At 43.9% G+C, this 61,264-nt stretch overlaps 1 protein-coding gene and 1 long non-coding RNA gene across 2 annotated transcripts; one reads left to right on the plus strand and one right to left on the minus strand.

Annotated features, from left to right (window-relative positions):
- Positions 1-19,605: 19,605 nt before the first annotated feature.
- LOC112237425 lies at positions 19,606-38,793 on the minus strand. Its single transcript, XR_002951410.2, has 3 exons — positions 38,441-38,793; positions 37,053-37,084; positions 19,606-20,114 (listed from the first exon to the last, which is right to left on the minus strand). It is a non-coding gene; the product is annotated as an uncharacterized LOC112237425 (long non-coding RNA).
- A 3,422-nt stretch (positions 38,794-42,215) lies between these two features.
- LOC121844472 (centrosomal protein of 112 kDa-like) lies at positions 42,216-60,137 on the plus strand. Its single transcript, XM_042314607.1, has 8 exons — positions 42,216-42,268; positions 42,874-42,979; positions 43,096-43,286; positions 43,510-43,673; positions 53,056-53,143; positions 55,298-55,378; positions 59,725-59,772; positions 59,883-60,137. The coding sequence occupies exons 2-8, from the start codon at positions 42,880-42,882 to the stop codon at positions 59,979-59,981; spliced, it is 771 nt and encodes a 256-aa protein (XP_042170541.1). The 5' UTR covers positions 42,216-42,268; positions 42,874-42,879; the 3' UTR covers positions 59,982-60,137.
- Positions 60,138-61,264: the final 1,127 nt, after the last annotated feature.

The raw sequence follows: 61,264 nt of genomic DNA on the forward strand, positions 1-61,264 counted from the left end.
TAACACAGCCATATAACACACACACAGCCATATACTGTACCAAACACAGCCATATAACACACACACAGCCACATACTGTAACTAACACAGCCATATAACACACACACAGCCATATACTGTACCAAACACAGCCATATAACACACACACAGCCATATACTGTAACTAACACAGCCATATAACACACACACAGCCATATACTGTACCAAACACAGGCATATAACACACACACAGCCATGTACTGTAACTAACACAGCCATATAACACACACACAGCCATATACTGTACCAAACACAGCCATATAACACACACACAGCCACATACTGTAACTAACACAGCCATATAACACACACACAGCCATATACTGTACCAAACACAGCCATATAACACACACACAGCCATATACTGTAACTAACACAGCCATATAACACACACACAGCCATATACTGTACCAAACACAGGCATATAACACACACACAGCCATATACTGTACCAACCACAGCCATATAACACACACACAGCCATATACTGTACCAACCACAGCCATATAACACACACATAGCCATATACTGTACCAACCACAGCCATATAACACACACACACACTCACACACACACACGCACAGCCATATACTGTACCAGCCATATACTGTACCAAACAGCCACACACATATAACACACACACACACACACACACACACACACACACACACACACACACACACACACACACACACACACACACACACACAGCCATATACTGTACCAAACACAGGCATATAACACACACACAGCCATATAACACACACACACACAGCCATATACTGTATCACACACAGCCATATAACACACACACAGCCATATAACACACACAGCCATAAATTGTACCAAGCACAGCCATATAACACACACACACAACCATATACTGTACCAAACACAGCCATATAACACACACACAGCCATACAATACACACACAGCCATATAACACACACACAGCCATATACTGTCCCAATCACAGCCATATAACACACACACAGCCATATAACATACACACAGCCACATACTGTCCCAATCACAGCCATATAACACACACACAGCCATATAACACACACACACAGCCATATACTGTATCACACACAGCCATATAATACACACACAGCCATATACTGTCCCAATCACAGCCATATAACACACACACAGCCATCCACACATCTACCAGATGGCCTTCTACTATTCTAGAAAGTCATAATACCCATTATTACATAAGGTTTCCACCTGTCAATTCAATATTGGGATTCCTCCAAGACAAAACTCCACAGATACACACACACATGCACACACACGTATGCAGGCTGGGTATGTGTGTAAGCATAAGTAGAGGTAGCAGAGAAGGAGTTCCCCACACATCTCTGTCTGCACAGAGCTTTAGCACAGTGAGAAATGTTAAATGATCAGTTGACAGGACAACAATAGCCTATCTGTGAGGTATGCATTAGCATTGGGTTCAAGGGACGCATTCAATCCATCCATCCACCCACACTGTCTCTGTTTTTAGGTAACAACGCCCACTTACACAATGATGGCTTATTCTGAAAACTGGAAGTATCTCCCCACAAATCTACATAATCATTAGCTCATTATCTAGGGAGGACGTAGCTAGTCATTGAACAGGTGGACGGTTGGACTGGAGGACAGACCTCACACTGGCCACAAACTCTGAATCAACATTGACCACGTCATTTCAACAAAAATACTGATTCTGATGACGTTGAAGGACCGTGGAAAACTGATCGGATTTGCATAAAGTCATCAACATAAAGGAATTTCTGGAACATGAGTGTTTTTTCACCAAACGTTTAACCTATATTCAATGACATGGTTCAAATTTGACTTGATTTCACTTTGAATTCAAGTGAGTTGACAACTCAATCAGAAGTTAATCCAAAACAAGACGTAGAAGTGACGTCAGTGCCCAGTGGGTTATATGGGCTCTACCTGTGAGGGCTGCAGTTGGGTAAGAAGTAGAGCAGGTGTGAGCCGGACCTGTTCATGCTGCAGCTTGCAGCCGTGTCCAACCTGCAGAACCTCTAGTTGCAGCCCGGAGCCACAGCAGACCCTCTGACTGCAGCCCCGGAGCCACAGCAGACCCTCTGACTGCAACCCCGGAGCCACAGCAGACCCTCTGACTGCAGCCCTGGAGCCACAGCAGACCCTCTGACTGCAGCCCTGCCTGGAGCCACAGCAGACCCTCTGACTGTAGCTCCGGAGCCACAGCAGACCCTCTGACGGCAGCCCCGGAGCCACAGCAGACCCTCTGACGGCAGCCCCGGAGCCACAGCAGACCCTCTGACTGTAGCACCGGAGCCACAGCAGACCCTCTGACGGCAGCCCCGGAGCCACAGCAGACCCTCTGACGGCAGCCCCGGAGCCACAGCAGACCCTCTGACGGCAGCCCCGGAGCCACAGCAGACCCTCTGACGGCAGCCCCGGAGCCACAGCAGACCCTCTGACGGCAGCCCCGGAGCCACAGCAGACCCTCTGACGGCAGCCCCGGAGCCACAGCAGACCCTCTGACGGCAGCCCCGGAGCCACAGCAGACCCTCTGACTGTAGCACCGGAGCCACAGCAGACCCTCTGACGGCAGCCCCGGAGCCACAGCAGACCCTCTGACGGCAGCCCCGGAGCCACAGCAGACCCTCTGACGGCAGCCCCGGAGCCACAGCAGACCCTCTGACGGCAGCCCCGGAGCCACAGCAGACCCTCTGACGGCAGCCCCCCAGCAGACCCTCCAGCGGACCCAGCAGACCCTCTGACGGCAGCCCCGGAGCCACAGCAGACCCTCTGACGGCAGCCCCGGAGCCACAGGAGACCTAGAGGAGGATAAGGAAACACTCACAACAAGCCTCATAACAGCCCTGAACACTAAATACTGATGCTTTCTCTCGCTCTCTCTCTCTCCATGATGCAAACAAATGAAATGGCCCATTGATTCCCTCGCTGCTGTGTGTATGTCCTGGTCTCCTGGTCAATAAAATGCTTGTGGGTTGTCACAAAACGTTTAATGTATGAAGATTCCAAGACAATCCTGGCCCCTCACCCACCTTAGGAGAAGGGAGAGACACAGCGCTTAGAGGTGGAGACAATAGATGATGGCATTATGAATATCTATTTACATGCAGCACTGACCTTTTCTATGATGGAAATTAAGTCGCCTATTATCATAACCTTTGGAGGAAATTCATTTAGAAAAGATGGTTGTCCAATCTATACAAAGCAAACCTAAAACAGGAACGCCCATTATAATCTCTGACACATTTTTCCTCCACTCTCCTCCACTGACCTTCAAAGCCTTTTAGACTGTAACATGACCGCAGGTCTCACGCAACTCTGTTTCCACCATCCCTGCTGAAGTCCCAGGCATGAACACTGGGCTTACATAATGTGGGTCAAGACGGATAACTTTTAAATAAGGCCCGAAATAGCCAGCAAGCAATCTAGCATTTTAATCACAGCAGAATCCATTACCAAAGCTAATAGCTACCGCTACATTTTGAGTTAAGTGTTCCTGGCTAAATGTCCTGAGGGGGAACTCCTTGGTCAGGAATAGAAAGCTGACGGTGAAAGACACGACAAACCTTACCAGGCAGTATTGGGTGTCTGTGTGTTTTACCTTGAGATTCAGACAGACAGACAGGCACACAGACAGGAACTCAACTGTAGCTGTGGGAAATAGGCTATAGATGACAACCATAGGTCACCATGGGGATCCTGCTGTAGCAAACTGTCTCAAATGAAGATCCTACATCGGTATGTTCTTTGAGACACTGTTAACAGTGTTCCATATCCTAGATCCAGATGTAGGTCTAGGACTAGGACATGGTACAGGCTATAGGCTGTGTCTCAAAGAACATACCGATGTAGGATCTTCATTTGAGAAAGTTTGCTACAGCAGGATCCTGCAGCAACAGGAAAAGTTCATTATTAAGTGGATTGTAATGAATGGACATTTTTTGTGTGAATTTTACCCTTTTTCTCCCCAATTGTTTAGTAGCTACTATCTTGTCTCATTGCTACAACTCCCATTCGGCTCGGGAGAGACGAAGGTTGAAAGTCATGCGTCCTCCGATACACAACCCTACCAAGCCGCACTGCTTCTTAACACAACGCCATCCAACGCCATCCAACCCAGAAGCCAGCCGCACCAATGTGTCAGAAGAAACACCTGGAAACCTTGGTTAGCGCACACTGCGCCCAACCTACCACAGGAGTCGCTGGTGCGCGATGAGACAAGGATGTCCCTACCGGCCAAGCCCTCCCTAACCCAGACGACGCTGGGCCAATTGTGCGTTGCCCCACGGACCTCCCGGTCGCGGCCGGTTGCAACAGAGCCTGGGCGCGAACCCAGAGTCTCTGATGGCACAGCTGGCGCTGCAGTACAGCACCCTTAGCCACTGCGCCACCTGGGAGGCCCATGAATGGACATTTTTGTCGGGGTTGATACATTTTTTGTTTGGGCAAATCAAGTCAGAATTTTCAAAGTGGAAATTTCAAACTTTAGAATCCTTTTCAAACCTCGAATACAAGTTTGCACTTCCTTGTCATTGTTGACATGCGGAAGCAGAAACAGACTGGCTTCCAGGCTACAAATGTGATGATGTAAAAATATTTAAATATGATGATGTAAAAATATATAAACATGATGAGGTAAAAATGTTTTTAAAAATAGATATAGATTAGATACTTAAGTGCTAGTTGCTGAAAATATGACTTTAGTATTCTGTGTTTTAAGAGGAGATTAGAAGCAGAGGTGTCAATCTTGACCCTCTCAAAAACAAGCACATAATGAATATCACCCTGTATTCCTCTCTGCTATAACAACTTGCCATTAGGCAAACTAAATGGATATTCAGTATGGAAATGTGTCTCACCAAAAGAACCCTGAAGTGGAGACTACCACAGAGAGAAAATCACATTATTTTGTACAAGATAAACAGACACATAAAAGGTTATGGGCATCTTTCTCAACACACTTTCTTCTCAGTTAACAGTGTTGAATCTTTTCTGTGATCAATCTCCACTGCTTTGTGCTGTTTCTGGCATCTCATCTAAATCACAGTGCTGTGCCTGTTTCTGTCATTCTCTATCTGTTTCTCTCTCTCCCTCTCTGAACCCTCTCTGACTCCTCTCGCCCTCACTTGTCTTTGTTGTGAAAACAGAGCATGAGAAAAGCAATGCGTCATCTCATTATACTGTAACAATGTGGCTCAGCAAAAACATGGGCAGCTCCCTGACAATTAGCCACGCACACACACACGCACACGCACACGCACACACACACACACACACACACACACACACACACACACACACACGCACACACACACACACACACACACACACACACACAGCTGATGCCCCAAATTGATGCTGCTTAAAAAGACAGTTTATAATGTGGCAGACGATGTTCACTTACACAGCCACTATGCGGAAATATTCTGACAAATCTGTCGAGACAGTTAAATAAAGGACAGGTGAAATGGCTATGACAGTTGTTGTGGTGTACACTTTGTTTGCCCAGAGCCCTGTGGAATAGGGTGCCAACTGGGATGCAGGTGAGGAGTCTGGTGTAGGTCTGCTATGAAAGCCTCCTTCTTCCCTTCCTCCTCCTCCTCCTACCTTCATCCTCCTCCCTTGCACCTTCCTCCCTCCCTCCTCCTCCTCCCTTCCTGCTCCTCCTCCTAAAGAGAGGTGCTCCAGGCTTTAGTCTAAATGGTGGTGGTGTAATCATGTGTGATCATACTTTGTGATATCACATATCCAATCATGTATGAGAGAGGATGCAGGGGTGAAAGTAAGCCGGTACTGTCCTACACTGTTCGGTACTGTCTGGTCCTGTCCTGTACTGCCCTGTTTTGTCCGGTACTGCCCTGTACTGTCCGGTACTGTCTGGTACTGCCCTGTACTGTCCGGTACTGCCCGGTACTGTCTGGTCCTGCCCGGTACTGTCTGGTCCTGCCCGGTACTGCCCTGTACTGTCCGGTACTGCACGGTACTGCCTGGTACTGTCCGGTACTATCCGGTCCTGTCCGGTACTGCCCTGTACTGTCGGTACTGCCCGGTACTGCCCTGTATTGTCGGTACTGTCCTGTACTGTCCTGTACTGTCCGGTACTGTCCGGTACTGTCCTGTACTGTCCGGTACTGTCCTGTACTGTCCTGTACTGTCCGGTACTGTCAGTACTGTCCTGTACTCTCCTGTACTCTCCTGTACTGTCGGGTACTGTCCGGTACTGTCCTGTACTGTCCGGTACTGTCCTGTACTGTCGGTACTGTCCTGTACTGTCCGGTACTGTCCGGTACTGTCCTGTACTGTCCGGTACTGTCCTGTACTGTCCGGTACTGTCCGGTACTGTCCTGTACTGTCCTGTACTGTCCGGTACTGTCCTGTACTGTCCGGTACTGTCCGGTACTGTCCTGTACTGTCCGGTACTGTCCTGTACTGTCCTGTACTGTCCTGTACTGTCCTGTACTGTCCGGTACTGTCCTGTACTGTCCGGTACTGTCCTGTACTGTCGGTACTGTCCGGTACTGTCCTGTACTGTCCTGTACTGTCCGGTACTGTCCTGTACTGTCCGGTACTGTCCGGTACTGTCCTGTACTGTCCGGTACTGTCCTGTACTGTCCTGTACTGTCCGGTACTGTCCTGTACTGTCCGGTACTGTCCTGTACTGCCCTGTACTGCCCTGTACTGCCCTGTACTGTCCTGTACTGCCCTGTACTGTCCTGTACTGCCCTGTACTGTCCTGTACTGCCCTGTACTGTCCTGTACTGCCCTGTACTGTCCTGTACTGCCCTGTACTGTCCTGTACTGTCCTGTACTGTCCTGTACTGCCCTGTACTGTCCTGTACTGTCCTGTACTGTCCTGTACTGCCCTGTACTGTCCGGTACTGCCCGGTACTGTCCTGTACTGCCCCTACTGTCCTGTACTGTCCGGTACTGTCCGGTACTGTCCTGTACTGTCCGGTACTGTCCTGTACTGTCCTGTACTGTTCGGTACTGTCCTGTACTGTCCGGTACTGTCCTGTACTGTCCGGTACTGCCCGGTACTGTCCTGTACTGTCCGGTACTGTCCTGTACTGTCCGGTACCCCCTACTGTCCTGTACTGTCCGGTACTGTCCTGTACTGTCCCTGCCCTCTACTGCCCTGTACTGTCCTGTACTGCCCTGTACTGTTCGGTACTGTCCTGTACTGTCCAGTACTGTCCTGTACTGTCCGGTACTGTCCTGTACTGTCCGGTACTGTCCTGTACTGTCCTGTACTGTCCTGTACTGTCCTGTACTGTCCTGTACTGTCCGGTACTGTCCTGTACTGTCCTGTACTGTCCTGTACTGCCCTGTACTGTCCTGTACTGCCCTGTACTGTCCTGTACTGTCCGGTACTGTCCTGTACTGTCCTGTACTGTCCGGTACTGTCCTGTACTGTCCTGTACTGTCCTGTACTGTCCTGTCCTGTACTGTCCTGTACTGTCCTGTACTGTCCGGTACTGTCCGGTACTGTCATGTACTGTCCTGTACTGTCCGGTACTGTCCTGTACTGTCCTGTACTGTCCTGTACTGCCCTGTACTGTCCTGTACTGCCCTGTACTGTCCGGTACTGTCCTGTACTGTCCTGTCCTGTACTGTCCTGTACTGTCCTGTACTGTCCGGTACTGTCCTGTACTGTCCTGTACTGTCCGGTACTGTCCTGTACTGTCCGGTACTGTCCTGTACTCCTGTACTGTCCTGTACTGTCCTGTACTGTCCGGTACTGTCCTGTACTGTCCTGTACTGCCCTGTACTGTCCGGTACTGTCCTGTACTGTCCGGTACTGTCCTGTACTGTCCGGTACTGTCCGGTACTGTCCTGTACTGTCCTGTACTGCCCTGTACTGTTCGGTACTGTCCTGTACTGTCCGGTACTGTCCTGTACTGTCCTGTACTGTCCGGTACTGTCCTGTACTGTCCTGTACTGTCCTGTACTGTCCGGTACTGTACTGTCCAGTACTGTTCGGTACTGTCCTGTACTGTCCTGTACTGTCCGGTACTGTCCTGTACTGTCCTGTACTGTTCCTGTCCTGTACTGTCCTGTACTGTTCGGTACTGTCCTGTACTGTCCGGTACTGTCCTGTACTGGTACTGTCCCTGTGCGGTACTGTCCTGTCCAGTACTGTCCTGTACTGTGTATCCGGTACTGTGCGGTACTGTCCAGTACTGTCCTGTACTGTCCGGTACTGTCCTGTACTGTCCTGTACTGTCCTGTACTGTCCCTGTGCGGTACTGTCCAGTACTGTCCTGTACTGTCCTGTACTGTCCGGTACTGTCCTGTACTGTCCTGTACTGTCCTGTACTGTCCGGTACTGTCCTGTACTGTCCTGTACTGTCCGGTACTGTGCGGTACTGTCCCGTACTGTCCGGTACCATCAAAATAAATAGTGGAGGTACGCCATATCAGTTGGACATGAGCCTGTCACAATAATTCAAACTGTAGGCTATTACACTATTATTTATCATTAACTCATGTTACCCACATGAAAAATGGATGAATGGACATGAAAATGTGTACAATACGCTCCAAAGTGCGGTGTTGTTGGACTATAGCAGTGACATTTTGAAAAGGCAGAGATGAGTGGCCGAGACGCGCGAGGACAGTGGACACATCAAGTCAGGTTACAAGTGTAGGCCTGATGGATGTCCATCACAGAATTTCATTCATTACAATTCTTGTAGTTTTGTTCCAGATTTCTCTTTCCTTTCCTCAAATGGCGGGTACACAGTTCACCGTAGTGTGGATGCAGGAGGAATTATTTCCGTGGAAGAACGTGTGCAGGTAGCCCTAACCCTAACGGCTTATAGGAGCCTTTTGAAGTGATTGTTTTCAATCAGATCATCATCACTGATTATGTTAATGCCACATTAAAAGGTCATACATTTTAAAAGTTAAATGACAAATCTGTAATATTAGGCCCACAGAGATCCTATTAAATAAATAGGGATTATATTTGTAATTCTATGATTAGGAATCAAATAGTTTTTTGCACACATAGGAGGTGCCGTCATGGGAAGAAATGAAATATACTTTCACCCCTGGGAGGATGACATTATCAAGCTCTAATTAAGGAGCCAATCAGAACATCCTGAGAAATGGAAGAGGCCCTATTTAGACTGACTGAGATGTGGTGATTACATGATTAGACGATAAGCAACCATGATTTGACATTAAACTCTGTGACACCATTCTTGTCAGCTGTGTCAGTGTGGATGACAGTAAATGTTCATTGTCTATTTTCAACTCAAAGAGCACAGAGTCCTATTAAAAGGCAAGTACAATGAACTGAACTGAAAGAATTGAGTTGACTAATAACTTACAGTAATCAAGACTTGAGACTTGTTTGCTGACATCTGAAGTCGGTCAACAAGTGTGTTCCTATAATGTGTTATTTAGTAGAGATGAGGCCACAGGCTGGCCGTGGTCTCTGACAGCATGCCAGGAGCTGGCACGGAATGGACAGAGTGGGGGCAGTTGCCATGGTTACCCTTGGCAGGCACAGAGCCCTATCATGGCAGATCTGGGCTCTGTGTGGGTACAGTATAATCGCAGGGGAAAAGAGTGGGTATGGTGTAACAGCCTTATCACTAAGGGGACTGTGTGTGTGTGTGTGTGTGTTAAAACAGGGTGGTATCAGGTGCTTGTCATTATGGTTGCTGTGCAGAGCCACTATGGTAGTTCACTGAGTGTCCCATCTCTACTCTGCTACATGCCACACAGACAGGCGTTAATCCAACCCCAGCCTTCCCTGAGCTCTGGTGATTACCACTACATAAACATTAGCATCTCTCTCTCTCTCTCTCTCTCTCTTCTGTCTCTATTTCTGAAGCTCACCATCCTCATTCATATCCCTAAACTAACTTCCAATCCCTCTCACCCTTTCCTCACTCGCACTCCCTCTCTCTCTCATCATATGCTCTCTAGCTCCCTCTCTATCCCCTCTCTCTATCCTATTCTCTCTATCCCCCTGTCTCTATCCTATTCTCTCTATCCCCCTCTCTCATATTCTCTCTCTGTATATATATCCTTATCTCTCTCTCTCCTTCTCATGGGAGTTTTAGCCGAGAGTGCCTTTGTCTCTTTCCTGGACCTGAACTACAGGATGTGGTAATCTCTTCATGTCGACATGAAGCAGGAACCAGTGTCTACTGGGGGTGAGAGCTGGGGGAGAGAGAGAGAGAGAGAGAGAGAGAGAGAGAGAGAGAGAGAGAAAGAGAGAGAGAGAGAACCTGTCAGTTGATTGACAGGAGAGTGCAGCAGCCGACAGCCGACAGTGAATGACTCGACTGTGAACTTGCTTCCTGACATTTTCAAGCTTATCAAAACATTTAAATGTTCTGACTTAATCTGCATGGATTTCTTCTAGTCTTGTTAACCAGACCGATATTATAACAAAGCATTATCTTTCGGTCTGGACAAACGGGCAACATTTATTCAGCTTCACCCAACCACATTCAAATGGACAGAGACAAAGTGTCGCTCTAAAATGTTCCTTTTCGACTGAATGTGCCATAAAGTAATTAACCACACATATTTTCAACATGGTTAACTGTATTTTCCCATATAAGATCTGAGCTTAATGGGGTTTTAATGAGAAATCCCCCAGTGTGAGAGGGTTCTGTGGGAACTATGGCGTCTCCGCAGTCAGGAAGAAAGTCCCTCTGGAAATGCTACTGAATCAGATAAGATAAAAATGGGCCGACTGCCCTGTGAATAAGGAGGGGTCAAAGGGTAAGACTGGTAAACTCGCCGTGACACAGTAGCTTCATCCTATATTCATTCATGCTAGGTAAGTACTGTTATGTACATGGATTTGCTCCCTATCGGCACAGACACAACAACATGGCACAGGAGAGCAGTTACCATGATAACCAAAAGGACCATTCCACTGTATATGTGACTATAGCAGAGAAAGAGACTGAGATACAGTATATGAATATACAGTATATATGATATATGTATATACAGTATATATGTAGAAAAAGAGAGAGAAAGATACATTATGAAAGAGAAATAGACGCGACAGAGCACAACGTTTGAGAGTCAGGGACATTTTGAGAGCAGAAAGACGAGGAGAGGAGAGACAAGTGGAGGCAGAGTTACACATAATTATCTTGGCTGGCTAAGCCCTGACTGTTGCTGTAATTAATGCTATTGAAGTCGTCTGGGAGAGAGAGAGGGCTCAGAGAGGCTGGCTGACATAATTGACATTCCACTGATTTCATCCACAGAGCCTTTGAGACTAGTGCAAACAGGCACCTTCTAGTCTAGACTTAGACTGAGGATAGTCACCGGATAGGTCTCACATTAAACTGAGAGGATTGGTTACGAGTTACGGCAACCATGTTATATGAACCTGCTTATAGACAGACTATTTCATCAAAAGCTTAATGATGATGTAGAGCAGAGCCTGTCGGTTGGGAAAGGTCTAAAAAACGCTTGTCATATCGTTACAGCAAACCATATGACAATACATTTATCGGAGCCAATCACATACAGGGCCTTGAGAAAGTATTCACACCCCTTGACTTTTTCCAATTTTATGTGAATTTTAAAGAGTTACATTGAGATTTTTGTAACTGGCCTCCACACAATACCCCATAATGTCAAAGTGGAATAATGTCAACTCTTAATTAAAAATTCAAAGCTGAAATGTCTTGAGTCAATAAGTATTCAAGTCCTTTGTTATGGTAAGCCTAAATAAGTTCAGGAGTAAAAATGTGCTTAACAGGTCAAAATAAGTTGCATGGACTCACTCTGTGCAAACTAATAGTATTTAACATGCTTTTGGAATGACTACCTCATCTCTGTATCCCACACATACAATTATCTGTAAGGTCCCTCAGTCGAGCAGTGAATTTCAAAAACAGACTCAACCACAAAGACCAGGGAGGTTTTCCAATGCCTCACAAAGAAGGGCACCTATCGTAGATGGGTAAAAAATAGGAAGACATTGAATATCCCTTTGAGCATGGTGAAGTTATTAATTACACGTTGGATTATGTATCAATAGACCCAGTCACTACAAAGATACAGGTGTTGTCACGCCCTGGCCTTAGTATTCTGTGTTTTCGTTATTATTTTGGTTAGGCCAGGGTGTGACATGGGGATTTATGTGGTTTGTTTTGTCTGGGGTTGTTTGTAGTTATGGGATTGTGGTTAGAGTAGTACTCTAGGTAAGTCTATGGTTGCCTAGAGTGGTTCTCAATCAGAGGCAGGTGTTTATCGTTGTCTCTGATTGGGAACCATATTTAGGCAGCCATATTCTTTAGGTCTCTTGTGGGTGATTGTTCCTGTCTTTGTTGTGGCACCAGATAGGACTGTTTTGGTTTTTTCACGTTTCTTGTTTTTTGTATATTGTTGTATTTTCATCTTTATTAAAGATGTACAAAACTAACCATGCTGCATTTTGGTCCGCCTCTCTTTCACCAGAAGAAAACCGTTACAGGTGTCCTTCCTAAATCAGTTGCCGGAAAGGAAGGAAACCTCTCAGGGAATTTACCATGAGGCCAATGGTGACTTAAACAGTTGCAGAGGGTATTTGTGTGCTATGATAGGAGAACACTGAGGATGGTTCAACAACATTGTAGTTACTCCACAATACTGACCTAAATGACAAATTGAAAAGGAAGTCTGCACAGAATCCAAATATTCCAAAACATGCATCTTGTTTGCAATAAGGTACTAAAGTAAAACTGCAAAAATTGCTTTATGTCCTGAATACAATGTGTTATGTTTGGATAAGATCCAAAACATCACTGAGTACCACTTCATATTTTCAAGTATGGTGATGGCTACGTCATGTTATGGGTATGCTTGTCATCGGCAAGGACTAGGAGTTTTTAAAGATAAAAAGAAATGGACTAGAGCTAAACACAGGCAAAATCCTGGTTCAGTTTGCTTTCCAACCAACACTGGTGTAACGGCATTCTTCCTCCTCTTCTGAGGAGGAGTAGCGAGAAGGATCGGAGGACCAATGCGCAGCGTGGTAAGTGTCCATAACGTTTATTTTAAGACAAACTGAACACTATGAAATACAAAACAAACATGAACGAAAACCGAAACAGTACCGTGTGGGCCAAAACACTCACACGGAAACAAACACCCACAACTCAAAAGTGAAACCCAGGCTACCTAAGTATGATTCTCAATCAGAGATAACTAACGACACCTGCCTCTTATTGAGAACCATACTAGGCTGAACTCAAAACCCCAACATAGAAAAACACACATAGGAAATAAAGGTCAGAACGTGACAACTGGGAGACAAATTCACCTTTCAGCAGGACAATAACCTAAAACACAAGGCCAAATATTAACTGGAGTTGCTTACCAAGATGACATTGAATGTTCCAGAGTGGTCTAGTTAGAGTTTTGACTTAAATTGGTTTGAAAATGTATGGCAAGACTTGAAAATGGCTGTCTAGCAATGATCAACAACCAACTTAATTGAGCTTGAAGAATTAAAAAAATTATAATGTGCAAATATTGTACAATCTAGGTGTGCGAAGCTCTTAGAGACTTTTCCAGAAGGACTCGGTGATTCGAACATGTATTTACTCAGGGGGTTGAATACTTATGTAATCCAGATATATATATATATTTTTTTTACAAATGTTAGAATTCTTCTTCCATTTTGACATTACAGGGTATTTTGTGTAGATCGTTGACAAAATCCCACCTTGAAACACAACAGAATGTGGAAAAAGTCAAGGGGTGTGAATGCTATCTGAAGATAATGTATACCACCCACTCTGTGGCAGGTCCATGACTATGTATAATAAAATGTTCTCATCAAAATATTTGTCCTACAACGCCATTGGTTTTCAGATGTAATTCAATATGTGGTGCTTTAATGTAATCACAAAAAGAACAGTACGCTGAAAACCTAGTGAATATAGATACCAGGAATTGCTCTGCCAGCATACATGCTGACCACACCGTTAACGTCACGTGCGCGAGCGTTGCAAAATAAATTTACACGTACATGTTATTCAAGCATTGCACCCACACTGCTCACGTGTGTCTGCGTAGCCGGGCGCTAAAATAGAACGTTGTTCTATTTGTGCAACAGTAAGCTAGCTGTCACACCCTGACCTTGGAGAGCTTTTTATGTCTCGATTTTGGTTTGGTTGGGGTGGGCATTCTATGTTTTGTGTTTCTATGATTTTCTATTTCTAGGTTTTGGCCGGGTATGATTCTCAATCAGGGACAGCTGTCTATCATTGTCTCTGATTGGGAACCATACTTAGGTACCCCTTTTCCCACCTGTGTTTGTGGGAAGTTGACTTTGTTTAGGGCACATACATTGGGGCAAAAAGCATTTAGTCAGCCACCAATTGTGCAAGTTCTCCCACTTAAAAAGATGAGGCCTGTAATTTTCATCATAGGTACACTTCAACTATGACAGACAAAATGAGGGGAAACAATCCAGAAAATCACATTGTAGGATTTTTAATGAATTTATTTGCAAATTATGGTGGGTTCCAAAAGGGTTCTTTGGCTGTCTCCATAGGAGAACCCTTTGAAGAATCCTTTTGGTTCTATGTAGATCCCTTTTGGTTCTACCTGTAACCAAAAAGGGTTCTCCTATGGGGACAGCCAAAGAACCCTTTTGGAACCCTTTTTCTAAGAGTGTAGGTGTCTACTGAATGTCTTTGAGTCAATTATTTTTCTGCGAAAAGAGTAAAGAAAACAATCATTCATTACATTTCTAAGGCACTTTTCATTATACAAGAATCTCAAAGTGGATAAATTACATTATACATAATGCATACATTATTAGCTAGAACATATGAGAGAACAACCAATGTCTTCTTTGACAGAAGGCAACCTTGACCATATATAGCTAGACTACAGTACACATGAGTTTTCTGACATACAGCCAGGGTTGGGTAGGTTACTTTCAGTTAAAGTCGGAAGTCGACATACACTTAGGTTGGAGTCAATAAAATATGTTTTTCAACCACTACACAAATTTCTTGTTAACAAACTAGTTTTGTCAAGTAGGTTAGGACATATACTTTGTGCATGACACAAGTAATTTTTCCAACAATTGTTTGCAGACAGATTATTTCACTTATAATTCACTGTATCACAATTCCAGTGGGTCAGAAGTTTACATACACTGAGTTGACTGTGCCTTTAAACAGCTTGAAAAAGTCCAGAAAATGATGTCATGGCTTTAGAAGCTTCTTATAGGCTAATTGACATCATTTGAGTCAATTGGAGGTGTACCTGTGGATGTATTTCAAGGCCTACCTTCAAACTCAGTGCCTCTTAGCTTGACATCATGGGAAAATCAAAAGAAATCAGTCAAGACCTCAGAAAAAATTGGAGACCTTCCAAATAGACAATGACCCCAAGCATACTTCCAAAGTTGTGGAAAAATGGCTTAAGGTCAACAAAGTCAAGGTATTGGAGTGGCCATCACAAAGCCCTGACCTCAATCCCATAGAAAATTTGTGGGCAGAGATAAAAAGCGTGTGCGAGCAAGGAGGCCTACAAACGTGACTCAGTTACACCAGTTCTGTCAGGAGGAATGGGCCAAAATTCACCCAATTTATTGTGGGAAGCTTGTGAAAGGGTACTCGAAACGTTTGACCCAAGTTAAACAATTTAAAGGCAATGCTACCAAATACTAATTGAATGTATGTAAACTTCTGACCCACTGGGAATGTGATGAAAGAAATAAAAGCTGAAATAAATTATTCTCTACTATTTCACATTCTTAAAAATAAAGTAGTGTTCCTAACTGACCTAAATCAGGGAATTTTTACTAGGATTAAATGTCAGGAATTATGAAAACTGAGTTTAAATGTATTTGGCTAAGATGTATGTAAACCTCTGACTTCAACTGTACATATAATAATACGATTAAATTATATCTTTACATTAAAATACAAAGTCTAGCAGAATTCCAGTCATTCCAATAACTGGTATACCCCTTATTCTTCAAGAATAGGACTTGGAAATATGAAAGTACAGATCAGCCAAATTGTTTTACCTGAGCATGACCCAAAAACTAAGGACGTATTAGCCAGCCCTACTCTGTTGTTTATGATTTTGTTGTCATGGAGGACTGATTGGGCTCAATGATTCGAGTTGAAAAATAAATGCTGCGCTCATGGAATGGCATGCTTTGAGCAATACTGAAGAAAAAAAAGCCCCACTTTTATTCCATAGGCTGGGATCCGCACTATGCAGCTGTTGCAAGAGCACATTTTTCACTGGCTGTCCACTGGTTTCAAAAACAATGATTGATAGGCAGCTTAAACTTCTGGAATTCAACCATTACCAAATACACATTTAGATTTGTGAACAGCCATCCACAACAACCACAATCCGTAAGGAGTAAATAGCTAAATTAAAAAGCAGCAGTGTGATTCACATCAATGCGCTATGTAGATAAGTGATATCCGTATCACCGCTGACGAAACCACTGTTGTCATCCTTACCGCCAAGCGTTTATTCAAGTTGAATAATCTTTGGATGCCGACAACAGTCATATCATTGGAAGAGATATCTTGAACTGTAGCCCACAAAAGCCTATTTCTGCTCTTTTCCCACGATGCATCAAACACAGTTGGTGTGTCATCATAGTGGTCTCTGACTTGTGGTCAGACTCTCTCAGGTGGAACAAATTTAAACATGCGCCTTTTTCAATGCTGATTTGAATATCATGGAGAAAACAGAAAAGTGTCAAATATTTTTTTTCCGCAAACATCCTTTATGAATTTATAAGTAATCCTCAAAGTAATAATTTTGTTTTTCAAAAGTATCTGTAATCTGATCAGATTTTTTTTTGCTGGTAACGTAACGGATTACAGTTACCATTTTTAGTAATCGTTTACATGTAATTGATTACATGTAATCCGTTACTCCCCAACCCTGCATACTGCACATGCTTTTCTAGAGTAAAATATCTGTATGATATGTAGTGTGGATGCCTTTTGGGTATGGCTGATAAAACAGAACATATTCTCACATTTACTTTCTAAATGTTATGCATCAGTTAGAGCTTTCTTCTGTTTAAGGCATTCCACTCCAATAATTACACTGATCAAAAATATAAACGCAACATGTAATGTGTTGGTCCCATGTTTCATGAGCTGAAATAAAAGGTCCAATACATTTTCCATTCACAAAAAAAAGCTTATTTCTCTTATTTTGTGCACAAATTTGTTTACTTCCCTGTTAGTGAGAATTTCTCCTTTGCCAAGATAATCCATCCACCTGACAGGTGTGGCATATCAAGAAGCTGATTAAACAGCATGATTATTACACAGGTGCTCCTTGTGTTGGGGACAATAAATGGCCACTCTAAAATGTGCAGTTTGTCACACAACACAATGCCACAAAATGTAATGCTGTTGCTAAAGAATTTAATGTTAATTTCTCTACCATAAGCCACCTCCAAAGTAATTTGAAAGAATTTGGCAGTACGTCCAACCGGCCTTACAACCGCAGACCACGTGTAACCATACCAGCCCAGGACCTCCACATCTTGCTTCTTCACCTGCGGTATCATCTGACGGCTGATGAAAACTGTGGGTTTGCACAACCAAATAACTTCTGCACAAACTGTCAGAAACCATCTCAGGGAAGCTCATCTGGATTCTCGTTGTCCTCACCAGGGTCTTGACCTGACAGCAGTTTGGTGTCGTAACCGTGGGCAGTGGGCAAATGCTCAGCTTTGATGGCCACTGGCACACTGGAGAAATGTGCTCTTCACGGATGAATCCCGGTTTCAACTGTACCGGGCAAAATTGCGAACAGAGTGTGTGGCGTTGTGTGGGCGAGCAATTTGCTGATGTCAAAGTTGTGAACAGAGTTGGCATGTACGACAGTGTGTTCCAGTTCCCTACAATATCCAGCAACTTCGCACAGCCATTGAAGAGGGGTGGGACAACATTCTACAGGCCACAATCAATACCTGTTCAACTCTACGCGAAGGAGATGTGTCGTGCAGCATAAGACAAATGGTGGTCCCACCAGATACTGACTGGTTTTCTGATACATGCCTCTATCTTTTATTTTTAAGGTATCTGTGACCAACAGATGCATATCTGTATTCCCAGTCATGTGAAATACATAGATTAGGGCCTAATGAATTTATTTCAATTGACTGATTTCCTTATACGAACTGTAACTCAGTAAAATCTTTGAAATTATTGCATGTTGCACTTATATTTTTGTTCAATGTAGATTCTTAACTATAAATCCAAAAAGTAATAAAATACACAGAGTTTTGGTTCCTGGGTGAGTCTTGCAGGCAGATAAGATACAGTAAATTAAGGACACCATTAAATGGAGAAGTAATTAAATGGGCTTTTAAATTAATGGCCTGGACTCACACTGTTCCCTGCAAGTATGACACGAGTCAACACTCAACTTGATGAGAAGTACTGCACAGAAGTCACCTTAATATGGAACTGCTTGAGCAACTGAAAGACCCAGAGGGAAATAGAGTCTAACAAATCCCCATCTATTTAAAACATGTATTATTTAGTAACAGGTAGCCTATAACCTGACCAGGTACGCTCTGAGCCCATGTAATAATATCCTTTAGCAGAGCTTTATTAGTAACAGGTAGCCTATAACCTGACCAGGTACGCTCTGAGCCCATGTAATAATATCCTTTAGCAGAGCTTTATTAGTAACAGTAGTGACCAGGCTCTGAGCCCATGTAATAATATCCTTTAGCAGAGCTTTATTAGTAACAGGTAGCCTATAACCTGACCAGGTACGCTCTGAGCCCATGTAATAATATCCTTTAGCAGAGCTTTATTAGTAACAGGTAGCCTACAACCTGACCAGGTAGCTCTGAGCCCATGTAATAATATCCTTTAGCAGAGCTTTATTAGTAACAGGTAGCCTATAACCTGACCAGGTACGCTCTGAGCCCATGTAATAATATCCTTTAGCAGAGCTTTATTAGTAACAGGTAGCCTATAACCTGACCAGGTACGCTCTGAGCCCATGTAATAATATCCTTTAGCAGAGCTTTATTAGTAACAGGTAGCCTATAACCTGACCAGGTACGCTCTGAGCCCATGTAATAATATCCTTTAGCAGAGCTTTATTAGTAACAGGTAGCCTATAACCTGACCAGGTACGCTCTGAGCCCATGTAATAATATCCTTTAGCAGAGCTTTATTAGTAACAGGTAGCCTACAACCTGACCAGGTACGCTCTGAGCCCATGTAATAATATCCTTTAGCAGAGCTTTATTAGTAACAGGTAGCCTACAACCTGACCAGGTACGCTCTGAGCCCATGTAATAATATCCTTTAGCAGAGCTTTATTAGTAACAGGTAGCCTATAACCTGACCAGGTACGCTCTGAGCCCATGAATAATATCCTTTAGCAGAGCTTTATTAGTAACAGGTAGTCTACAACCTGACCAGGTACGCTCTGAGCATGTAATAATATCCATAGCAGAGCTTTATTAGTAACAGGTATCCTTAGCTCAGATGTAATAATATCCTTAGCAGAGCTTTATTAGTAACAGGTAGTCTACAACCTGACCAGGTACGCTCTGAGCCCATGTAATAATATCCTATAGCAGAGCTTTATTGTGGTAAACCAAGAAACTACAAACCAACCCACACTCCAACCAACCAAGCCCAGCTGTCTTCAAACACTGAGCAGCTTGGTGGTACAAGGCTCCTCCTCAGCATCTGAGACACAGAGATAGGCCATATTTGAAGAAGAGAATCAGCATGGCTGAGCCAGCCTTTGGTTGTGTAAGATGTTTATTGTTTCATGTTTCCATCATAAGAAAGCTCTAGCTCGTGTAACTCTCTGTCTCACTCTCTCCCCCGTTCCGCTGCCCCCACACTTCTGCTGCTTGATTGGTTAATGAGGTCCACTGTTCGGCTCTCCTCCCACGCTGCCATTAGGGCTCACTAAGTGACAGCCTGGTTGCCGGGCATGTGTCACCGGTCCACTCGTCAGTGTAACTAACATATCATACATGATGATATCACCTGCAGGGGATGATGTCTCCTGGAGAGCGGAGTGAAGCAACCTACACAGACAGACCGACTGGTTTCAGTCCTTAATAATTTAGTGCACAGCTAAGTGAGACACTCACTGTAAATGTAAATATAAGATGTTGAACTGAGCTCAGATCAGGAGTTGTGTCACATATTTCAAGAGTGTATATTTTAGCTGTTCTTAATTAATGTTCTGTTCTGAGTCAAGCTAACCTTAATGTCACTTTGGAACAGGACTCAGAACCACTCAGCACTACTGATGTCTGGAACAGGCTTCAGAACCACTCAGCACAGCTGATGTCTGGAACAGGACTCAGAACCACTCAGCACTGCTGATGTCTGGAACAGGCTTCAGAACCACTCAGCACAGCTGATGTCTGGAACAGGACTCAGAACCACTCAGCACAGCTGATGTCTGGAACAGGACTTAGAACCACTCAGAACCACTCAGAACCACTCAGCACTGATGTCTGGAACAGGACTCAGAACCACTCAGCACAGCTGATGTCTGGAACAGGACTCAGAACCACTCAGCACAGCTGATGTCTGGAACAGGACTCAGAACCACTCAGCACTGCTGATGTCTGGAACAGGACTCAGAACCACTCAGCACAGCTGATGTCTGGAACACTCAGAACCACTCAGCACAGCTGATGTCTGGAACAGGACTCAGAACCACTCAGCACTACTGATGTACAGGACTCAGAACCACTCAGCACTGCTGATGTCTGGAACAGGACTCAGAACCACTCAGAACCACTCAGCAGCACTGCTGATGTCTGGAACAGGATGTCTCAGAACCACTCAGCACTGCTGATGTCTGGAACAGGCACTGCTGAGAACAGGACTCAGAACCACTCAGCACTGCTGATGTCTGGAACAGGACTCAGAACCACTCAGCACTGATGTCTGGAACAGGACTCAGAACCACTCAGCACTACTGATGTCTGGAACTTCTCCTTCTCTCGTTTTCCTTTTCCTCTCCATCTCTCTCTCTTCTTCACTCGTTCTCTCCTTCTCTCACATTAGACCACATCCAGCTTGGACTCTTTCTCACTGGCCTCTCCTCTTTATCTTCCCCTCTCTCTCCCTTCTGTAACAGGTTAGAGGTTGACAAGGTATAGTATCTATGGGTTGTCCCTCACGCTACACTTCCTTCTTCCCCTCATCTCTGTCCTCTCTAAATCTCTAGACCCTGTCCAGACGCTCTTTTCCTCTCCTGCTCTCCTCCTGGCCCTGGGCTAAGCTCTCCAGATGGCACTGCCAGCTCCACAACCACTCCACATCAAAGGGCCACGGGGCCGAGAAGAAAGGAGAGGAGAGAAGAAAGGAGAACATCCCTGTCACTGTGGCCATGACTGATCCAAGTCACACACACACAGACACAAACACACACAGACACTCACACACACTGGATCCACGTAGAACAGGCATCATTGACACTCACTGACGCTAAGCAAAAGCTAACACTGCCACATTTGGGCAGCATTGGTGAAGAGCTATTACTTAAAGGAAAGGGTCACCTATTTTTAATGTTATTTTGTTTTTGTGCATCTCTGAGGGATGTTCTATCGATTCCTTGGGTCATTTCATGTTTTTATGTGTATCTGAGTTATTGGCGTTTAAGCAGGCAGAAATCCGTTCGCTATTACGTACAACCGTGATAAAGTCTCTCTCGCTACACTGGAAGTAAATATGAACAGGACTTTTAGATGGTGAAAACGTCTATCATACCTGTCAGACTTCAATACTGGCAGATGTCATAACTCGGGAGGATGTCTTCTCTCCAATGAGTCATTGATCATATTTTACCGATATTCCGACCTCGAGAAATGTAGAATTTAACAGAGGGTCTAGCACATTTGTCTGCCCTCTTTAGTCCAGGGTGCATTGCATGGTGCAGTTGCTAGATATATTATCGAAAGGAGATAGGAATCCAATGAATTAAGGAATGTAAACGCACCACTCAGCAGACTGTTGACCAATCGCGTTCACAATGTCATGCTGTGTCATGTGGTTGCTAAGCTAATCGTCACGCAATCCCTATATAAAGTCCGTGTAAGAAAGGTGCCCATTTTCCTCGAAAGTATGTAATATCACGAATCCAAAGGTAGAAGATAATACAAATAGCAAGTGACTTATCTCCCATCTTGGGAAAGATTTCAAATGTTGTACTACTTGTTGATGAAATTCATGCTAATGTTGGAATTTTGAGCTAGCGCCCAATAGACTCCCATTCACTCCTCGAAGGAGGGCACTCTTTGTCCCAGAATCGCTCAGAATGCAACGCGAGTAGCATGGGCATTGTTTCCCATCTCCTCAAAAGTATGTCTGCCGTTGCGAATGTTAGACTCCGCTCTGTGAGGCACATCGATCTGCAGGTTGAACATTGTGAGATAGTGCAGTTTCTTTAAGCGATTTTACAGCTAATTAGCTACATTACATGCTGATATGGTCTTTAGTATTATTGTGTGTAGCTACATTTGCTAGCTAGCCAGCCAGCCCATATAGAGAGCATTGCATTGTGGATTTTGTAGTAGACTTGAGCTGCAACAGATATCCACAACAATTTTCCATGTTGCTACCAACCTTATTATAACACCAAAATGAAAGATTTCTTCACAAAAAATATTGTTCTCACATATTAGTGTTATTTAACACTAAATTGAAGGAATATGTGATTTTAGGTGGATTTTCCCTTTAATATTGAATATCAATATCTCATCTGCTTGATATGACAATCTGTTTTCATCCTGTTCTGCTTTACTTACAAGGTCTCTTCCATAACACTTGGCCTGATGGCTGAATTACAGTTTGTTTCATTCTAAACTGAGAGTTCTGCCAGGGTGACAATGTGTTTTATGATTCACAATTTCATTTCACACATCCCATCAACTCTTCAGGTTGTCTGAAAAAGGTAGATTGGACAGGAGGGATTATTTCAGCAAATTGTGTGAGAGACGACAGAAAGGGGGGATAGGTAGTGAGAGTGGAAGAGAGGGAATGTTTCTGTTAAAGAGAGAAACAAAGAGAGGGGGAGGCAGAGAGACAGAAGCAGGAAGAGAGAGAGAGACAGAGAGAGAGAGAGTGAGAGAGAAAGAGAGGGAGAGGGAGAGGGAGAGAGAGAGAGAGAAGCAGGAAGAGAGAGACAGAGAGACAGAGAGAGAGAGAGGGAGCGAGAGGGAGAGAGAGAGAGAAGCAGGAAGAGAGAGACAGAGAGAGAGAGAGAGAGAGAAGCAGCCTGTGAATGGGCCAGTGTCTCAGCATGGCCATATGACAGTGATACAACGTCTCCACAGTGGACCGTGAATCCCAGCCAGTGACCTTTACAAAGTCCACTAGAACCAGATCAAACTAGACTGGCCAATAACCAGGAATTACCTTAGTTACCGCGGTTACCTCTACCTCTGAACAATATGCATACAGACTACTGAAAGAAACTAAGAAAGCAAATACATTTGAAACTGATCTTGTGACCTCTACACAGTCACACACACACACGCGCACACACACACACACACAACTCCATCCTTCCAATACACAGGCACTCACACAGACACACACACAGGCCATATGCACACACACACGCACTCACGCACACAGGCCAATATCATGCACACACACACATCCACCGTACACACACTCCCATTCTGAGTAATACCAACCAAATGGCTCCAAGTGAGTAGAGTACACAGCCCCATGGGAGCTGCAGGGTGCTCAGCCTCCTCCCACACTAAGACACACTACAATAAAGACGTCTCACCTCGCCACTACTCCGGCCCACGCTCCCTTCCACTACCCTCTGCTGTGGAGGTGGGCAGAGAAAGGAGGCAAGGGAGGCTGGTCGCCTGGAAAACGCTGCCGTCAGGTCTTCGTACTGCACAGCGGGATCCCTGCCGCAGCCCTTTACCCGACCACGGCCCAGCAACCATAAACTAATAGCAGTTCAAATGATAGAAATGTACCATCACAGAGAGAGGACTTCATCATCTTTCCAACAATTCCTTTATAGGGCAAATGCTCCCTGGGTAATTGATAACTCATCCTGTACTCAAGGCAGTCGGCTTGGCATCGCTTTACGAGATGCTGTTGCAGGAGATTATGCTGTGAGATTGAGACGCAAATGTTAGAGTATGATGTTACAGTACAAGTCCCATAGACTGTAGTTTAAATAAATAGAAACGGTATTATTAAAGCCCCAATAGCCAAGGGAGAGGAATGACACATTTATGTTATACAACAAGCGTGCAATATCCTCTCTGCTTAAAATATAAAAGTATGATTGAAGCCCCAATAGTCCCCAGTGAGGTATGATGCAAATATTCATTATCCTTATACTGAAAAGCTTGCCTAGTGCCTCACACGTACAGCTCATTGAATAAATAAACAGTTGGAGAAAGGCTCTATCATGAAGAGTTAAAAAAGGGATACAAGTAGGAATCCCAAAATTTAGGACAAATGATTTGTACCATCTCATGGCAACTCTCAGCAGTCATGCATAAGGTCTCTACATATGACAGAACATTCACTGTCATCCTTGGTGCAGATAAGGTAGCCTCTGACCTCTGTGGTACAGATGAAGCAGTGGGGTTATATTCAGACTCTAGCTGTTCCCTGCCAGTGCTGTACAGTATGCACTAGGGTTAGACATACATTTTAAAGTGAAAAATCGGAGTCTCAGTGTCATTCTGTTCCAGTGGAATTGCCCTACTTAATCAACCATACTCTCCTCTCAGTTCAAGCTGAGGTTTCTATTCTATTCTGTTCTATTCTATTCTGTTCTATTTTATTGTATTCTATTCAGTTCAGTCCATTTCAAGATGAAATGTCTTTACTGTGGTGAGGGAAGATTCAGTGAAGCCTGTGTCATGTGGGAATTGTTTGCCATATGATAGGAGGTGAGTTCTCAATATCTAAAGAAAAGGCCTAGATATCAAGGGCATTGAACAATGAACCTTAACAAACTTTCGAACAATGTACCCCACACACTGTACCATATGCACGCATGCACACACACACACGCACACACGCACGCACACACACACACAACTGAGTGGACAGGAACTACAAAAAGCCAGTATCTGTCCATCCCATGAAGTTGAGAGAGAGGGAGCATAGACACATCTCCTGGGACGGAGAATCCAACTGGCAGACTTTTCAGATCCCTGGTCTTTCCAAGAACAAGCACTCTGCGCTTCCAAGAACACACATCTGTTATCATATCATCCCACTTTCAATGTGTGTTGGTGGGCATGGATCATCAGCTCACAGCCCTCTGAGAGGATTCCACCATCCAACACATCCACATAGGCCTACAGTCCTATGCATAGCTCACTGCTCCACTCCTGTCTCTCACAAGCTTCCCATGTGAGTTCTGGCATCAAGGTTAGGCTACTCTGCTCATGAGAAGATTCCAGCACATACCATTTGTTGATTGTGACGATTCAGGCTTTGAGGAATAGGCCTATCGCTAATATATCTCCTGTATGGTTTGTTGTCTCTCACTATCGCGTGTAATTAAAGTTGCCTATTTACTCATGTTCAGATAAGAGATCGCATTTGTATATGTTACCAATAGTATTTATTTACATTCATGCTTAGATAAAGTCATGGTGTTGTTTATTTTGTCTGAAATACACTGTTTAGTTTGTAACATTATGACTGCAACTTTGACTGTACAAAAAAACGTACTGTAACGTTCAATTACACGGAAACGATGCTGCTCAGAATGACCTGCTCAGAATGACCTGCTCAGAATGACCTGCTCAGAATGACCTGCTCAGAATGACCTGCTCAGAATGACCTGCTCAGAATGACCCTGCTCAGAATGACCTGCTCAGAATGACCTGCTCAGAATGACCTGCTCAGAATGACCTGCAGAATGACCAGAATGACCTGCTCAGAATGACCAGTTGAAAAAGGGGAGGGGTTTGGTAGTGGAATGCTCCACTGCCCTTTAAATACGTCATTCACTGCTTCAAGCTACACTCCTCCACACTCATCAAACGGAGCAAACGTACCTCAAAGGCTGTTGAAGAATGTTTTGGGAATGGTGTCATTCAGTAGAAACCGTCACTCAAAGTACAAACTTTTAATCGAATTGAACACTGCCCTTTAAATACGTCCACATTCACTGTTGAGAATGTTTTGGGAATGGTGTCATTCAGTAGAAACCGTCACTCAAAGTACAAACTTTTACTCCTCCACACCCCAGCTTGGCTCTCATGATGGGTGTTCTAGAGTGCACTCGCACGTCTCATGTGTAGCCTAGTGGTGTGCAATGTTTGAGATAATCTATTTTGAAACGTCAGTCGTATAATATAACATTTTGTGCTTTTTAAAATGAATTATACTACTTCCAGTTAACATTATATTTGTTGTAAAATACATGTTTACTGTGTCTGAGCTGTGTTTATTGTTTCCTGTATGGATCATCCACCTGTCCTTAGTAGGCCTTTGTCCTAACAGACCATTAAGCCATTTGGCCTTGTGAGCAGAGAGGCCTGGTCATGTATAAACAACGGACAGTTGCTTTAGCTTTCAGATGTGTGAGATTATACATGTGTACATACTGTATCTTCACGATCACTGTTGCCCAGTGGGCCAACAACACTTCATAAAACCACTCCGTCTGCTGGCCCACTCAGTGCTCCAAAACCCAACTAACTAGGCTGCCAGGTCCGCTATTCAGAACATTTATTATGTGAGTTCCATTGTATCACTATTATGCCCTAGTAAGTACAGTATAGCAATTATGGGATACAGACTTCACACCACAGAGATCCTATTAAATGAGTATTCTAATATTCTATGCTTCGCACTAATAACAGATATGGTTGTTGAACTAGGTTGAACTAGGTTCCATATTGATACCAACAGACTGATGTGTGCATAACTTGGTCCAAACCTGACCTTGTAGCTTAATGACCCAGAGTTTGTCCTGGTCAGGTCACATGATCATAAAGCGTCTCAGAGGGGGAGTGCTGAACTAAGTAGAACCATACAGGGTAACCATTTTTGGTGCTGGGTAGAACTCTTAGGAGAGGATTTTATCCAGAACCGTCAATGAAGGGTTCTACCGAGAAACCTTCTTTCTTTGGAGGGTCCTTCCTAGAACGGTTCCACCAGTCTTATGGTTTACAGGCCACATCAGACCTGTAAGTCACATTATGGTGGCTTGCAAAGTGATGTGTAATTCCTATTGGAATCCAACCAGAGTAAAGATGTCCAACAAGTGGAATTGCTAATCAACTGAAACCTGTATTCAGCATAACTGCCAGGAAAGGGAAGATTTAATACAATTACTACCTCAAACATCTAAACTGGAACAACCATCTCAGTAACGGGTGCAAGACATCCAATTACTAACAGATTGAATTAGTTTAAAAACCTGTATGCTATGTATCTTTGTGTAGCATAAAATGAATCAACCAACCAATAGAAAAACACAGATTTTACAGTAAAAAAAAAAAACTATTCTGAAAATCTCCCTGCAATAGAGCATGATGGGAAATATTACACACACTGAGTGTACAAAACATTAAGGACACCTGCTACCTGCTCTTTCCATGACATGATCCCTTATTGATGTCACTTGTTTATACTACTTCAATCAGTGTAGATGAAGGAAAGGAGAGGAGACAGGTTAAAGAAGGATTTTTAAGCATTGAAACAATTGAGACATGAATGGTGTATGTGTGCCGTCTAGAGGGTGAATGGACAAGACAAAATATGTAAGTGCCTTTGAACAGGGTATGGTAGTAGGTGTGTGTATCAAGAATGGACCACCCAAAGGACATCCAGCCAACTTGACACAACTGTGTGAAAATGGGCCAACATCCCTGTGGAACACTTTAGACACATTGTAGAGTCCATGCAACTCAATATTAGGAAGGTGTCCTTAATGTTTTGTACACACAGAGTGTGGTTCTAAGTAGAACCCTTCTTGCCTCCCAAAGAATCATCAAAGAACCCTTTCTTCAAAAAACAGTTCTTAGGATGTTAAGTGTTCTAGGTAGAACTTTGCCTTACAAATAACCCTTGTCTTCTAAAACAGGTTCTTCTGATCAAAATGCTTCTTGGTAGAATCCTATCTCTGCAAAAAAAACTTATGGAACAATTTTTTCTAAGAGTGTAGGATCAATTTAGCTTTTTATATTATACTGAATCAGATTACATGGACAGGGAGGACCTGAACCTAGATCCACACTCCTACTCTGAGGTGCTGTGAGAATACCATCCCTGGCCTTATGAATCACTCCTGGCCTTATGAATCACTCCTGGCCTTATGAATCACTCCTGGCCTTATGAATCACTCCTGGCCTTATTGGCCTCACTGTCCTATAGAGTGCATCTAAACAGTAAACCTCTCCCCTCTCCATTTAATTTCAATAGTAAATTGGTGATAAATCAGTGGACTCTCCAGCGCTTGGCCCATCGTGTGGCAGTGCAGCCTGGTGGTGTGGACTGACAGTTAATTAAGGCTTCAGACCTGCTCCCTGGAGCATCGCTACTCTGTACCGTGACCCTGTGCTGTGACAGAGCTAACATGAGAAGGGCACAGGGACGCTAGAGGCTCCGAGGCCAGGCACCGTGACCTTAGGAGGTGAGAGGGGGGAGCAGCACTAGCTCTCTTTTCATTACAATGTACATGCACACTCTCTCTCCCTCCATTCCCCTCATTCTCTCTCCTGCTCCCTACTGAACCTGTACTTTCTCTCCCTCCATTCCCCTCATTCTCTCTCTCCCTACTGAACCTGTACTCTCTCTCCCTCCATTCCCCTCATTCCTCTCCCTCCATTCCCCTCATTCTCTCTCTCCCTACTGAACCTTCTCTCTCCCTCCATTCCCCTCATTCTCTCTCTCCTATTCCCCTCTCTCTCTCATTCTCCCTCCATCCCTCCATTCCCCTCATTCTCTCTCCCTCCCTCCATTCCCCTCATTCCCCTCTCTCTCTCTCCATTCCCCTCATTCTCTCTCCCTCCATTCCCCTCATTCTCTCTCCCTCCATTCCCCTCATTCTCTCTCCCTCCATTCTCCCTCCATTTCTCTCTCTCCTCCATTCCCCTCATTCTCTCTCCCTCCATTCCCCTCATTCTCTCTCTCCATTCCCTCCATTCCCCCTCATTCTTCTCCCTCCACTCCCTCCATTCCCCTCATTCTCTCCCTCTCCATTCCCCTCATTCTCTCTCTCTCCCATTCCCCTCATTCTCTCTCCCTCCATTCCCCTCATTCTCTCTCTCCTCCATTCCCCTCATTCTCTCTCCCTCCATTCCCCTCATTCTCTCTCCCTCCATTCCCCTCATTCTCTCTCCCTCCCTCCCCTCATTCTCTCTCTCCTCCATTCCCTCCATTCCCCTCTCTCTCCCCTCCATTCCCCTCATTCTCTCTCCCTCCATTCCCCTCATTCTCTCCTCCCTCCCCTCATTCTTCTCCCTCCTCTCATTCCCTCCATTCCCCTCTCTCCCTCCATTCCCCTCATTCTCTCTCCCTCCATTCCCCTCATCCCTCCATCTCCCCTCATTCTCTCTCCCTCCATTCCCCTCATTCTCTCTCCCTCCATTCCCCTCATTTCTCTCCCTCCATTCCCCTCATTCTCTCTCCCTCCATTCCCCTCATTCTCTCTCCCCTCCCCTCATTCTCTCCCTCCCCCTCATTCTCTCTCCCTCCATTCCCCTCATTCTCTCTCCCTCCATTCCCCCTCATTCTCTCTCCCTCCATTCCCCTCATTCTCTCTCCCTCCATTCCCCCTCATTCTCTCTCCCTCCATCCCCTCATTCTCCCTCATTCCCCTCATTCTCTCTCCCTCCTCCATTCTCCCCCCTCTCTCTCTCCCTCCATTCTCTCTCCCTCCATTCCCCTCATTTCTCTCCTCCATTCCCTCATTCTCTCCCTCCATTCCCCTCATTCTCTCTCCCTCCATTCCATTCCCTCATTCTCTCTCCCTCCATCCCTCCATTCCCTCATTCTCATTCTCCTCCCCTCCATTCCCTCATTCTCTCTCCCTCCCTCATTTCATTCTCTCCCCCTCCCCTCATTCTCTCTCCCTCCATTCCCCCTCATTCTCTCTCCCTCCGTCTCCCCTCATTCTCTCTCCTCCATTCCCTCCATTCTCTCTCCCTCCATTCCCCTCATTTCTCTCTCCTCCCCATTCTCATTCTCTCCTCATTTCCTCCATTCCCCTCATTCTCTCTCCCTCCATTCCCCTCATTCTGTCTCCCCTCCATTCCCTCATTCCCTCTCCTGCACTATTTCCTTCCTCTTCTGTCATTCCTTCACCTCTCCCTCATTCTCCTCCTCCCCTAGCCTTTACATCCTAATCTCTCCACCTTGCCTGCTACCTCCCTGTTATTTTCTCCTTTTGTACTCTTAATCTCGCTCTCTACCTCCCCTTTATATCTCTCCCTCCCTCTCTAGACTTTACCTTCAGCGTTGCTCTGTCTACACACAGTTACCTGGCTTGGTGTATCAAGTATCCTGAGAGGAACACTACACTGGCAGAGACTATGGTAACATGGTGTGGGCATCTGGGCCCTTGTGCAGTAGTAGTGTCCCTGTCTGACTCTATAGTGCCTGACTCTGTCTGGCACCTTAATTCGTTCGTGGTAACAGCTGGAGCGCAATGAGTGAAACGGTATCAAATACATGAAACACATGATTTCCATGTGTTTGATGCCATTCCATTCACGCCGTTCCAGCCATTATTATGATGCGTCCGCAGCAACCTCCTCTGGTAGAGACTGCCCAGAGACAAGTCCATGGTTATCACACTAGAAGGTTACTGAGAGTCACATAAATGATTGCACTGTTTTTGATACTTGGACAACAGTTTGATCAAAACACTGAACTACACTATTCTGAATTAGAGTAGTTAAACTTGCATCTACACATTTATTTAGGACGCAACAATGTTGTGTATAGTTTCTAACTGCCCAAAGGTCATGTCTAATAAGCATGTTAAAAAAAGTGGTAATCTCATCCCATATCAAGCTCCTTCATTTTTTCTGCAACTTTTCTCAACATGGGGTACGGTAGTATTGATGAGTTTCCTTACCACAAGCTTTCCCTGTCTATCCCTCTATGGCTGCTTTACACAGACAACCCAATTCTGATATTTTTTATGAAAATGTGACCCATTAGTGGAAAAATATCACAATTGGGCTTCCTGCGTAAATGCAGCTCATCTGCCACAATTGGGGCAATCTTGTCTAATGTCTAGATTGGCTACACCTGAAACCTGCTTGGGAGGGTGCAATGTTGAAGTGTGTGCAGATAGGAATGTATTGTGTAAAACAGATAGGTTTGCGTGTCGTGCTGAAATAGGAAAACAAGTCAACTCTATTCATTATGTTAAATGATAAGGTCCTTTAGTCTCTAATTGAAACCGAGGAGAGTCAAGGTGCCAATACAAGGAGAGAGCAGCACTCTCCCAGTTAAAACCAGAAGGCTCTAGCAAGCTGTCTGTTGCCACGCCATAGCTACTGGGGAGTTCTACAACTGAGCTGATTGCTATGGCTCTTGGACACTCTAAGGTAAGAAATGGGTTATCTTCAATAAGTGGTATTGTTGAAGGTGTGCTGGCCCTTTTACTAATCATCCCCCCTTGCTTTTTCAGGGTCTCTTGGCTCTGTTTTGTGTTTGTAGGCAGTAGTAGTTTTCCTGTCAAATGGGAAGCCTTTTTCTGCTCTTTTGATAATTGAAATAATTTGTTTTGACTCAACACAATATTATGATTTTTAAAACAACTTATTTTGAAAAATGTCACATTACTTTGATTTGACATTATGTATTTGTTTATCCTCTAGTCTTATTTTTGTCTCTTAGGCCAGGGTTCTTAAACTTGAGCCCCAAATGAGAAATTGTCATCCCATGACCCAACTAAAGAATGGTGTAGACGTATTGTAGTGACTGACCTTTGACATCCCCAGGGCCCCCCTTTGGTCCTGAACCATAGCCTAGGGCAGGGTTTCTTAAACTATTTACCTTTATGGAGTTTAAACTGCTACTATGGAGTTTTTTTCTCTCTCTCCCTCTCATTCCAGTTTCCCTGGCCAGTATGTTTATCCTTGACAACATGGGTATGGAGTGATTTCGGTGCCACCAGAAATTGAATGTAAATTCTCATTTGTTTTGCACAAATTGAAACGGTTAACTGTTTCATGACTGTTCAGTCTTAACTCTATTCCAATTCAATATGTATAGGCTATTTTAGTTATTGTATTGTTTAAGCTTACTGAAGACTGGGATGCATTTGTTTTGGAAACATTCTGGTACTTTGTCTGCCAGGAAAGGTAGATGGAAACAGTGAAACACTATGATGAGCTGGCTGTACCAAGTGGTTCCTGAATCTAATGTGGCATATTTAATGTTCTTATGAATGTGGCTCTAGTACCTCAAATACTATCTCAACACTCCATTCCTGAACTCTAAGACTCACAGAAACATGCACCCGAAAGACACATGTGTGCAGATACATGGGGCTGTGCATTATGTTGAACCATGAGGCGGTGGATGAATGGCACGACAATGGGCCTCACGATGCCCGACTGCACTGGATAGATTATCAGGGATGTAACCAATTTGTGGAATTTTTTTGTGCATATGCATGCGTTTCTGGGATGTTATTTCAGTTCATTAAACATGGGACATGTTGGGTTTAGTATTGCTTTGGAGCCCTAAACACCAGTTGATTGGTCCTACTGTTCAAATGTAACAAAAAAATTTAGACGTACGCAACCGTTGCTTTATATAATAACACAATAGAATGTGCCCCACTACATGGCTTAAACTTCACTAAATACAACTATAGGCTGTCACACTTGACACTACGCAATGACCGTAACCAAGCCGCTACTTCTCCAGGTGCAAAATATTTTCTGTGGGATTTTCAGAAAAGCATACTAGGTGCATCTTCTATATGCATGGCTGTGAAATGTCATACATGGTAGAAGCCAATTTGAATCGGCTCCAATTAAGAGTGAATGTCCATTCTGAGCATACCGCGTGAAGGCCCCCTCATTGTCATAAGCTACTGTAAAAGTGATGTCAATATTATCGCACAGACTCTAATGTAGTTTACTTACTACTTTCAGTAGGCTATACTATTGTGACTTAAACAATCCAAGCCTATCTGAAATGCAGCCATATAGGAAACTGTCATTTTGCACACCATGTTGAAGAGGAGCCTCACGAAGACTGGTAGCGCAAGATGCGCTCATTAAAAAGGCACACCGTAACATTAATTCAGGACCATGGACCGAAGGCTATTGCCAGTCGGCGCTCTGAAAGGGTAACGTTAGCTGCCAATTTCGGCACCAACAAGGTGAACAGTCAGACCACAGGAGCGCCTGCCAGGGCTCACCTCGCCGCACAACCAGTAGGCTACATTGGTCATTGTCCCTATACCATCAAATGACGCAAAGCTGTAGATCTAGCAATTAGTCTCATGTGCAACAGCTTTGCTTCCGTCCCTCGCCCCTACCTGGGCTCGAACCAGACACCTTCTGTACACCAAGTCACCCTCAACACTGGCCAGTAGATAAATAAATACATTTACATTGCATAAACATTTGAGTCTATTCCTTCTATAAATCAATTCAAGTGTCATCTGAATATTTGAAGTCCAACATTTGTAAACATTTATCTATAAATCCAATACTGGTAGAGATGTTATACATTACATTATTTTTCTACCCATCGCTCCACAAAAGCCGCGGCCCTTGCAGAGCAAGGGAAACGAGTACTTCAAGGTCTCAAGTGAAACCACCGATTTGAAACGCTATTAGCGCGCACTCCACTAACTAGCTAGCCATTTAACACTGGTTACACATGCAAGCAATGACAATCGCATATCTAAAAGATGCATTGCAGTAAAAAGCAAAGGCCTAAACTCTAGTTTGGATAAAATCTGCTGAACAACCAGTAGGTGTACATGAGAGAATTGTATTAACTCTGGCACGGCAGCCAGGGCCATAAAGGTTGTAGTTGACCATTTTAGAGTTGCTGTGTTGAACCTCAGACCTTTCTGAGCCATTCTCCTTCCTGGTGAAATGTACTTTGCAGGTCACGCTCAAATGCCAGCTGGGCTTTTCGTTGATCTGAAATGCTGCATCTCTTCACTGAATACGTTCTTCAGGGTGGAGAGTGTTTGCACATTGCTGTGATGTCCCTAATGTTTCAGTGCCAACTGCACTCGGCATTGCTGACAAAGGCCCGCCATATCTTTTGAAGACCTGAGTGGGGTTCGCTGGCAGCGGTTGCGATTTTACTTTGCGTCACTCTTGATGGGCCAATATTAAATTCGCTGCTAGGCTCTCAACCTCGGCGTGGGCCAGCAGGCTGCTCAACATCGCTCTCTGTGGAAGTCCATTGGATCCCACCCAGTGCTGGGTCAAATTAGCTTCCTAAATAAGGTAAAGGCAGTACCTTAATTACATTGCATGGCTAGGTTCCCAATCAGAATGCATTTTGGGATTTTAATATTACATCCCCCTCAGATCATGAGCGCACCCAGCATATAGCCTCTGTCCCGTCTGCACTACTGGTAGGCCTTGCGGCACTACATTGGTAAAACCGGGCCAATGTCATTCATAACACTTCATGGAGCAACAACTGAGGGAGGGCACATTCTTTCTGGGGGTCCATGCCCAGGCTTATCCACCCCATACAACTGGCCCTGCCAAGGAGACTTCACTACATGTATCTATCTAAACTGGAACCACTCTCACGAATTCATGCATTAAGTGTCACTCCTAAGATTTGGGTTTGCTTAGAAAAGTAGTAGAAGAGCAATCAATGTACATGCAGAAACATGTTTATTAAAATAAACTGAGTTTAACTGCAATATTAATTTGATTCAGTTTCAAATAATGTTATAAATTACATTTGTGCACTACACATTCAAATATTGAATTTCACGTTCTGAATACAAAACCAATGAACATTTCTGGTGGCACTGAAGTAACTCCATCTGCTATGCTTCCTGTCATTTTGGGCTATTGCCAACACTGTCACTTAAATAGTATTTTATGATGTTATGACAGTATAAATCTAGAAGAGAACCGGCCCCATGGATCAAGCAGTGTGTTGGGCCCCACCAGCTGCCACGATCCTGTTCTACCTCCACCCAGCATTATTTTTCAGAACCATAACGACCATGAACGAGGCAGTGGTTTTCTCCAACACCCTCTACTCCCCAGGAGACACAGCCCAGCCCTCTGTTAGTGTTGTATCCCATGATATCAGTAAACCTGTGCCTAACCAGCCTTTCCTTAGACCAAGTGCTGGATCCAAAGGAGCGCAGTATCCTATCCTCCGGTACTGTTACAACTACATGTGTACAGTAGTCTAATTTGGATGACTGACAAATGTTTCTCCCCACAGACATTGGCAATTGATGCATGAATGATGGGCTTTAAGGTAAGTGTGAACGTGTATGACATTCCAAATGTGATTTGCTTTGATTACTTGGTACTAATGTTTTTCTACATTATATAGGTTCTACATGACATTCATCCCCCTTGGTGATGCGCGAATGTCCAATAAACTTTTGGCATGGAATTATATTTTGCTGTTCTGAATTCAATGGTTATTTTGGGAACGTAGATTTGCTATTGCTTACAATCGACCAGTCAATTTTCCTTTACCCTTCCTCATAGTTACAATCTGACTCTGAGAGATTCAAACACACAATTACATTTCAGATACTGGGAACTTGGTTATTGCTGTAAATCCTTCACTAACTTTTCCAACCAGCCTAGAAGTGACTAATCAAAGGCCTCCAGCTGTGACTAGAGAACTGATACCGTTGGTATTTAGTCATATTAAGTGTCTCTGCATGCACATTAATTCATCAAACAGAATGTGAAAGTGCACTGACAAAGGCAGTGTACTGTAGTTTAACTTTTCTGTGGAAGACTGTTAGCGAATGCCATATTTGGGAGAAGCCTGAAAAGTGGCAATGCTGCACTTTTGAAGTAAATTTGAGAACACTGGCCCCATCCAAGTTTTTGCCGGATATTAAGAGTTACTGAGGAAGGGGAAGAGTGAATAATGACCTGATTATCAACAAGCTATAAGAAAGACGCAGCATCTTGTCTGAACAATAATGAGAATAGAATTATGATATGATGGGTTTACACTTCAGGAGAACAGACTGCATAAAGTATACATGTAAGAGCAGTCAAATCTCCAGCCAGTGATTAGCCAGTCATCACCTCACTGTCTGGACGGAACAGTTTTCAATGCACTCAATGAGCCCTACTAGACTACACACAATGTGTCTAAACTGTTGTCTATGGGGAAGTACTTTGGTGCTGGTGGATTCAGAAGCCTTCACTGACTGTATCCTTGCTCTTGAAAGAATAGCAGACATTGTTGCACTCTGAGCAGGGCTTTGAGATGTACAGTAACCACACAAAGGAACAAGCAGCTGGCATCTTCACTTGTAGATTGCTAGTGGATTTGACATCAACCAAACTGGCTTGTGGACAGTTCAACATCCCCTTGTACAGTGGTATGAATATTAATGATTAACTGTTGGTACTGGAACTATAGGAAGTGCATCATACAGTATATGGAAATTGGATACCTAATGCTAAGCTAACATGAGTGTACACATGTAAATTACTGTACATCACTAGCGGTTCTGGGGGGCAGGGGGGACCAGTGCCCATGTGACAATTTTGGAACCCCTTGTGGCCACCCTAAATGTGGAGTATGAAATAATTTTTACACAGCAGAAATTAGTTATCGTTCTCTACATCTGTTATTAGACAGTGGCAACGATGATGATTATGAACATGGTCTTTTGCCTGCAATGCAGTGAAGAAAATGATAATGTAACTGGCCCCTCTAACAGTACAACTGGCCCCAGCTTGCGCCTCCCCCCCTGAAATGGTCTAGAACCGCCACTGCTGTACACATGCAAATATGAGCGTAAACATGTACACATAGGCAGAACACTGGGTTACCTTGGCACTGGAATCCTTGTTTCCCAAATCCCCTGTGAAAAGCAGTGAGAAGGAGCAGTGAGTGACAGCAGGACAGATGGTGGTCTTACCTGTACTTCTGATGCTCCAAGTCATACAGTAGGGTCCCACTGGGACCACTGTCATTGCAACACATTTCAACACATCAATGTGACAACATTGAATCAATTTGGATTTGCAAAAAGTCTTAAAGGCATTTAGTTCATTTAAAAAAACAACCTAAATCCAATGATGTGAAATGTTTTGAATTCATGTTGACATCTTAACCAAATGTAAACTAATTAGATGACCTGACATCTGTGCCCAGTGGGGTAGCTCTGGTCAGGGGGCATTAGTGTGCTTTCCTCAACTAGTAAAGGAAAGCACACTAATGCCCCCCTTGACCAGAGCTAGCAGTAGGGTTATTGCTATATCATTTGATGGTACTCATTTACAGTAGATGGAGTTTAGACGTTTCCAGGCTATAAGACATGAGCATGAAAAGATCTGTGGCACAGGTACAATGGATTGAGAGTTCACAGACTACTCCAGGCTATAAGACATGAGCATGGCAAGATGTGTGGAAGAGGGAAATTAGACTTCAAAAGACGTGAAAGATCAATTTAATAGCCTACTGAATGTGAACGTTTTAGAGTGCAAAATAAACAAAATATCTGAGACATTATGCCTCTGATTAAGGGGGTGTGTCATTCTTGGCAAGATGAGTAATTATGGGGCGAGTTTAGTATGGCCTGGTTGGAGAACAATTTGCACATTAACATCAGTTAGCCTAGTGGTTAGAGCTTTGAGCCAGTAAAGGTTGCTAGATCGAATCCTCGATCTGACATGCCCCTGAACAAAGCAGTTAACCTACTGTTCCTAGGCCGTCATTGTAAAAAAAATGTGTTCTTAACTGACTTGCCGAGTTAAATAAAGAAAAAACATTTTAAATCCATACCCAATTCGGGAGCACAGAGTTCTATTGCTGAGTTCTAGTTGCCAATCAGCGCGCAGAAGAGTGTTTTTGGAAAGTGAATGGCGAGCTTCATATGATTTTACGAGAATAGCGCATGTGAAATGAACTGTTCGCATCATGGAATTTATTGAACATTTATAACTATTACATCCAATTAATTTAATAACGGAAGGTATCATTTGAATTAATAAATTATACATTTTAATGAGGATAAGCGCCTAATAGGCTAATTATGAGTCTAATAGCAGTGCCTCAAAACCATTTAACACTACATAAGGCAACTATTTTGCATAATTCAAAACAACAAATAGGGTAAACAAGGAAATACACTAACACGACCGGAATGACGAGAGCGCACCAACTTTTCCTCTCCCCTTTCACACAATGACGGGTGCGCAAGAGCATTGATGCTTACCATATGAAGTCTGTGCAATGACTGCAGAATGTCGGTTGCTTGAAAAACCTGGCAGTAAATTTGTGATTTTTGACTTCATGCACGTTTTTCTGCCGCAGAGCACCTTTGCGGGCGAAACGGTTCCCAACCGCAGCTGAGTCGCTATAATGTAAAAGATGATGATCAGCCATTGCAGAAAAAAAGTAGGCTACACGGTCGTACGGTTCAGTTTTACTCCAAGGTATCTTCACTTGTATTTCTACACGCTCACTAAAATACTATAGGCTACCGCAACTGCGAAATAGCCACTGGACAGCGGGTTTCCCTTTTGCTAGAGCCACCGCTGAGCGCTTCTTTTTCATTCTAAGTGACGTCAATAATATGATATCCAGTGTTGAACTGCAGCTGTTGGAAATTGCAAGTCAGCATTGCCATCATGTGGATGAAGTTTATTCTTACAGCGGTAGGCTATTCTCAGGAAATCATCTGTATTTAGGCTAGCTCATAAAGGTAGACCTATAGAATTTCTGGTAACAAATATGTTTGTACCTGGGACAATCCCAGTTCAACCTTTGTTTCCCAAATCTTACCTCTGTTGCACAGACCACTTTCTTTATTTTCATCGTGAGCAGGCTGCGTGACCTTGCCTCGCCACATCGATTTCTAGGTCGTTCCACCAATTCGGTGCCTTTTAAAATGTGCGATTTGGTGAAAAAAATCTTTGGATTACACCTCATTGTAACATTCTGCCATAAAGAGCACATGTTCAATAATTTGTAAAATCTTTTTCCATCTCAAGAGGTAAAAAAAAGACTAAAGTAAGTACCTAATTAAGTGCCAAATAAAGTAATAGGTTTGACCATAACATTTTAAATCTCATTTTAAATCAGCCATGAATCCCATTGTGACGGGGAATTGGAAGCTTGTTGTGTGCAAGAGGGAGGTGCACTTGAATGCAAGCTTCACACAAGAAAATTAAATTGTTAAAAAGTTTCTAGCCTGTCTATCTATGGGTAACAGAGTTTACATGTTCTCAACTCACCCAGTTTTCCACTACAAAACACCAGAAAATTGCCAAGAAGAGTAGAACCATCCCACCTGCTTTTACATTATGATTTGACTATCAGATGTTACATGTTTATTTTGAAAACAAATATTTAAAAGGGAATAGTTTTACCATATTAAAACGAGTTCAGGTTACATAACAGGGTTGACACTAAAATGAGGGACTTATTTTTTAAACCTTAAAATGAATCAGTAATCACATGAAATAAATACTCTTCAGGAATGACTTTATCAAAGCAACTAGGGCTTTACAATGATGTGAAAACTTGGAGAAACGTTTGGGGTAAGTGGGTTAAGAACCTTCCTGGAAGTCAGAGGGATGATATAATGCTGAATTTTTAGTGTTTATTCATATAAAACATATGATCGAATTTTCCATGTGGTCTATATTCATTGAATATAACAAATGTATTATTGGTGCCCAATTTCTACTTACAATATCAAAGGCATAGAAAATAAACTCCTTTAGGTGAACGACCCTAATGAATAAAGAATGGCATTGCTTGCTGAAAAAACACGTTCAATCACTTTCACAAACCAATAATCCAGCTAGCCCTATAAACAGTACACCAAAATCATGATATTGATAATAGGCCTAAACATTTCCATTACAAAAATAAAAAAGACAATATGTAAATGTTTGCTATTAATATCATGATTTTGGTTAACCATGTAAACTCAGCAAAAAATAAACCTTTTTCAGGACCCTGTCTTTCAAAGATAATTCTTAAAAATCCAAATAACTCTTCACAGATCTTCATTGTAAAGGGTTTAAACACTGTTTCCCATGCTTGTTCAATGAACCATAAAAAATGAATGAACATGCACCTGTGGAACTGTCATTAAGACACTAACAGCTTACACACGGTAGGCAATTAAGGTCAGTTATGAACACTTAGGACACTAAAGAGGCCTTTCTACTGACTCTGAAAAACACCAAAAGAAAGATGCCCAGGTCCCTACTCATCTGCGTGAACGTGGCTTAGGCATGCTGCAAGGAGGCATGAGGACTGCAGATGTGGCCAGGGCAATGAATTGCAATGTCTGTACTTTGAGACACCTAAGACCGTGCTACAAGGGGACAGCTGATCGTCCTCGCAGTGGCAGACCACGTGTAACAACACCTGCACAGGATCGGTACATCCGAACATCACACCTGCGGGACAGGTACAGGATGGCAACAACAATTGCCCGAGTTACACCAGGAACACACAATCTCTCCATCAGCGCTCAGACTGTCCGCAATAGGCTGAGAGAGGCTGGACCGAGGGCTTGTAGGCCTGTTGTAAGGCAGGTCCTCACCAGACATCACCGGCAACGACATTGCCTATGGGCACAAACCCACCGTCGCTGGAACAGACAGGACGAGCAAAAAGTGCTCTTCACTGACGAGTCGCGGTTTTGTCTCACCAGGGGTGATGGTCGGATTCACGTTTATCGTCAACGGAATGAGCGTTACACCGAGGTCTGTACTCTGGAGCGGGATCAATTTGGAGGTGGAGGGTCCGTCATGGTCTGGGGCAGTGTGTCACAGCATCATCGGACTGAGCTTGTTGTCATTGCAGGCAATCTCAACGCTGTGCATTACAGGGAAGACATCCTCCTCCCTCATGTGGTACCCCTCCTGCAGTATCATCCTGACATGACCCTCCAGCATGACAATGCCACCAGCCATACTGCTCGCTCTGTGCGTGATTTCCTGCAAGACAGGAATGTCACTGTTCTGCCATGGCCAGCGAAGAGCCTGGATCTCAATCCCATTGAGCACGTCTGGGACCTGTTGGATCGGAGGGTGAGGGCTAGGGCCATTCCCCCCCAGAAATGTCCGGCAACTTACAGGTGCCTTGGTGGGAGAGTGGGGTAACATCTCACAGCAAGAACTGGCAAATCTGGTGCAGTCCATGAGGAGCAGATGCACTGCAGTACTTAATGCAGCTGGTGGCCACACCAGATACTGACTGTTACCTTTGATTTTGACCCCTCCTTTGTTCAGGGACACATTATTCCATTTCTGTTTGTCACATGTCTGTGGAACTTGTTCAGTTTATGTCTCAGTTGTTGAATCTTATGTTCATACAAATATTTACACATGTTAAGTTTGCTGAAGATAAATGCAGATGACAGTGAGAGGACGTTTATTTTTTTGCTGACTTTATGTATAGTGTAGAATGTTATGTGGAATTTTTGAAAATGCTAAAATGTACTCTGGGGGTGGAGTGTACATGTTTGCATGTAAACATACAGTAACTAGTCGAAAGTAACATCACAGCAGACCTGGGTTCAAATAGGCATACATTTATGAATATTTACATTTTTGTATTTTAAATACTTATTTTTTGTCATTCAGTATTTTAAAACAATGTGGCCGAATCCAACGACTTTTTAGTATTTGAAAGCATTTAAAAATACATTTTAAAAAATCCTGTAAATAGTTCTATTTGAAACTATTTACAAATGGGCCTAGACTAGACTGCTGGTTTCCAATTATTATTATTATTATTATTTGTATTTTATTTTACCTAGAACCAAACAGAACTGTGCATAGTAAACGCAGGTCTGCATCACAGAATTATGTACAAGTATTTAACTCTATACTCAATGCAACATCTTGCAAATGCACAGAAAGGGTACCATTTTGGAAATGACAGCATGAGCACTCGTTTCATCAGCTTGACAGTTTCTATGACAACAAGGACGCTCCCGTTTTCTGTTTATGGAAAAGGATGTGACGTAGGACGCAGTCTGTGTAGCAGAAGTTTGAACCGTTTAGATCTGCAGAAGCTGGTAATAACAAGCCAATAACTCTAATTTTTCCAGTATTATCGCACAATGTTAGCTTGAAGTGTAATATATTGTAATTATCTAACTAACGAGTAACATTTATACAAATTAGAAGTGAATACTAAGTGCGCGGGCCACTTTGTTTTGTCGTTTTGACGTGCTGCTTGAACTACTGTTAGCAACAGAACTGATGCTAGCCAGATTGCTACTGTAGCTAACTGCACCATTATTGGCAAACTAACTATATGTCAGATTCAGTTGTGAGAGATAGCTAGTAGGATAGATATGCCGTCCTCACCTTCTCGATGCTAGTCGAAGTGTCTAGCAACGGTTCAGTTGTTATTAGCCAGCTGAGCTTGGTGGCTCAGTCTGTGTGCAGCTAACTCTTCCAACGTTAGTTCTATGCAGGGATGCCGAATTGATGACAGTAACAGCAAAGACTTGCTACATTTGTATTGAAACTTCTAGTTCTGAAGTAGTTTAGTTGCGCATGGTTTTTGTGAAGCAATAGCTAAAATGTGCTCTGAGGGGCGGAGTGGACACGTTTGCATGTAAACACAGTAACCAATCGAAAGTAACACGTTAAATGTGTTATTCCCAATGTGCAGGACATTATGAACAAACAAGAAGAGACATGGGAGAAACTGGACTCAGAGTTTGACCATCACCTGGTTGACATGAAACCATATGTCCTAAAACTCCCCCACAAGACAGGTAGGCCTACAGTAAAATGAGTTGTATTACTAAAAAGCAAGTGTTCTATAAATTGTAATTGTCATATGTGTTAGTAATGCATTGATTGTAATTTCTTGCTCCCTATTTGACATCAGAGCGCCAGCTGTGTGCCCTGTGGATCAAGAAGCTGTGTGACCCAGGTGTATCCGGCTCGGGCCTGATGGGACGCAAGAACCGCAACATGTACGCCCGCCTGCTCCTGCACATGCTCAGAAGAGGGGTCCTGGAGGGCCCTTTCAGCCACAAGCCAGAGTCAGGCAGTCTCAAGACTCTACCAACATATATGGTAAACAAACAATCCTCGGTATAGTACTAAAGTGCGCTGATGATGTAAGCTACTATAAATAGTATACTTTCTGCTCTATACTGCTAGTAGACTGCCCATGTGGCTTATGTTTGTTTATTTGTTTAATTCATGATATTCCATTTTATAGTACTTTGTAGACTGCATGTTATATGTTTTTGACTGTTTTAGATGGCTAAACTCAGCTCTGCACTCTCATTGCCAGTCCATCTACTTTGACGAGCCTCTATGTGGCCAGGGCCTGGAGCAGAGCACTGCAGGCCTGCCTGACTGGGTAACGGGAGAGCTGGGCCAGGGTGACGACTCCTGGGACAGCCTGCTCAGAGAGAGGGCCAGGTCCTCTCCCACAGCCTACTCTAACACACACAGGTAGGTTATTCCCTGGCATAGACTAGAGCTTAAGCTACATACTCAACTGCTATGCCTGCCAGCTACAGTAGACGTCTGCTGAATTCAAACACACACAAGTATTTATTCTGGAATAGACCACCTCACCCTCTGGGCAAAAGTGTTTATTCTGGAATAGACCACCTCACCCTCTGGGCAAAAGTGTTTATTCTGGAATAGACCACCTCACCCTCTGGGCAAAAGTGTTTATTCTGGAATAGACCACCTCACCCTCTGGGCAAAAGTGTTTATTCTGGAATAGACCACCTCACCCTCTGGGCAAAAGTGTTTATTCTGGAATAGACCACCTCACCCTCTGGGCAAAAGTGTTTATTCTGGAATAGACCACCTCCTCACCCTCTGGGCAAAAGTGTTTATTCTGGAATAGACCACCTCACCCTCTGGGCAAAAGTGTTTATTCTGGAATAGACCACCTCACCCTCTGGGCAAAAGTGTTTATTCTGGAATAGACCACCTCACCCTCTGGGCAAAAGTGTTTATTCTGGAATAGACCACCTCACCCTCTGGGCAAAAGTGTTTATTCTGGAATAGACCACCTCACCCTCTGGGCAAAAGTGTTTATTCTGGAATAGACCACCTCACCCCCTCTGGGCAAAAGTGTTTGAGTCAACATTGTTTCCTAGTTATTTCCTCTTACTTAAAAACCTCTTAGATTTAAAGTCCCCTGTTTATGGGACCTGTGATTCTGCATTGACCTTTCCCACAACCTAAATATGCTGGACTACCCTTGAATTCTGAAACATTGTCTAAGCTACTCAACATGTTTTTTTACAGTAGTTGCATACATACTTTAATGTAAATGATAAACTGTCTGTTCACCTGTTTAATCTGACTATGTTATACACCACATTACACTGAGTGATAGCCTTTATTCCCACAGAAGTATATTTTCTGAGCCTGTGTGACCTAGGATGGGAAATATGAAACCACTTGAAGCTGGGATGTCCCTCCTGCCATCTTTGTTAGCTCTTCTGACTGTACATGAACTCCTGGCTGAACCCTACGTCACAGCCACTGACAAATCACATGTCTGCAATCCTTACATCATAGCACTGCAGGAGAGATCAAGTCGATAGCCATTATCTAAAATAATTCTAGATTTTAAACGAACACTTTGTTTGTCATAGACAGACAATATTAATATGAAATGAAAGGTAAGCTCCTAACGAGTTCAGGAAGCCAAGCTAGAGCTCTGTGAGACGTTTACAGCGATGGGGGCAGACATTTTGATCAAGAGAGACCTTTTGAAAATATGCAAATTTTCTCTAACACTCAACAGACAAATGTGTATTTTACAGTTATAAGGAAGGTGACATCTTATAGTTAGTGGTTTTATAAATTGATAATACTATATTTAGATAGCATATAAGTAATTTCAAGCCTTGTTCATACAGTTCTGTTGAATAGGAAATACAAATATGAAATATTTTGTATGATGTATCATATTTTATGTCCTGAGAAGTGACTACAGCTCAGCAATTTATAACTCTATTTACCAGAAAGGGTAGATTTGAACCTTTCTTGGAGTTTGCAGCATTACTAGTTATTGTTTATGGCCCTCATGCTAAATAATTACTTTTGGGGATTACGGAGATTACATTTTCGATTACATGTAACTTGTTTTTAATTAATGTAATCACATTGCATTGACGTAGCTATTTCGTTGAATTTACACAACATAATCGACATGGTTGTGCTCTTTTTGAGCAGTCTGCATTGTTTTCGGCAGCTTGACAGAATACCTCATGACAGTGCAATCAGATATGGACAGTGGACACTTGTATTTTTGTATAGGCTACTGCATGGTCCCTAGACTTCCTGTTTCTAGGTTCTTAAGTAGTCTGAAAAAAAAGTGGCTAATTGTTGTGGACTTGTCAGCAGAACATTTGACTTCAACAATTATTTGCATTGACTTTTCCTCCAACCTAAATATGCTGGACTGCCTGTGAATTCTGAAACATTGTCTCGGCTACTTTTAATTATTTAATTATTTTTTACAATACGTTAATTACAGTAGTTCTCTAACACATAATTTTATGATGCAATGAACCACTTTATAAAATAAAAAGCATAACGTTTTTCAATTTTTTTTAAACCATAGAGCAGGTATTCCCAAACTGGGGTACACGCAATGCTGTCGGAGGTATGCCAAATAAACACACAAAAAAATTCACATAAAAAATAAACAATCTGCACATTTTCAAACAGTCCATTTATACTTTCCAACGGGGCTATACATTTGGGTGAGGTATTTTTCTCGCCTAAGTAGGCTCGTTTCACTGCCAAAAATAAAATGCGACCATCTAGTGTTCAGCGTAATAACAATGTCAAATAATTAACATCCAATCACATTAACCCTTACTCTCTCACGGGAATTCCACTAACGTTCCGTATGTAGCCAAACGTAGCTGCTGCTCATGTTGGTATCTGTACTGATGTCGCAAAAGCCATGACAAGGAGACATAGTGGAGTGGTAACGCGCGTGCAAGCAGTTGCTCCCGATGCCACTTGGGTACACTGCAGCATCCACCAAGAGGCTCTTGCTGCCAAGGGAATGCCTGACAGCTTGAAATACGTTTTGGATACAACAGTGAAAATGGTTAACTTTGTTAAAGCAAGGCCCCTGAATTCTCGTGTATTTTCTGCGCTATGATATGGGCAGCGACCATGTACCGCTTTTACAACAAACAGAAGTTTGCTGGTTATCAAGGGGCAAAGTATTGGCACATTTTTTTGAATTGAGAGACAAGCTTAGTTTTCTTTACTGACCTTGATTTTCACTTGTCTGACCGCTTGCATGATGATGAGTTTCTCACACGACTGGCCAATCTGAGTGATGTTTTTTCTTCCCTGATTGATCTGAATCTAGGATTACAGGGACTCTCCCCAACTATATTAAATGTGCGGGACAAAATTCAGGCTATGATTAAGAAGTTGGAGCTCTTTTCTGTCTGCATTAATAAGGACAACACACGGGTCTTTCTATCATTGTATGATTTTTTGTGTGGAAATGAACTCAAGCTTACAGACAATGTCAAATGTGATATAGCGAAGCACCTGAGTGAGCTGGGTGCGCAATTACACAGGTACTTTCCTGAAACGGACGACACAAACAACTGGATTCGTTATCCCTTTCATGCCCTGCCTCCAGTCCAGTTAGTGATATCTGAACAAGAGAGCCTCATCGAAATTGCAACAAGTGGTTTTATGAAAATTGTATTTAATCAGAAGCTACTGACAGATTTCTGGATAGGGCTGCGCTCAGAGTTTCTTGCCTTGGCAAATCGCGCTGTTAAGACACTGATGCCCTTTGCAACCACGTAACTATGTGAGAGTGGATTCTCGGCCCTCACTAGCATGAAAACTATATATAGGCACAGACTGTGTGGAAAATGATTTAAGACTGAGACTCTCCAATATAACCCAACATTGCAGAGTTATGTGCATCCTTCAAGCACACCCTTCTCATTAACCTGTGGTGAGTTATTCACCATTTTTGATGAGCAAATACATTTTCAAATGTAAGATGGCTAAATAAAGAGCAAAATTATTGAATATTATTATTTGTGCCCTGGTCCTATAAGATCTCTTTGTCACCTCCCCGAGCCGGGCTGTGACAAAAACGCACACTCATTCTTATGTTAAATAAATGTATTGTATAGTGTTTGAGGCAGGCTTACAATGATGGCAAAAAACAACATTTGAGGGTACGGGACTATAAGAAGTTTGGGAACCACTGCCATAGAGAATCAGACAAAAATCTAGGCTACACTCTTTGCATAGTCAAGCCTATCTCAAAACACAACACTGCCCCTTTAAGGCTTTCCTGGAGGATGGTTGGCCACACTTGGTAGCCTATAATACATTGCAACATTACAATTACAACCAAATGCTTTTTATGTCTTTATAAATAATAAAGATAAATAATTTCCTCCAGGGCTGAAATTAATGGCTTCCCATTTTCCCTGGAACACCAAAAAATATGTCTACGGTTCAAAACTGGGACAGTTCTAGGATGACTGACCCAAAATTCATACAACCGCTGCACATGAAAGAAAAGCAATAAGGTCTGATACATCAGATCAGTCTGTTTACCCTAAAATGTTGATAAAGTTTTATTTCTTCATATTATAAGCTTAAAAATGCACACTTGGTTGTAAGCTATGGGCAAATGTTCCTAAATGCAATTGGCAGGGAAACACTGTTCTCAAAAGCACACGGATGCGCAAGTGGTTTCATGTGACACAGATTAGGAAAGGGGAGATCTAACTAGCATGGGTTACTAAAGTGACTAGAATTATTCCATTGGCTGCTGGACAGTAAAATAATGTTGATTTGAAAACCAATAGAACATGAGAAAAATGCTGTTTTCAATGGCGTATTAAGTGTTTATAAAGTAATTCCCTCAACATTTCTATTGTTGTATTTTGGCTAGGCTACTTTGAAACAAGGTAAGACCCACTTCATAAAATGACATAAAACATCTAGGTTTTAAACTATTTAAGTTTATGGTTATGTAACGGTTTTCTTTAGGTGAAGTAGAGGAGGACCAAAATGCAGCGTGGTTGTTATTCATTGTACTTTAATAAAGAAACTGTACACGAATAAACTAACAAAACAACAAACGTGCGAAAACCTAAAACAGTCCTATCTGGTGCAAAACACAGAGACAGGAACAATCACCCACAAACACACAGTGAAACCCAGGCTACCTAAATATGGTTCCCAATCAGAGACAATGACTAACACCTGCCTCTGATTGAGAACCATATCAGGCCAGACATAGAAATAGACAAACAAGACATCCAACATAGAATGCCCACTCAGATCACACCCTGACCAACCAAAACATAGAAACATACAAAGCAAACTATGGTCAGGGTGTGACAGGTTAAATAGTTTCCAAATGCTAACCACCTCCTCTTAGATTAAAGATGGGGGATGTCCGGTGGGCAACAGGCACTGTCTTTCTTTCCCTTTCCTTCACTCTCCGTCGTGTGACCATTTGATCTGAACGAACTTTTCCTCCAGCATGTCGACAGAATCAAGCTTATAGACATTGATGTTAATTATCCTTCATTATTTTTGTCTAACATGACTGGTGTTTAGCCTATATTTATGTAATTAAAAGTCTCATTAAAGTTTGGCTACATTTTTTGCTTCCTCCCTCATGTCAGCGTTGGTTTGGACATGAGGCTGTAGCCAATATGCATATCACTTACACTATGACATCTAGGCTTTAAAAATGTTATGTACATGAAAAATATATTTGAATATTATTCCAATGTTAGCCTCTGATCCAATACTGATTGTTGTATTTGTTTGATATTGTGATTTTTGTGATACATTTTTTTGTTTCCATTCGGACAACTTAAATCTATAGCTTATTCTTCTTGTCTTAAATATATATATATATAAACTTGTCCCGGACAAGAGGACAGGCATTAATTTGGAGCCCTTTAGCAAATCTCTTAACTAGGCTGCTACCCACTGCAAAAACATTGTTTCCATGTCATTTAAACAAAATAAAATCAATGTGGAAAAATTATTGGATTTGAAAAAGTCATCAACGTAAGGGAATTTAGTATTTTTTTCTCCACAATTTCGTGATTACGATCTTGTCTCATCGCTGCAAATCCCCAACGTGCACGAGAGAGACGAAGGTAGAGTCATGGGTCCTCCGAAACATGTCCCGCCAAGCCGCACTTCTTAACACCAGTCCGCTTAACCCGGAAGCCAGCTGCACCAATGTGTCGGAGGAAACACCTTTCAACTGACAACCGAAGTCAGCCTGCAGGCGCCCGGCCCGCCACAAGGAGTCGCTAGAGCGCGATGAGCCAAGTAAAGCCCCCAGCCGTACCCTCTCCTAACCTGGACGATGCTGGGCCAATTGTGCGCTGCCCTATGGGACGCCGCCCTATGGGATTTAAGCCCAGGCTGTAATGACGCCGCAAGTCTGCAATGCAGTGCCTTAGACCGCTGCGCCACTCTGGAGGCCTTCACCTAACTTTTAACCTAAATCCAATGACATGGTTACATTTTTGGTTGATTTCACATTAGTTGATAACTCAACCAAATGCAAATCAAAACTAGACGTTGGGCCTACCCATTGTGCCCAATGGTTAGGCCCAATACAATGAGGGAGGGAGGGACCTGTAATGCTTTGAATCTACTTTTTTTTTATCTGGGCCAAGGGGAAAGTGGTGAGTTGTTCTTGGAAAATGTCATTAAACATGTGTTGATAGGGACGACTAGTTGCTTGCAGTGGAAAATTCAGTGGCATCTTGAGCCAAAGAACCATTCAGGTCAGATAGATTCATGATGGTTCTGTTTGTGGGCTTATGTGTATAGTCACTTTAAAGATACACGTACGTTTGATTGTGAAAAGTTGTTGGCATGACGTACGAGATGTCCTTGTCACAAGTCTGACCAGTTTCACAAGCATGTCTAACGGTTACCTCAGTTAGCCTAAGTACACTGGTTGTATTGAAGAGCTGGATTTGATTTTGTCTGACTAGTGTCTGATTGGGATAAGAGCATTTAAAGAGCGTATAGATCACAGGTTGAAGGCCTCATGGAGAAAATGACTTAGTACACATGCTCTTTAATGTGTCTCTCCCATTTAGATAAAACTCTAGGGACCTAATTTGACTCCTTGTGATGTATGATCTTTTGATCTCTGCCTCATGCCATTAATCAGGCAATGGGGTGATAGGTCAAGTAGTCATTTAACTTTGGGGTGCTTGCAGGTTAGACTGTATCAGCAATCCTGTTCTATATCTGGCAATCCTGTTCTACACTGAGTATACAAAACATTAGGAACATCTTCCTAAAATCTCGGAAGTATCCTGTTGTTGGGCCTCTAGGTTTAGAAACTCTGTTTTTAACTGGCTAGGAGAGACACCATGTTTGGCTGGAGTGAGTAAGTTCCAGATTTGGCCACAAGATGGCGTTACTCACCGGCAGAACCGGTGATGTCGTCCGTGATGGTTCTCTCTGTTCTCAACGGATAAAGTCTAGTTGTGTCTGTGTGAAAGGAATGGGGGTAGCAAGCTGATCCAGGTTAAGAGATCATCCTCAGAGGCCCTGGTGTGAAGCTGACTCCTGGTACTCGCATGTCACTTATGGATCAGGCCTTAAACACGCCATGATTGTCTTGACACGTTGTTGTCTTTGGCGTTCCTTGGAGAGCTCTGAGAGAAGGGGGAGAGAGACGAAGTGTGTGTATCTGTTGGGGGAGCCGAATGTTGACTCGGCATGTGTGGAAGTGTTGCGTTCGTTACAATAGACAAGGGGAATTTCTGGTCTTTCTGCCCTCATAGCAAACAGGCAAAGGTGGAAGGATGAATATTTGTTAACCCCTATATGTGAATCCCTTCTGTTTCTCTCTTTTTTTTTCTTCTTTCTGATTTACTCACCCTGACTCCTGTCTATCATCTGAGCTCCACACATGAGAACCCCTAACCCTCTCTCCATCTCCAAGTGTGACAATAACATTGTCCTTGCAGCATCAGACATCAAACAGCTTTTATAAATGACCTGTTTAGCCGCCTCGGGTCTTTCCCTGTAAGGCCAGAGTCTGTTCGTTGACCTTGCCTCCAGGTGGTTGAGTTAAGGGGTCCGCGTCTTGTTTGTGCCACAGGGTCTGGCTGCCTTCCTTGGGGTGCCTGAGGGTGAGACCTAGGGCCTCTGGCTCCTGCACCTGGAGGTCATGGACGAAGCATATAGATGTCAGGCTGTTTTAATAAGACTGGCTGCAGCAGCAGAGACACACACACACACACTCCCCCTCTCTCTCCCCTAGCCCCGACCTGCCTGGCTGGCACAGCTTTGATCTCTGGGCCTCAGACTCCAGACACATCTGATTCAATTATCCTCATCCACCTGTTGACTTTGAGGCCCGACATTGCACTGCTCGCTTGGCCCCCGGTGTGTGCGTGTGTGTGTGCGTGCATACTTGAGGAGAAGAAAGTGTGGCGGCTAGTCTTCACGTAGGCTGCTTTTACAGCTGGTAGAGAGACACACAAAGGATACAAAATATGCACGCCATTAGTTTCACGATGATAAGTTTGACCTCAACTGACACTAATTGAGAACATACAACTTTTGTATCATTCAGTCTCATTCAATTCCACTATTGTGCCTAATCCTTATTGTGGCTAGCTTCACAACACATACCCCGGTCTGGTTGAGCCTCACTAGCCAGATTATGCTGGCTGGCTGCTTATAACGTTAGCTTTGGGCAACAGTGTTAAGTAGCTGGCTAGCTATTTATTTTCATGAACTGAAGTTCGGCGAACATCAAGTGGCTACCTAGCTAATACTTACCCACAAGGATTCCTAAATCATTGCTAAAAATAATGAAAATGACTGCAGTTTCTACTGGTCATTGTTTTCAGGCTGTTTGTATTGGTGCTAGCTAGGTACCAAGCTTACGCTAGCTAGCTACCCCAGATTTTGCAGTTAAATAATTATTTATTTGAATGCTTTAACTAGAAGGCCAGCATCCAGGAGTTGCCTCTTCACTGTTGACATTAAGACTGATTTTTTGCAGGTACTATTTAATGAAGCTGCCAGTTGAGGACTTGTGAGGCGTCTGTTTCTCAAACTAGACACTAATGTATTTGTCCTATTGCTCAGTTGTGCACCGGGGCCTCCCACTCCTCTTTCTATTCTGGTTAGAGCCAGATATTCCATAAAAAATCTGCCGTTTCCAGCTACAATACTCATTTACAACATTAACAATGTCTACGCTGTATTTATGATCAATTTGATGTTATTTTAACGGACAAAAAATGTGCTTTTCTTTCAAAAATAAAATGTCTTAAAGACCCCTAACTTTTGAACGGTAGTGTACATGATGGGTTATGCAAAATAACTGTATTGTGGTAAGAACAGCTCAAATAAGCAAAGAGATATGACAGTCCATCATTACTTTAAGACATGAAGGTCAGTCAATATGGAACATTTCAAGAACTTTGAAAGTTTCTTCAAGTGCCGTCGCAAAAACCTGCAGTATTATTTTGCTGCGACAATACAGGTCAAAATATAAAGCTCCTACATCTGTACTGCACGACTCACATTTGATGAGTTACAAATTATATTGATAGACATAATGTAAGCCAGTGATTGGGTGAAGCTGTTTCCTGTAATATAACCAGTGATACACTCAGATCATTGTATTTAGTTGTTTTCTTCAATCTTTCCTAATGTAAATCTCTCTCTCCATCTCTCTTTTTCCCTCCCCTCTCTATATATCTCCCTCCCTCTCTTTCTCACATTTCTCCTTCCCTCCCTCTCTTTCTCACATTCTCTCTCTCTCTCTCATTCCCTCTGTATCCAGGAGAAGACGGCTATATGAGGAGATGTCTCCATCTCGGCCCCTGGCCTCCAGCCCAGTGAAACGCTCTTCTGAAGACCACAACAAAGGGGTCAGCAGTACTCTACAACACTCCTTGTCACTACGTGGCAACTCTTTACATTTAGCCTATTTTATCTTAGTTACTGAGTTTGTAATTACGGAGTCTTACATTTCAGGCAGGACATATTCTATTCTGTGATGACGTTCTCCATCATATCATACCATTGATTGTATTTTCACACGGTAGGTTGAATGGCTGCGACACAGAGAGTATGACATTACACCGTGCGTGACACTCGTACTTGGCATACCGCGATATCAATGATAATAAACACTGTGGATGACATTTACAGGCGATGAATCAGGAGTATGACCATTTTAATCAGCCTGGTATTTCCGTCATTTGTCTGTGTAATATGAGGTGTTAACTTGGCAGTGTGCCTTGTTCTGTTACGAAAGAGAGAGGGAGAGGGAGAGGTCCACCCTCCACCTAATTTCAGTCGGGTTAAAAAAATGCCTACACTTCCACTTTATTGGATATTTCTCTTATATCTCACCCTCACCAAGCCCCAAACCCAACCCCAGGCAAAACCTGACCCGAAAAACAACAGCACCCTGGAAATGTTCACATTATAACGTATATACGAAATGTTCACAAAACCTGATCCTGAATCAACAGCAGCACTCTGGAAACGTTTGCATAACATTCACACAACGTTCACATAAAGTTCACATTATATAACAGCGTTTCAGGAGTGGGGCGCCCTGTAACAAAAAGACTGAGCAAAACAACAGAGGGGAGAGCGTTGTGACCCCTGGACTGGAATTTAGACTGCAGGGGGACAGGACGGGGACGGTAATGGTCTGGAACCGCCAAACATCTGGCGTGGGTAGGAGGAGGAGAGGAGGACAGGGAGGCAAAGAGGAGAAGGAGGGGAGAAGAGGAGAGTAAGGAAGGAGAATGGGAGAGAGGAGGGTAGGGGGATGGAGGAAGGAGGAGGATAGGAGAGAGGAAGAGGAGTTAAAGAGGAGAGGGAAGACTAGACTAAGGAAGGAGAATGGAGGAGGGTGGGGGGAGGAGAGTAAGGAAGGAGAATGGAGGAAAGGAGAGAGGAGAGTAAGGAAGGATAATGGAGGAAAGGAGAGAGGAGAGTAAGGAAGGGGAATGGAGGAAAGGAGAGAGGAGAGTAAGGAAGGGGAATGGAGGGGAGAGGAGGGGAGGAGAGTAAGGAAGGATAATGGAGGAAAGGAGAGAGGAGAGTAAGGAAGGGGAATGGAGGGGAGAGGAGGGGAGGAGAGTAAGGAAGGATAATGGAGGAAAGGAGAGAGGAGAGTAAGGAAGGGGAATGGAGGGGAGAGGAGGGGAGGAGAGTAAGGAAGGATAATGGAGGAAAGGAGAGAGGAGAGTAAGGAAGGGAATGGAGGGGAGAGGAGGGGAGGAGAGGAAGGAAGGAGAATGGAGGAAAGGAGAGAGGAGAGTAAGGAAGGGGGAATGGAGGGGAGGGGAGGAGAGGAAGGAAGGAGAATGGAGGAAAGGAGAGAGGAGAGTAAGGAAGGGGAATGGAGGGGAGAGGAGGGGAGGAGAGGAAGGAAGGATAATGGAGGAAAGGAGAGAGGAGAGTAAGGAAGGGGAATGGAGGGGAGAGGAGGGGGAGGAGAGGAAGGAAGGAGAATGGAGGAAAGGAGAGAGGAGAGTAAGGAAGGGGAATGGAGGGGAGGGGAGGAGAGTAAGGAAGGAGAATGGAGGAAAGGAGAGAGGAGAGTAAGGAAGGGGAATGGAGGGGAGGGGAGGAGAGGAAGGAAGGAGAATGGAGGAAAGGAGAGAGGAGAGGGATGAGGAGAGTAACGAAGGGGAATGGAGGGAGAGAGGAGGGGGGGGAGGAGAGTAAGGAAGGAGAATGGAGGAGGGTGGGGGAGGAGAGTAAGGAAGGAGAATGGAGGAAAGGAGAGAGGAGAGTAAGGAAGGGGAATGGAGGGGAAGGGAGGAGAATGGAAGAGAGGAGAGGGACGAGGAGAGTAAGGAAGGAGAATGGAGGGGAGAGGAGAGGAGGGGAGGAGAGTAAGGAAGGGGAATGGAGGGGAGAGGAAGGGAGGAGAGTATAGTAAAGAAGGGTTGGAGAAGCAGTTGTGTGGGGCTGGGTGATAAGAATACAACACACCCTACTGAACAGTATGTGCACTTGTTGTCCCACACTCAATATCACCTATTCTCTTTGGTCCCTAGGTGGATGGCCACAGGAAGCCAGTGGTGCCGTCTCCTGACGACAGTGAACTGGAAACTCGCCTCAACAGCTGGAACCTGGGGGTATGTCTGCCAGGGCCACATTCAGTAGCCAAACGTTGTTGAACGTGGCAGATAGAAATTCCACGAATAGAGCCAACATGATTCCATATTCTAGTCCGATAAGCATGCATAACATACACAACATATCACTGGAGGCTGCTGAGGGGAGGACGGCTCATAATAATGTCTGGAACAGAGCAAATTAAATTGTATCAATGTATTTGAGACCATTCCACTTATTCCGCTCCAGCCATGACCACGAGCCCGTCCTCCCCAAAATAAGGTGCCACCAACCTTCTGTGCTATATATACAAAAGTATGTGGACACCCCTTCAAATGAGTGGATACGGCTATTTCAGCCACACCCATTACTAATGGTGTATAAAATCGAGCACACCACCATGGAATCTCCATAGACAAACATGGCAGTAGAATGGCCTTAACGAAGAGCTCAGTAATTTCAATGTGGCACCGTCATAGGATGCCACCTTTCCAACTAGTCATTTCGCCACATTTCTTCCCTGCTAGAGCTGCCCTGGTTAACTGTATGTGCTGTTATTGTGAAGTGGAAACGTCTAGGAGCAACACTGTCCTCGGTTGCAACACTACTGAGCTCCAAAATGCTTCTGGAAGCAATGTCAGCACCCTAGCTGTTCGTCGGTAGCTTCATGAAATGGGTTTCCATGGCCGAGCAGCAGCACACAAGCCTAAGATCAATGCCAAGCGTCGGCTGGTGTGGTGTAAAGACTATTCTGTGTTTCCGACTTTGTGGCAACCATTTGGGGAAGGCCCTTTCCTGTTTCAGCATGACAATGCCCCGTGCACAAAGCAAGGTCCATACAGAAATGGTTTGTCGAGATATGTGGAGAAGAACTTGACCGGCCTGCACAGAGCCTTGACCTCAACCCCATTGAACACCTTTGGGATGAATTGGAACGCTGACTGCGAGCCAGGCCTAATCGCCCAACATCAGGGCCCGAACTCACTAATGCTCTTGTGGCTGAGTGGAAGCAAGTCCCCGCAGCAATGTTCCAACATTTAGTGGAAAACCTTCACAGAAGAGTGGAGGCCATTATAACAGCAAAGGGGGGACCAACTCCATGTTAATGCCCATGATTTTGGAATGAGATGTTCGATGAGAAGGTGTCCACATACTTTAGGTTATGTACTGTATTTCTGTCTGAATGTCCCAAAACGTTGTGTCCTGCTAAAAATCGTCCCTAATTTATTCCATGTCTGTAAACATCGTAAGTATAGTATATAGGCCTCTCACACCAGGGTTTGGATTACAATTCCTTCTTGTTTGAAGCAGAGGGGGAGCCCTAGATGCCTGAGAAGCATATTGCAGTCACAGCCAGTTCCAGGTTGGTTATATGAAATATACCACCATTGGATGAGAGAGTACCCCATGCCCAGTAGACTACACGTTGCCTGTCACACTGACACACAACTACTGACTAGCACCTACACAGCTGCAGTGTCTGTCAGACCACAGGGATACAGTCAGAGAGCAGTGAGATGAGGGCTAGAGGTGGAGGAGGAAGGAGGAGAGGGAGACTGAGAGTCTTTAGCTGTGTTCCTGTCTTATCTCCTGTGTCTGGAGAGTCACTGGACCTGGGAGAGATAAGCAGTACACTGATGTTGTCTTTATTCTCTTATTTATTCTTTCTCTCACCCTCTCCCTCTCTCTCCCTCTCTCTCCCCCTCCACCTGTACGGGTCTCTCTCTTTTTTTGATGAAGTTGATGATTCTCTCTCATCTCTCTCTCCCTGTATCAGACGGGGATGTGAAGCCCTGCTCTGCTCTGTGTTGTGGTAGTTATAATGATAAGAGGCAGTGTGCTTGGCAATGCTCCCCTAGCCTCCACTACCACCAGCATCATCTATAATAGATCTACAGGTGGTTGTACTCTGCACTGTGGAACATAGACAGAGTTAAGCTGTGTGGCTGTGCTCTCTGCACTGTGGAACATAGACAGAGTTAAGCTGTGTGGCTGTGCTCTCTGCACTGTGGAACATAGACAGAGTTAAGCTGTGTGGCTGTGCTCTCTGCACTGTGGAACATAGACAGAGTTAAGCTGTGTGGCTGTGAACATAGACAGAGTTAAGCTCTGCACTGTGGAACATAGACAGAGTTAAGCTGTGTGGCTGTGCTCTCTGCACTGTGGAACATAGACAGAGTTAAGCTGTGTGGCTGTGCTCTCTGCACTGTGGAACATGTTGCTGTGCTCTCTGCACTGTGGAACATAGACAGAGTTAAGCTGTGTGGCTGTGCTCTCTGCACTGTGGAACATAGACAGAGTTAAGCTGTGTGGCTGTGCTCTCTGCACTGTGGAACATAGACAGAGTTAAGCTGTGTGGCTGTGCTCTCTGCACTGTGGAACATAGACAGAGTTAAGCTGTGTGGCTGTGCTCTCTGCACTGTGGAACATAGACAGAGTTAAGCTGTGTGGCTGTGCTCTCTGCACTGTGGAACATAGACAGAGTTAAGAGCAGGATGTTTGGTTGCAGTGGCTGAAACTACCAGCTGTCTGCAGCATTCTCTGCTGCCTCAATGTAATTCTGTCTTGCCTGGTCATGCTTTGTTTAAACTTTTCTGGTATCCTCTTTGAAATGTCTGTACCCCAGAGCCATCTAGCCACCTAGCCAGGTCTCTCCCTCTCACCTTTAGGAGAGAACAGAACAACCGCAGTCTTTCCCCTCATAGTCCAGTCGATTGTCCCTGTCTGCCTCACAGACCTGTTGCCCAACGTTGGGTCAACGTTAGGAAGTGATGCATCACAACGTGTGTTTGTTTGGCTTGAGCGGTAGGTCCTTGATGTGGAGTGGCTCTCCTTTCTTCTCCTCTCTCCTCTCTTCTCTCCTCTGTCTGCGGCCGCCTCATCCATCTGTCCTTGTCAGGGAGAATGCCACAGACAGGATCCAGTACCAGTGCTGGGCAGACATCACAAGCAAACACACACTTTAGTTTAGTCTAGCACCAGTTTATGTTTCACCACCAATGTCTGGTCTGGCCCTGCCCTGCAAGCCTTGGCATGTGGGCCTCCCATGGTCAGAGTTGGATGTGGGCCGCTCCGCTCCACAGAGAGGGAGGTAAGTGTGGGACGTCTTTCAATATTCAAAAATGTTGTTAAGACTTTATAATCACTTTTATTTATAAGCCTGATCTGCTGAACTGGGTGTCAGAGGTTAAACACAAGTGTTTCTCTGCACCAACTCTATGCTCAGAGGGCAGAGGTTTGTCCAGCCACTGCCTGTTTAGTATTGAACGATTGGTCGTTCTGGAGTATACTGGATGTCCACTGTCTTACTGACATGTCATTTAGTTCAGACCAGTTCGGTCTCCAGCTCTGGGCCTTCAAACAGGCCTCAGTCCCCCATTCATTTAGGATTACTGAATGAGCTCACCAACTTGAACCTTCACACCATAGAGAAAACACGCACAAACACACTCACGCACACACACACTCACACATACTCACACACACACTCTACTCCTGTCCTTCGCCCCTCCCTGGCCCTTTGAGCCTTAGCTGTAGAACTATTTCCTCTCTCTCTCTGTCATTTGTTGTCATCTACAAAGTCAGAGGATCTCTGTTTCAGAAAGCTGTGATCCCGCCTGCCCCCTTGCAGCTGTCTTCCACACTGTGTGAAGCTGCCTGGGAAGTTCATAGAGAAATAAGGAGGTCACTCACAACAAGAGGAAAGGAGAAGAAGGAGAATGAAATTAGATGAAACCGCCAACTCCGTCGACTCACTACAGTACAGTTTCTCCTCCCGGCTTAATCCCCTATCAGAGTTGAACCATTGATGGTTTTACTCCATAGCCATGTCAGTCAGTCCACTTGTGTCTTAACACACTCTAAGGTGGGCTGACGTCAGAGTTGTCGTTCCTGTTAGCCGTCTCTTCAGTCTCATTGTGTTCTTTCTTCCCTGTGTAATCAAAGGGGACAGAGCGGGCGTGTTTGGTGAGGGAGTATGTATACACATCTGTCTCTCTGGGCCGATAGACGCGTCATGGATAGCTTACGGAGTAACAGGGGTTGACAAAAGGGCTGACTGGCAGAAAGAGGAGCCAAGCGGAAATGGGCCTAGCTGAGCTGAACACACACAATGCCTTGAAGTGGCCCGAGGTATTCCCTTTCTGTAAACAGTCAGAGCTGAGGGAAGAAACTAACTGTGTGTTAAGTGCTGGCCTTTGAAGTTTGAAGTCCTGTATTGTTTAAGACAAACCGAGGGCGGAGGTCAGGAGGGACGTGTGTGTGTGTGTGTGTGTGTGTGTGTGCTGGAGCCTTGTCTTGAGAAAAAGGAGGAGATGCAAAATAAGTAAAGGGCCTTTTTTCTGTTTCTTTTCTTGTTCTCTTGCAGATTGAGAACCCCAGGTATTTGAGAGAGAACCCTATCCCCTTGTCTCCGGTAAGTGTAAGGGAGGGTTCCCATGTGTGTTGAGGGCAGATAATTGTTACCTTTTCCTCACTCTCTCCCCCTGTCTCTTTCTTACCCACTCTTTCATTTCCATACTGTAGATATTCCTCAAATCCAGCCTGAAGAACAGCACCGGGACTGATGAGCAGACCCCAGTAGCAAGACAGGAGAAAGAGGTGGGCACTAGAACACCCACCTAACCATAGACAGCCATCTAATAACCATCAACCATTCCAGAAAGCAATACCTGTTGAGTACCTCAATCAATACTGAGGTAGAGTACCTTATGATAAGCTGTAGACAACACTCTTTACCAAGAGAGTTTCAATCTATATTTTCCATAGTAGTCTATTTACCACCACAAACCGATGCTGGCACTAAGACCACACTCAACGAGCTGTATAAGACCATAAGCAAACAAGAGAATGTTCACCCAGAAGTGGGGCTCCTAGTGGCCGGGGACTTCAATGCAGGAATGCTTAAATCCATTTTCCCTCATTTCTACCAGCATGTCACATGTGCAACCAGAGGGGAAAAACTCTAGACCACCTTTACTCCACACACAGAGATGCGTACAAAACTCTCCCTTGTCCTCCATTTGGCAAATCTGACCATAATTCTATCCTCCTGATTCCTGATTACAAGCAAAAACTCAAGCATAGGAAGTACTCGATCAATACGGAATTGGTCAGATGACACGGATGCTAAGATACAGGACTGTTTTAAGAGCACAGACTGGAATATGTTCCGGGATTCAGCCGAAGGCATTGGGGAGTATGCCATATCAGTCACCGGCTTCATCAATAAGTGCGTCGACGACATCATCCCAATAAGTACATATCCCAACCAGAGACCATGGATTACAGGCAACATCCGCACTGAGCTAAAGGCTAAAGCTGACACTTTCAAGGAGCGGGACACTAATCCACTAGTCTCCTCTCCTCCTTTTGATTGAGAGCTTCAAGTTTCTTGCAGGCACTAAGTCCTGTCATTAACAAACTATCATGGTTCAGACACATTAAGACAGTTGTGAAGTGTTCATGACAACGCCTATTTCCCCTCAGGAGACTGAAAAGATTTGGCATGGGTCTTCAGATTCTCAACGAATTTGATGTCTACACCATTGAGAGCTTGGTATGAAAACTGCTCGGCATCTGACCGCAAGGCGCAACAGAGGGCAGCGTGTACGGGCCAGTACATCACTGGGGCCAGGCAAGCGGTACCGGAGCACCAAGTCTTGGTCCAAAAGGCTCCTTAACCGCTTCTACCCGCAAGTCATAAGACTGCTAAACAGTTATGCAAATGCTTGACCCCTTTTTACGTTGCTGCTACTCGCTGTTTATTATCTATTCATAGTCACTTTTTTCATACCTACTGTACATGTACAGTGCATTCAGGAAGTATTCAGACCCCTTGACTTTTTCCCCAAAAATGACTTTATAGCCTTATTCTAAATTGAATTACATTTTTAAAACATCATCAA

The sequence above is a fragment of the Oncorhynchus tshawytscha genome, unplaced genomic scaffold (assembly GCF_018296145.1).
Source record: "Oncorhynchus tshawytscha isolate Ot180627B unplaced genomic scaffold, Otsh_v2.0 Un_contig_1335_pilon_pilon, whole genome shotgun sequence".
NCBI classification, from domain to species: Eukaryota; Metazoa; Chordata; class Actinopteri; order Salmoniformes; family Salmonidae; genus Oncorhynchus; species Oncorhynchus tshawytscha.

Coding starts and splice junctions, on each gene's coding strand:
- LOC121844472 (XM_042314607.1), top strand. CDS start 42,880: ATGAACAAACAAGAAGAGACATGGGAGAAACTGGACTCAGAGTTTGAC. Junction 43,674..53,055: donor GCCTACTCTAACACACACAG/GTAGGTTATTCC, acceptor CTCTGTATCCAG/GAGAAGACGGCTATATGAGG. Junction 55,379..59,724: donor TCAACAGCTGGAACCTGGGG/GTATGTCTGCCA, acceptor GTTCTCTTGCAG/ATTGAGAACCCCAGGTATTT.